Source organism: Hyperoodon ampullatus, assembly GCF_949752795.1.
Source record: "Hyperoodon ampullatus genome assembly, chromosome: 6".
In the NCBI taxonomy this organism is placed as follows: domain Eukaryota; kingdom Metazoa; phylum Chordata; class Mammalia; order Artiodactyla; family Ziphiidae; genus Hyperoodon; species Hyperoodon ampullatus.
Genome location: NC_136919.1, coordinates 74,714,689 through 74,786,777, shown reverse-complemented (window position 1 = coordinate 74,786,777; position 72,089 = coordinate 74,714,689). Strand labels below are relative to the sequence as shown.

Genomic DNA, 72,089 nt, shown 5'->3' with positions numbered 1-72,089 from the left:
CCTCCCGGCTAGCCGTGGTCCACTAGCCCCTTCAGGCTGTGTTCACGCAGCCAACCCCAGTCCTCTCCCTGGGATCCGACCTCCGAAGCCTGAGCCTCAGCTCCCAGCCCCGCCCGCCCCAACGGGCGAGCAGACAAGCCTCTCGGGCTGGTGAGTGCCGGTCGGCACCGATCCTCTGTGCAGGAATCTCTCCGCTTTGCCCTCCGCCCCCCTGTTGCTGCGCTCTCCTCCGCGGCTCCGAAGCTTCACCCTCCCCCCCGCCCCCCGCCACCCGCAGTCTCCGCCCGCGAAGAGGCTTCTAGTGTGTGGAAACCTTTCCTCCTTCACAGTGCAGGTCCCATCTCTATTCTTTGTCTCTGTTTTTTCTTTTTTCTTTTGCCCTACCCAGGTACGTGGGGAGTTTCTTGCCTTTTGGGAGGTCTGAGGTCTTCTGCCAGCGTTCAGTAGGTGTTCTGTAGGGGTTGTTCCACATGTAGACGTATTTCTGATGTATTTGTGGGGAGGAAGGTGATCTCTGCGTCTTACTCCTCTGCCATTTTGCAGGTCTCCATTCCTCATAGTTCTTATACAAAGTAAACACAGACAAAGCTAGTAAAATCTAGCAACAATAAGTTAAAAATAGATTTTGAGTATAACATCTCTACAGAAAAGAGCACAGATCACTGTATAGCAAAAAGAATTTTCACAAGATGAACACACTCATTGTCAGCACCTGGATCAAGACCTAAAACATTGTTCGTCCGTACAATCATCAGCTCCCCCAGCGAAGGTAACTCCAAGTCTGACTTCTAACACTAGCTTCGTTTTGCCTTTTTTGAACTTCATAAAGATGGAACCATAACAGTGTGCTCTCTTTTGTGACTGGCTCCTTTCACTCAGTGTTAGACCCTGTGACGTTCATCCATGTTGTTGAGTGTGGTTGTAGTTTATTTTACGTAGTATTCTATTGTATGAATATACCATAGTTTATCCATTCTATGGTTAATGGACTTTGAGCTATTTCTGGATTTTGGCTACTAGGAACAGGGCTTCTGTGAACATTCTTACATATGTCTTTTGGTGAACATATGTGCATTTATCTGTTACATATATTCCTAGAAGTGGAGTTGCTCGGGCAGAGTATACATATGTTCAGTTTAAGTAGATGCTGCCAAACAGTTATCCAAAGGAGTTGTAGCAATTTATGCTTCCACCAGCAGTGCATGGAACTTGCAGATGTTCCATATACTTGCCAACAGCTGGTACTGTCAGTCTTTCTAATTTTAGCCATTCTGGTGGGTGTTCAGTGATTATCTCACTGCAATTTTATGTGCGTTCCGCTGACAACTAATGATGCTGAGCACTTTTTCATATGTTTATTAACCATCTGGATATTCTTTTTTATGTAGTGCCTATTCACAGTTTTTTTCATTACAATTGGATTATCTGTCGTTTTCCTTACTGATTTGTAGAAGTTTTTATATGTTGTGAATTCAAGTCTATTATTGGTTGTATTATATAACAGAAGTTCTTAATTTTAGTGAATCTAAGGTGATGTAGGTATTCTATGTTTTCATCTAGGAGCTTTATTGTTTTACATTTCATATTTAGATTTACAATTCATCTGGAACTGATTTTTGTGTATGGGATGAAGTAAGGGTCAAGATTCATTTTTTTTCTTCATATAGGTTTCCAGTTGACCCAGCACCACTTATTGAAAAGGCTGTCTTTTCTTCCTTGCATTGCAGTTCCATCACGAATCACGTGACTGTGTGAGCGTTTGTTTCTGGACTACTTTTAGGTCCTTCGGTCAATCTGTTTATCCCTTTGTCAGTATTACATTGTCTTAATTACTATAGCTTTACAGTCTTGATATCTTGCCATAGAATTCCTTTAGTTTTATTCTTTAAGATTTTATTGCCTTTTCATGGTCATTTAAGATTTTATTGGTCTTTAAGATTTTATTGCCTTTTCATGGTCATTTGTATTTCCATATAAATTTTAGCTTTAGATTGTCAACTTCTTCAGGGGAAAAAAAAAGCCTGTTGGGGTTTTGATTGGGGTTGATGGTACCTTGGCCTCTTATCCATGTACCTTGCTAACTAAATTCACCTATTAATTCTAATAGTTTATCTGTTGATTCTTCTGTTTTTTGTTTGTCCATTTGTTTTTTAACTTCAACAGTCATGTGAAGTTAACACTCATGTGATCTTATTCTGTCAGACAGATGGGCTAGGGGTGGATTACTTTATCCAATCTGGATTTGAGCTAATCAGAAGCTCCATTTCTGTATTTGTGAGAGCTGGCTTATTCCCATTGTCCTTAATCCTAGAGTAGATGCTTTCACGGGTCCTAACAAAAGCTGGGGTGGGGCTTCCCTGGTGGTGCAGTGGTTGAGAGTCCGCCTGCCGATGCAGGGGACGCGGGTTCGTGCCCCGGTCCGGGAGGATCCCACATGCTGCGGAGCGGCTGGGCCTGTGAGCCATGGTCGCTGAGCCTGTGTGTCTGGAGCCTGTGCTCCACAACGGGAGAGGCCACAACAGTGAGAGGCCCGTGTACCACAAAAAAAAAAAAAAAAAAAGCTGGGGTGTTTCACAGGGCCTCTCCTCCTAAACCCCGATTTTGTCTCCTCAGCTCCAGAAACCCTGTTTAGCTTCTCAGCCTCTTGGTCACCAATTATGTATTGGAAAACGCCTGAGGGGAGAAGTGGAGGGGAATGTCAGGCTCACTTCTCCATGCCTCTCTTCCTTCTGGGAACTTGGCTCCAGAAACACCCATTTCCTTTCCATTATTATTTTTTAAATTATAGCCATCATAGTGGATGTGAAGTGGTATTTTATTGTGACTTTGATTTTCATGTATTTAATGGCTAATGACACTGAGCATCTTTTCATGTGCTTTTTGGTCATTTGTATATCTCCTTTGAAGAAATGACTATCAGAGCCTTTGTTTATTTATTTTGAATTTTATTTTACTTTTTTATACAGCAGGTTCTTATTAGTTATGTATTTTATACATATTAGTGTATACATGTCAATCCCAATCTCCCAATTCATCCCACCCCCCACCCCCCACTGCTCTCCCCCCTTGGTGTCCACACATTTGTTCTCTACATCTGTGTCTCTATTTCTGCCTTGCAAACTGGTTCATCTGTACCATTTTTCTAGATTCCACATATATGCATTAATATATGATATTTGTTTTTCTCTTTCTGACTTACTTCACTCTGTATGACAGACTCTAAGTCCATCCATGTTTCTACATATGACCCACTTTCGTTCCTTTTTATGGCTGAGTAATATTCCATTGTATATATGTACCACATCTTCTTTATCCATTCATCTGTTGGTGGGCATTTAAGTTGCTTCCATGACCTGGCTATTGTAAATAGTGCTGCAGTGAACACTGGGGTGCATGTGTCTTTTTGAATTATGGTTTTCTCTGGGTATATGCTTTTGTTTATATTAAAATTGTGTCATCTTTTTATTATTGAGTTGTAAGAGCTCTTCATGTATTCTGGGTTCCAGTCTCTTATCAGATACACAATTTGCAAATATCTTCTCCCATCCTGTGGGCTGTCCTTTCAAGTTCTTGATGGTATTGTTTGCAGCACAAAAGTTTTTAATTTTGATGAAGTCCAATTTATTTATCTGTCCTTTTATTGCTTGTGCTTTTGGTGTTGTATCTAAGAAGGCTTGGCCTAATGCAAGGTCACAGAGGTTTTCTCCTCAGGGTTTTATAGTCTTAGCTCTTACATTTCATTCTCCATTTAGGTCTGTGATTCATTTTGAGTTAATATTGGTGTATGGTGTGAGGAAGGGGCCCGCCTTCATTCTTCTGCACGTGGTTATTCAGTTGTCCCAGCACTGTTTGTCCCACATCCTTCTAAATAGTCCCTTCCCTTCATCAAGTTCTTCTCAATCACCCCAGGACCCTCAGTTCTACATGCCCTCATGCCTACCCATGGCCTGCTGATTCCTGGGACATTTTCTTTGTGTTGGTATTGGTTCTCACCCCTTTCTTTCCCAGGACCTGGATTAGGTTAGAGGTGACTTCAAGAATGTTAGGCTTTGCTGTCTTCATGACTTAGTACAGAGGAAGGAGTATAAGAGTTTGGTGTGATATATGTATAATTTCGTGGAAGACTGGGGTGGGCAGTGGGCAGCCTACTGCATTACAAAAGAGACCCGCCTCAGTTTTCTATGGTGGGAGGAAACACCTGGTCTGGCAGTTAGAGAGTGCACTGCTCCAACACCTGCAGTGTTGCTCTTTCTACTGAAGCCTTGCCATCCAAACCCGTTCCCTCGGTGGGGCGGGTTCTGACGGGGTGCTGACTCTTGCCACTATGGTCATTAAAGCAAAATGACTTCTTCTTTCCCCCAAAGGAACATCATAAATGCAACTGAATGCCTGACAATTTCCTGGATGTCCAATGCTCATCCACCACTCGGCCTGCTTTTTAATACTCTTTAGAACTTACCATGTCACTTTGGGCATGCCACTTCTATTTCTTCTTCTGGAAAATGGGGGTTGGTAATCTCTATCTTTAAGCATAAAGACAAAAATACCACTACGCTCCTGAAATTTGGGATGAATCCTTAAATCTGGACACTGTTCATGAAGTGCATTGAGCTATCTGGATGATAACCTGATGAATATAAAGGACTATGTACCTGTGGTTTTGGCTCTTGGCCCAGTGTTCAACAACCACTTGTAATTTGTAAATGGCTTTTCCTCTGGAAAATTTACAGAAACTCCTGATTTAATCCACCTTCTTACCATACTCTCCCCACGTTAAAAAGCAGAAAGCAGAACCAGCGCTAGGAGGGAGTGTTTAGCCAGCAGAGGGAAGACTTTCCGGCAAGAATCTCTGATATTCTGAAGGCTCAGAGCTGCATCAGACAAGTCAGCTGAGTAGTGGAGCCGATGATCACATGTTTCTATGTCTCTGAAGAATACAAAAGGAAAAATAAGAAATTAAGATAAATCATGTGTAATAAGTTGAGAAAATGTGGCTGAATTGTCCCTTTCACTGAATTATTCCGTATCAAGCATCTTACCTGGTCTTGAGCTGCCAGTGAAGGTTTGTACTTATTCAGTTACTGATTCACTCAACAAATATTTATTGCATACCCACTGTATGCCAGGCATGGTGCTTGGGCTAGCAAGGAACAAAAGAGTTCAGCTGCCATGGAGTTTATAGTCTAGTGGGGGAAATCTGGAAATAGCTAGAAATCTGGAAATAAATATAAATACAGATAAACTACAAACTGATAACTATTACGAAGAAAGAAAATTAAAAGGTGCAACAAGATAGGATAGCAAAGAGCCTGATTAACTGGGGGAAGGCTTTTCTGAGTGTGATGGTTAATTTTTCTGTGTCAACTTAACTGGGCTAAGGGATGCCCAGGTAGTTGGTAAAACAATATTTCTGGGTGTGTCTGTGAGGGTGTTTCTGGAAGAGATTAGCATTTGAATTGGTGAATTGAGCCCTCCCGGAGGTGGATAGGCATCTCCCAGTCCCTTGAGGTCCTGAATAGAACAAAAAGGCAGAGGAAGATGTTGACTGTGGGTTTGTCATACATGGCCTTTATTATGTTGAGGAAAGTTCCCTCTATGCCTACTTTCTGGAGGGTTTTTATCATAAATGGGTGTTGAATTTTGTCAAAAGCTTTTTCTGCATCTATTGAGATGATCATATGGTTTTTAGTTTTCAGTTTGTTAATATGGTGTATCACATTGATTGATTTGCATATATTGAAGAATCCTTGCATTCCTGGAATAAACCCCACTTGATCATGGTGTATGATCCTTTTAATGTGCTGTTGGATTCTGTTCGCTAGTATTTTGTTGAGGATTTTTGCATCTATGTTCATCAGTGATATTGGCTTGTAGTTTTCTGTTTTTGTGACACCTTTGTCTGGTTTTGGTATCAGGTGATGGTGGCCTCATAGAATGAGTTTGGGAGTGTTCCTCCCTCTGCTATATTTTGGAAGAGTTTGAGAAGGCTAGGTGTTAGCTCTTCTCTAAATGTTTGATAGAATTTGCCTGTGAAGCCATCTGGTCCTGGGCTTTTGTTTGTTGGAAGATTTTAAATCATAGTTTCAATTTCAGTGCTTGTGATTGGTCTGTTCATATTTTCTATTTCTTCCTGGTTCAGTCTTGGCAGGTTGTGCATTTCTAAGAATTTGTCCACTTCTTCCAGGTTGTCCATTTTATTGGCATAGAGTTGCTTGTATTAATCTCTCATGATCTTTTGTATTTCTGCAGTGTCAGTTGTTACTTCTCCTTTTTCATTTCTAATTCTATTGATTTGAGTCTTCTCCCTTTTTTTTCCTTGATGAGTCTGGCTAATCAACTGACAAAGGAGTAATCTCCAAAATTTACAAGCAGCTCATGCAGCTCAATAACAAAAAAACAAACAACCCAATCCAAAAATGGGCAGAAGACCTAAATAGACATTTCTCCAAAGAAGATATACAGACTGCCAACAAACACATGAAAGGATGCTCAACATCGTTAATCATTAGCGAAATGCAAATCAAAACTACAATGAGATATCATCTCACACCAGTCAGAATGGCCATCATCAAAAAATCTAGAAACAATAAATGCTGGAGAAGGTGTGGAGAAAAGGGAACCCTCTTGCACTGCTGGTGGGAATGTGAATTGGTTCAGCCACTATGGAGAACAGTATGGAGGTTCCTTAAAAAACTACAAATAGAACTACCATATGACCCAGCAATCCCACTACTGGGCATATACCCTGAGAAAACCATAATTCAGAAAAAGTCATGTACCAAATGTTCATTGCAGTTCTATTTACAATAGCCCGGAGATGGAAACAACCTAAGTGTGCACCATCGGATGAATGGATAAAGAAGATGTGGCACATATATTCAATGGAATATTACTTAGCCATAAAAAGAAATGAAATTGAGCTATTTGTAATGAGGTGGATGGACCTAGAGTCTGTCATACAGAGTGAAGTAATGCAGAAAGAGAAAGACAAATACCATATGCTAACACATATATATGGAATTTAAGAAAAAAAATGTCATGAAGAACCTAGGGGTAAGACAGGAATAAAGCCACAGACCTACTAGAGAATGGACTTGAGGATATGGGGAGGGGGAAGGGCAAGCTGTTACAAAGTGAGAGAGTGGCATGGTCATATATACACTACCAAACGTAAAATAGATAGCCAGTGGGAAGCAGCCGCATAGCACAGGGAGATGAGCTCAGTGCTTTGTGACCACCTAGAGGGGTGGGATAGGGAGGGTGGGAGGGAGGGAGACGCAAGAGGGAAGAGATATGGGAACAGATGTATATGTATAACTGATTCACTTTGTTATAAAGCAGAGACTAACACACCATTGTAAAGCAATTATATTCCAATAAAGATGTAAAAAAAAAAAGGCAGAGGAAGGGTAAATTCACACTTTCTCTGCTTGATCTCAGGCATCCATCTACTCCTGCTTTTGGACAGGGGTGATGGTGGTTCTCGAGCTTTTGGACTCAGGCGTAGGCCATCAGCCCCTGGCTCTCAGGCTCTAGGACTTGGACTGAATTACACCACCGCCTTTCTGGCTCCTCCAGCTCAGCAGAGAGCAGTTCATGGGACTCTGGCCTCTGTAACCTCGAGAGCCAATTCCTGTAATAAATCTTATATGGTTCTGTTCCTCTGGAAAACTCTGACTAATACACTGACTATGTGACAGACTTGAAGGAGGAATAGTGGGAGGAAGAAGGTTCTAGGAAGAGGGAACAGCAGGTGCTAAGGGCCTGGGGTCAGAATGAACTTGGTATATTTGAAGAAGTGAAGAAGCCCTCCCGGCTCCTGCCCCGTGTGCCTGGGTGAACATGCAGAGAGTGATGGATGAGATGAGAATAAAAGACTTAGTGGGATGTGCTACATGTTTTGACTTTCCGTCCCGAGTGCAGTGGGAAACCATTCTAGGGCTTTCAGAAGGGGACTGATATAATCAGATTTATATGCACATTTTGAGTGTCTATATGAAGACAGTAAGCTCTTCAAAGCAGGGCCAGAGTCTTATGTTTGTTTGTCTGCTTCAGTGCCAGCATTGTGCTCTGCATGTCACAAGGGCCTGGCAGGGTGAGTTGTGATGTTGATTCATGTAGGATTGCATTTAACTTGAAGTTTAAAAGTTTGTGTGTTTCACTACATAAAAAAATATCTGTGTTCCCTGTAACGCAGTACGGGAAAACTAGGGTTATTTTAGTGTACTAAAAGGATAGATGCCTTTCTCTATATATGTATACACACACATATATGTAGTCATATATATATATGTATATATATGTGTGTGTGTGTGTGTGTGTGTGTATATATATATAGTTTTTTTTCAAGTGAAACCATTTCTTACCTAGAAATCCATAAATGATTTGTTACTTTTCCTAACTTCTCTCTATTTCTAGTTAGAGACTGTTGCTTTTTTCAGTTCGCCTAAAAATATTGTCCAGCTAATAAATAGGTTCAAAGGCAGACAAAAGGAGCTTCCACAGGTTATGAGAAAATGCCGGGCTCTTGAAAGACCTCCACGGATACAAAAGCATAAATCTCAGAAAGCTCTTTTGAAATGTCATTCAGCTTCCTTTCTCATAGGAAATCAGGGCCCAGAGAGAAATTAACTAACGTTACAGTTCATCTGGACCTAGTTACTCAAACCAGGATAAGGATGGTAGAAGAGGATGGACCTAGCAGAAGCGAATCCATTTGGAGTTTTATAGTTTCCCATTAAAAAAAAAACCCCAAACCTCTTGAGCTTTCTGGTAAGACAAATGTATTTATCCAACATTCAGCACCTGGAAAATATCATTCATTGATGACAATCCAAAGAGTTATCTATTAACCAGTGTTAGAATGGCAGACTAACAATATAGGGAAAAAAAGTCATCATTTGGTGCTGAAGCAGCAGGGCCTCTAAAAAGATGTAAAGCCATCAAGGATGTTTTAACATCATGAAGCATGAGATCTTAGCAGCCTGGGGAAGTTTGCTTCTAAATATCATTTCTGGTTACTGTCATTAGTATTTTTTTTATTGGGGTATAGTTGCTTGTCATTAGTATTTTAAGAAAATATGGATTCATTCATTTCTTCACTCATTTTCTCCCTCCCTCCTTCCCTTCCTCCTTCTCTTCCTTCTTTCTTTTCTTCTTTTCATCCATCAAATATGTTCTGTTACTAATGTATAGTAGATGCTGAGGTGGATACACAGAGGTTTAAGCAGGATCCCTGCCTTCATGGAGTTTTCATTCTAGTGGGAAATAAAAAATATACAATGTGTGCAAGACTGTGTCTGAAAAGTATCCCAAGATTGTAAACCTCAGGTTGGAGGGAAGGAGGCTGTTAAGGGTCATTAGGTAGTTGTGACTCATGTTGTGTAATGATGCCTGGCCCTGAGGTTAACCTCCTTTGGTCCTGCCCTTAGGGATTAGCTGAAGAGGAGCTTCGAATGCTCCTGCCAAAGTGAGCACCAAGTTTCTTTTCTCATTTTCCTGCTCAGTTCCTCTGCACACAAAGGAGTCGCCAGATGCCACTTCTATCACATGGGCTGTTTTCTGCACCCTGGGGATGTGGTAGACCTTTCCTTTCTCACAGTTTGTTCTCGAGTGTTTTTTCACACCCCTTGTTGGATGAACTAGTTTGGAGCTCGGTATGTGGCCCAGGTATGTGTTGCCTTTACCAGACACACAAATCCGCTTTCTTATGATCTCCAGCCAGGCAAGGGATGGGGAGGGGCTTTCAGAGATTATTTGAATCCATTCTCCTGTTCCTGTGAGCAGAGTTGCCCATTCTGTTTCAGAAACTCTTCTCAGCAGGAAAATCTATTTATCCCTGTTGGGCGGTGCCCCTGCTCTGCCACCTAGAGCTACTCAGTGCTGCTTCTGTTCCTCGGAGATCTTCTTAATTCTGGGAACTTAAAGTCTCTGGGACCAAAACATGATCTGCTCCAAGAGGCAATACCGCAAGATGGTTAAGGAAGCAGGATTCCTGGAGCCGCTGCCTGTGTCCAAATCCTTGTTCTGCCACTTACCAGCTGAGACACTTACTAGGCGAGGCATCCACTCTGCACCTCAGTTTCCTCAACTATGAGGATAATACCAGTATGTACCTCACAGGCTCCTGAGAGGATTAAATACCTGAAGTGTCCAGAAAGGGCTCTGGCAAAGAATACACATCATATAACCTTTCTCTATTATTATTTCACCTTGGATAATAGGAAAAAAATCTATTCTTAGACTAAATTCTCACTAGTAACATTTTTTTTTGTCTTTCTTATTCGGTAAGAAGTGTTTGATAAGGAATATTGATGCTTATTTCTTCCGCCAAAGAGATACATAGATTGAGACTCACTGACTTTTTAAAAAAATTTTTATTTATTTGTGTATTTATTTTTTGGTTGCGTTGGGTCTTCATTGCTGTGCGCAGGCTTTCTCTAGTTGCGGCGAGCGGGGGCTACTCGTCGTGGTGGTATGTGGGCTTCTCATTTTGGTGGCTTCTCTTGTTGTGGAGCATGGGCTCTAGGCACGTGGACTTCAGTAGTTGTGGCACACGGGCTCAGTAGTTGTGGCTCATGGGCTCAGTAGTTGTAGCTCATGGGCTCAGTAGTTGTGGCTCATGGGCTCTAGAGCGCAGGCTCAGTAGTTGTGGTGCACAGGCTTAGTTGCTCTACAGCATGTGGGATCTTCCTGGCCCAGGGCTCGAACCTATGTCCCCTGCGTTGGCAGGCGCATTCTTAACCACTGCACCACCAGGGAAGCCCAGGAATCACTGACTTTCTTATGTCTCTTCCCAGTCAATCACTCCCAAGCCCAGCCCCATGCAACCACTATCCTGCCTCTGTCGCTGTACATTCCATTTGTCTTTCTAGTGTCATGTAAATAGAAGCATATGATATGGAGTCTTCTGTGTCTGACTTAGTTTATTGGGCATAATGTTTTTCAGGTTCAACTATGTTGTCCTGTGTATTAGTTCATTTCTTTGCACTGCTGAGCAGTATTCCATTGTGGGGATATATCACATATCACATCCATATCACACTTCGTTTATCCATCCGCCTATTGATGAACGTTTGTTTTAGTTCCAGTTTGGGCTATTATGAATAAGGTTGCTATGAGCATTCATGTAGATGTCTTTATGTAGACACATGTTTTCCTTTCTCTTGAGTAAATACCCAGAAGTGGAATTGCTGGGTCCTATGGCCAGTAGATGATTTACTTTATAAGCAACTTCCAAAATGATTTCCAAAATGTTACCATTTTTCATCCTTACGGGTGAGAGTTCCAGTTACTCCACATCACCAACACTTGGTGTTGTCAAATGTAAAAAATTAGCTACTCTAATAGGTATATGATGATATTTCATTATGGTTTTCATTTTCATTTCACTCATGACTAACGACATTAAGCATCATTTCAAGTGCTCATTAGGAATTTGTATATCTTCTTTGGTGACGTGTCTGTTAAAAGCTTGTACTCATTTTTCTTTAAATTGAATTACTTGTCTTTTTATTACTGAGTTGTAAGAGTTCTTTACATATTTTAGTTACAAGTCCATTGTCAAATATTTGTCTTATGGTTATTTTCTTCCAAGCTCATTTTTAAAACTTTTGCTCCTTCCAAGCTGTATCAGGTATTGTTCAAGAGTTAACTTACCCTCAAGTAGTCCCAAACCAGGGCATCTCTTAAAGAAACACCAAGTAATTGCTTGCCACTGCAACCTGGTATTTCTTCCATTCTTGGAGCTAAATGTTTACATTTGGAGTTGAAAAGACACCCTGTGTGAGCCTAGAAACAGTATTCCATCTAATGCTGTCAGAAAAAACAGCTCTCAGACCCAGCATTCCCAAATTTGCAAGATGGAACAAACAGATGTTTTGTTCATCACAGGAGGGGGTCTATCACATTTCTGAAAAGTTGTCTCTTTCTTCTGCACCATCCTGGCTTTTATTAGTGAGCAGTCTGACCAGATGGGCCATCTCTGGCCTCTTTGATTCTCTTCTGACAAAGAGTGAAGTTACCCAAGATGGGCAAAGTATGTCCTATAGGCTTAGAGGATGGCCGCTGGAGGCCACTCTGACCCCACAGGAGAAGGACCCAGGAGGCCAGGAAAATAACCTCTAAGCTGAAAGCAAGTGAAGGAGAAAATGGTGGTTTAGGCAGTCAGGAAACTTCTAATTTCCGTCATTCTCTAGCAGTAAAATAACAAAAATACTGTCTAATGTTAATCAGGTGTTTGCTAGCTGCCAGACACTGTGCTAAGCAGTTCACACAGATCTTCTCCTTGAATCTTCATGAGAACCCAAAGAGGAAGGCACTTTTGTTATCCCCATTTCAGATAAGGAAACTGAGGCTTAGAGAGATTACATAACCAATAATGGCAGAGCTGGGACATTAACTCATGTCTGACACCAAACCTGTGCCTTGAGATACCTCAGAAAATGTTATCCCTCACGGACAAGGGGTTAGTCTTTGTTGTTAGCTTACACTTTCTTTTTCCTTTCTGGCTGCCTTTTCTTTGCTGATCCCACAAGTTCCCAGAGGAAGGCCTGGGGCCCATTGCTTTTCTGACTCCTTTGCTTAGGACAGAATTCCTGACTTGGTGGGACCTCTGCATGCTGACTTACTGACTGGTCCCTGCAGACTGCACTGTGAACACAGCTCCTAGAACCAAATCTATTATTCCCAGCTGTGCTAAGGATATAGTTCCTGGTTGCTTTATGATAGTGAGAGAGAAGGCTGACCCATGACATTCTGCAGATACATTCCAAGACCTTCACAAGAGGCCCATGTGTATCATCAGTATGCTTCCTTCTTCCATAAAACACATTCTAGATTTTGAGAAGAGAGCCACACAGCTGAGCTGAGGTGCCCCACTGGGTGCTCAGCTGAGCTCACTCACCATAATTAAGGGGCTCGCTTCCATACCAGCCATGCAGTGAGTCTGATTCAAGTTGCCCACCCCCCAAACACAATTGTCCACAAGTCCTGACCTTCAAGATTCCTCAGAGAGCTGGAACCGTGAATGTCAAAACTGGGAATGCCAGGAGTCCACAGTATTTAATCCAGGATAGCCCTTGATTTCTGTGCCAAATAACTTTGTCCACATCCTTGGATATTAAATTAAAGAATTAGGAAAGGTCTTTTCAAAAGTAAAAGGGAAAAATGCCCAAAGTCATACGGGAGCAGAAGCTCAGGAAGGCCTCACCGAATCCATAGACACGTCTCAGCAGAACCTTAGGGGAGGCTGGGCTTTTCAGCAGTGAGAACCACGGAGGAGGTAAGACAGAGACAAGCCAGGGAAGGAGAGTGCACGTTTGTGCCCGCAGGTTTACGCTCCAGCCGGGCGGGCGGGCGGGCGGGAGGTGTGGCTGAGGCCACTGCAGATGGCACATCAGTCCTCTCTGTGCTCTGTGCCCCTGCCGGACCCTGGCATGACTGAAGGGGTTTGGAATATGAGGAAACCCACTTCAGGGGCACTGCTCAGTGGCCTGGAATAGTGGGAAGCTGCTAGGCTGTGGGGTAGCTCATCTTGACAGTGTTTTTTTTAAATTGAAGTATGGTTGATTTACAATGTTGTGTTAGTTTCAGGTATACAGCAAAGTGATTTAGTTATATATATAAGTAGTTACATATATATATAAAATCTGAAAAGGTATGTATGTATATATATATATATTATATATATATATATATATACATACATACCTTTTCAGATTCTTTTCCCTCATAGGTTATTATAAAATATTGAGTATAGTTCCCTGTGCTATACAGTAGGACCTTGTTGGTTATCAATTGATGTTTTATATATAGTCATGTGTATCTGTTAATCCCAAACTCCTAATTTATCCTGCTCACCTTTCTCATTTGGTCACCATAAGCTTGTTTTCTGTGTCTGTGAATCTGTTTCCATTTTATAAATAAGTTCACTTGTATCATTTTTTTTTCTTTTTTAGATTCCACATATAGGCGATATCATATGATATTTGCCTTTCTCTGTCTGGCTTACTTCACTTAGCATGTTGAGGCTTTTGATCAATGGCCACACTAAAAGCTGTTAACAAGTTTTTTTACCAATGCTGAGCAGTGGATAGAAGTTTCGTTTTGGTTTAGATTGGCTTGGTGGTTCTGAGGCTTTTGGGGAGGATAAAAACACAATTATTTCCTTAAAAAAATTAGGTCAGTACCTAGATTAGTACCTGTTTATTTTTGATTTTGAAGAAGAGGAGGAGGGAGAGGTAAGGAGTTTGATTCTGGGAAGGAACGTGGCACCTGGACCCAGTATAGGAAAACGTGAGGTTAGCACAATGTGTTGCCTGAGCCCTGATCCTAATCGTCACCACAACATCCCCCATCCTTCAGGCATTAGTTTCTCCCTCATTTTCAAACTGCTTCCAGGAAGGGCTCTGTATACCAGCCATCTACCCATGTGTAGATTTTGGTGGTTAGTCTCTTTCTAAGGAGGCAGGGTGGTGTAGTGGTTAATATGCTAGCCTGCTTGTGTCCAAATCCCATAATAAATGAATGCATTTACTTAGCTTTTCTTGCCTTGTTACTCATTTTAGTTTTCTTCCAACTTCTTCCCATGTTATTACATGATGACATCACAAATATATTTGTATATAGAATTTTTCATTCCTGCAGGTTCATTTATTCCTAGAAGTGGGATCGCTGGGTCAAAAGGCAACCCATTATTGTGTAAACTTGACAAGTGACTTGATATCTTTATGTTATGTTTCCTCATGTGTAAAGTGGGATTGAGCATAATAGTACTTTCTCACAGGTTTATTGCGAAAATTAAATGAGTTACCGTACGAAGAACACTTAGAATAATATCTGGCACGTAGCAAGTATTATAGTAATACTTAATTTAGTGTTATTATGTCTGCCAGGGGTATCCATTTTAAGCCTTATCTCTAATTGTGAAATGAAGGGTTATCTCCTATTGAAAAAATATCTTAGCTCTTAGGGAGTGTTGGGAAAGTGGCTTCTTTAGAGGGGGGCATCTTAACTGATACCTTGATTCACAGCCAGGAGCAGCCCTCTCTGCCAGGGAGATGGGTGCTGCTCTCAGAGGCCAGTGGCAAGTGGTGCAGCCGGAAGAGCTCTCTTTGGCCAGCTCAGGGAACCCAGCAGCCCAGGGTCCCCAGGCAAGTCAGCTTTCCTGCTCATGGCTTGCTTCCCTCCCACCACACTCAATGTTCCTTGACTTTCTTCCTGGACAGTGAGTGGGGCCTCCAAAGACCTGGGGGGTGCAGTGACGGGCACATAATAAGGGAATGCGTTTGAGGAAAGGAGTCCCATTGGGGGGCAAAGTCATTTCATTGGTTTCTGCCTGTCACTTCTGCTGCCCCCCAAGACCCAGGTGTCATGTAAACATTTATAAGGGCTCTCTGAAGGCAAGTGGTTGCTCAGGTCCAGGGGCTCTGTACACTTAAGTTCAAGTTCTTAAAGCAGTGGACTGTGAATTCTGGGCTAATGGGAGCCCTTCACATAGCTGTCTCCCATGATTTTTCCAAGGCTCACATCCAGATGCCCTAAATAGTTAAGTAGACCTCAAGGACAATTGCCATCAGTTTCCTTGATAGTCACGCTGGGCACTTTATTTAAAAGTTTCTTTTATTTCATTTTATTTTTATTTATTTCCAGCTTTATTGAGATATAATTCACATATAACACTGTATAAGTTTAAAGTGTACAATGCATTGATTTGAAAACACTTAATATATTGCAAAATAATCACCATCATAGCATTTGCTCACACCTCCAACACATCACGTCTTTTTTTGTGGTGAGAACATTGAAGATCTACTCTCTTAGCAACTGTCAAGTATATAATACAGTATTATTATCTATAATCACCATGCTGTATATCAGATCCCTAGAACTTGTTCATCTTCTAACTGGAAGTTGGTACCCTTTCATCAGCATCTCCCCATTTCCCTCACTCCCCACCCCAGTAACCATCATTGTACTCTCTATTTCAATGAGTTCAGCTTTTTTAGATTCTACATCTGAGATCGTACAGTATTTGCCTTTCTCTGTCTTGTTTCACTTAGCCGAATGCCCTCAAGGTTCATCCATGTCATCACAAACAGCAGAATTTCCTTCTTTCTCATGGCTGAATAATATTCCATTGTGTGCATATACCACATAATCTTTATCCATTCATCTGTTGATGGGCAGTTAGGTTGTTCTGATATCTTGGTTATTGTGAATAATGCTGCAATGAACATGGGCCTGCAGATACCTTTTCAAGTTAGTGTTTTCATTTTCTTCAGATGAATACCCAGAAGTGGAATTGTTGGATCATATAGTATTCCTACTTTTAATTTTTTGAGGAACCTCCATACTGTTTCCCATAGTGGCTGTATCAATTTACATTCCCACTAACAGTGCACAGTGGTTCCTTTTCCTCTACATTCTGGCCAACATGTGTTATCTATTATCTTTTTGATGATAGCCTTTCTAACTGTACACTGGGCATTTTATTTCCTGATGATTTGGGAGTGATATATCAATACATGCCTATACATGGTCCATGCTATACATGGTCCACCAAAGACTGACATTTCTTGATTTAAAGGGAACAAATCTAAATGTATATTCTATCTCTCTTATCTGTTATCGATTATCCTTAGAATTTAACACTGGGAAAGGATTCACTAGCACATCGAGGGTGATTAATAAATGCTTGTTGAATAAATGAATGGATGAACATACCATGGTTTTCTTAGCTGTTTCCTATCGTTGGACTTTTAGGTTGCTTCCTTTTAAAAAAATTATAAATGTTACTTTGAGTATATTTGTGTGTGTATAGCTTTTCCTTTCTTTTGGGTTATTTACTCTTTTAGAAGTGGGATTTCTGTATCAATGCGAATGAATAATTTTATGGCATTTGATATGTAATTCTAAACTTCTTTGCCCAAGATTTGTACCAATTTCTAATGCTCCCAACAATGTTTGAGTGCCAGTTTCACACTACCCTTACTGGCTTTGGGTGCTAACATAAAATATTTTTTGCTACTTTACCAGATAAATATGGTATCTTGATATTTTAATTTTGCATTTTTTTGGATTTCCAATGACTATTTTTCTGTTTTTGATTACTGGTTGAATTTATTATTTTGTGAGTTCTGTTCCCTACTGTGTTCTGTTATCAATGAAATGACACTTATATCTTACAAAGTTATTAGCCCTTTATCCTATTTGCTGTAAATGTTTTCCCTAGTCTGTTATTTTTAAGAATTTCCTCATTCTTTCTCTTTCCTGCCTACCCTCCTTCCTTTTTTCCTTCTATTGTTTTATTTTTATTTTTTTAAAATAAATTTATTTATTTTATTTATTTATTTTTGGCTGTGTTGGGTCTTTCTTGCTGCACACGGGGTTTCTCTAGTTGCCGCGAGCAGGGGCTACTCTTTGTTGCAGTGCGTAGGCTTCTTACTGCAGTGGCTTCTCTTGTTTCAGAGCACAGGCTCTAGGCACGTGGGCTTCAGTAGTTGCAGCACACGGGCTCAGTAGTTGTGGCTCGCGGGCTGTAGAGCACAGGCTCAGTAGTTGTGGCGCACGGGCTTAACTGCTCCACAGCACGTGGGATCTTCCCGGACCAGGGCTTGAACCCGTGTCCCCTGCATTGGCAGGCAGATTCTTAACCACTGCACCACAAGGGAGGCCCCCTTCTATTGGTTTAATAGCCAGGTGGTCAAATCTGTTGAACTTTTCCTTTGACTTTTTAATTTATAAGCCATAAGAATGTGAATACTAGTAACAGAGGGGAAAAGACAGGCACCTAATACACGAGGTGGGAAAATTTCTCTTTGTTTTGTGTTGCTGGCTAGTTTACACCTCTCTCCATATTTACTTTAGAGAATTTTTCAGTCATATGATTAGTTCATAGTGTGAAGGGTATGATACAGTTCCAACATTTTTGGCGTCACACCTTTATTCTATGGGATTGAGCAACAAACAGGCAGAAGGCTCACTCTGCTTCTTCCTCCCTCCATGCTCCCTTTGTGAAGACTGTGAAGACGGCAGGGGAGGAGAAAAGTAGCTGATGTGAATGCTGGGGGAAGAAGAGGTTGTTACGATAGTGAAATGCGCTTCACTGCCTTCTCAGTGAAAAATGTGGGAAAGAGAAGGCCAGAGTCAGTGTATCTTGGCTCGTGCAAAGCTGGCTCTTAGGGTTGAATTAGGGGGCCTGTGCACAGTGGGAATGTTTGTGCTGGCACCGGTGTGCAACTGCATTACACCAAAGGGAAGAAAATTAGCCCTTAAGTGAGATGGAAATGTTAGGTCAGGCCTCCTCTGGGTATATCCGAAAATCAGAATATTAAGGCTTCAAAAGACTAGTTCCATGGAAGATCTGAAGGGCCTGCCTCTCCAGGGTTTCCCATCTGGGTTTTCAATATCTTCTGTGTTTCCCATGGTGGCTGTGTGTGGGGCAGGGATGGTGCTAGTTGTTACATAACCAAACAGAGCATGTGTCCCAACTTGCCAATGCTGGGAACTACTGTCCGGACAGTTCACGTGGGAATGAGGGAGGCCATAAACATCCTCTTTCTCAGTGGGCGAGTCCTACTTTTCCATGTGTAGTTTAAGCATTAAGCTTTCATTGCCCTGTGGCCTGACCATAGCATGTGGCTTGTGTGCTGTATTTTAGCAAAAAACAATTACTTGATAAACTAACATAATTGACCTAAAAAGCCTTTGAGATTTAACCATTCGTACTTCCCCTCTTAGTTATGCAGTGAACACAGGGCACTTAGAGCATTAGTAATTGTAATGAGAGATGAGTGTAAGAAGTTACATAATTTTGATCTCAGTGTAGTGTGAAACTCAAAATGGGAGATTTATGAAGGATTAATGACACAGCAGAGGAATTCTGTGCTTCACGTACGATTCAGTAACATCTGATTCCAAGCATGGCCGCTATCAGCCCCCGTCATTACCAATAAATATTAGTGCTCTCCAGGCATACATATGATCAACTACTGAAAAACAAGCCACTAGGCAAACTTGAATGCCTGATAGAAGGACAGCTGCCTTTCAGGGGATTCTCCTTTTGGCTGGTGACGTCAGGAGGTAATTGTTTTTGCTTCCTGCCTCTCTAATGTATGTGTCTTTTAGCCCTACCTGATGTTCCTCTGTCCGAGCTGGCCCACAGTAGACCCTCGGGGTGGGGGGCTGGGGCTTGCCTTGCTGACTGAAGGAGGGAGCAGCAAGGGAAGAGTGGGTGCTCTCCTGCTCTTCCTTGCTTGAGGGCAGCTGAAGTTGCTCATAGATCCTGAGAACCCCCTCTGAGATAGTATGTTCCTTTAGGAAGCGCCTGGGGTCTTCCTGGTATGGTCTTTATTTAGAAGCAATGGCTCTGACCTCTTAGAACTGACAGTACAACAGCCAATATATTTAATGGATTCTAGGCACCATCCTGAAACCCTTAGGACACTGCTTCTCCAGGTGTGAGCTCTGAACCAACCATATCATTACCACCTAGGAATTTGCTAGAAATGCAAACTCAGGCCTCACCCGGAAACTTGTTAGAAATGTACATTCTCAGACCACAACTGAGACCTACTGAATTGGAAACTTTGGGGATGAGGCCCAGCCATCTATGTCTTAGCAAGCCCTGTAGGGGATCCTGATGCTCACTGAAGAGTGTCACTGTTGCAGAGAGTACTAAGTAAGTTCATTAATCCACACGACAGCCCTATGGAGTAGAACCTCTTTTAAAAAGTCTCAATTTTGTAGACAAGGAAAGACAAAGGAATTCACCCAGGATTTCATACTAGCAGAGCTAGGGTTTGAACTAGATATGCTGACTTAGGGTCCCAGATCTTCACCACTACCCTGAGATGTGGGGACAGTGACAGAAAGGAGAGGAGGAGAACAAACTTTGCAGATAATAGGAAATGGGTGATTTTTATTTAGTTGTATTTATCCAGCTTCTAACGGTGTGCTGGCACCTGTTCCTACTGGCTTGGGAGGACCAGTTGTGAACATCTCTTCCCAACTTGGAGTTCAGTGAGATCAGACTGGTTGCTCGAAATTCGTTTATGGTGGGAGTATTTACACCCCAGAAACTATCAGGCATTGCAAATTGGGGCTCCCCCCACCCCAGCCAGTTGTTAAACATTTGCCAGCACACCACTGCCCAAATGTGTGTGTGTGTGTGTGTGTGTGTGTGTGTGTGTGTGTGTGTGTAGTCTATATTCTTAGTAGATATTACATACCAATTATACAGGATAATTTGAAGCCAGCACCATTCGTGGATTCATTGATATTTTAGCCACAGCTGTATTTTCCTCATGTCTACAAAATTGCTTTGACAACATTAAGACGCTGGAAACTTAGAGTGAGAAGGGAACTTGGCATTTATCTTCTCAAAGTACTCTACATTTAAAAAAAAAAAGAGATGGGCTTCCCTGGTGGCGCAGTGGTTGAGAGTCTGCCTGCCGATGCAGGGGACGTGGGTTCGTGCCCCGGTTCGGGAAGATCCCACATGCCGCGGAGCGGCTGGGCCCGTGAGCCATGGCCGCTGAGCCTGCGCGTCCAGAGCCTGTGCTCCACAACGGGAGAGGCCACAACAGTGAGAGGCCCACGTACCGCCAAAAAAAAAAAAAGAGAAAGGACAGTAATGTCACCTGCTTCAGAGGAGCTCCAGGATTTGAGACATCCTTTCTGGGCCCTTTTGCTACCTATTGGGCTGAGGTGGGAGTAGATACAGCTGGTCCAGGCCTGAGAGGCAGCAGCTGGTGGAAAATCTGGTGAGAAGGAGGGCAGAGTGGGAGTTCCCTTCTCTGTGGCCTGGCCAGGGTGTGGGAGAGATGGGGCTGAGGGTTCCCTGCTTCTGGAACAGGGTAATGAATGGAAATGTCAACACAGAGCCTTCTGTGAACTTCTGTCTCGGAGGGGTTCATGTAGGAACAACTGAGGATATGAGATTTCAGGGTTTCCAGGCCGGGGGGAGCTGGGGCTTTCTGTAGTTTCCCGCCAGCCCCTCACTGCACCTCTGTCTTGGATGACGGGTTACACCACTCCCTGGCCGATGGGGTGTCCCTCTCCCCAGACGGTATCAGGAATGAATTAGCATGTTTTCCTCTGGTAAGTGATCCTCTTTTTGAGTAAACATCCCCTGGGTTTCTGTGATGTGTAACTAATAGAGTGCTAAACTCTCAGGGCTGGTTTAAGGCTCAGAGCGCACACGTGTTGCCAATCCATCACACTCCTAATACTAATGAACATAGCAGGGACACAAGAAAGCCACAGATCCTACACACATTACCCGGCTCAGGTTACACTCTCATAACAACCTCACTACTGACCCAAGGAGAGCACACGTTGGGAAAAGGAGCTCCGGCCCCTTCTCCCTGGGCTAGGCCTGCCTCACCGCGTACAGAATGCCGCCCTGCGTCATTGTAACTGTGGTGCCCACCGTCCCCTTGGTGTTCCGGCTTCAGGGATGGTGCCTGAGTTCACAGAGCTGGAGTGGGGCTCCCCAGCTGTGCCTGACTGGGACTGTTTCTCTAACACTTTGGGCTACTGTTCAGACTGGGATTGGGGGCCCTGCCTGGTTCACAGCTCTTAAGCAGCCCTCTCAGGATGATTTTCTGACTGAAAAGTGGCTTACCTGCACACTGCCAAAAGCATTTATCCCTCACCCCAAAGTCATCCACACAGATAGGCATCTATATCTTGATTGGGGTGTTAGTTACATGGGTACACACCTTTATAAAAGATCATTGGATTGTACACTTAATGCTTATGCATTTCACTGTATATAAATTCTCCCTCCATTAAAAAGTTCTAAAAATTACTCTTTGCAGCTACCTGTCTGAATGGATCAGGAGTTTCTGAGTGTCTTATAGTCAAAACAAGTTATAGAAACAGATGCTGAAGTTAATATAATAGGCGTCCATCACCTTATCAAATCTTGTGATCATTATTCTCTAATGACATTATTCTCATTAATTTAAGTGACCTTGGACGTAAACTTAAAACATAAATTATTCAAAGAAATAAAAGGAAGGGCATGTTCAAAGCCCATCATGGTGGAGCCTCATAAAATAATTCCTGCTTTAGAAGCCTCTCATAAAGGGGCGATTGATCCAAGGGAAACATGATAAAGCATTTGTAGTTTGGTGTTGAAATGCTCAGCAAACAAATCCTGCATAATATAGCATCCAGCTAAGCCTCCCTTTCCTCAGTTTCCGTGATTTAGGGACTGCCACGCTGGGCTGGGCTGGGGGAAGTGGAGAAGAAGAGACGCACAGGGTCCCCATTCCTGTTTCAATGAGGGTAGCTCAGAATTTAACTGTTTCATGTTGGGGCCTTGTAGGGTGCCTTCTTTTGCAGAAAGGTTCGTAAGCTAAAGTATGTTTGAAAATCATGAGCAAATGATTCCAGCTCTCAATTTAATATATTTATCATTCTGTAGCATAATTAGAGGAGATATTTGCATAAGCATACATTATCACGTGAGATGTTCTTTGTTATCTTCCCAGAGTCAGCAAATCTTTTATGTTGAAGTATGTCTAACATGTAATGTGCAAAAGTAATAGTTATGCATAATGTAAGATATTATATGTACTTAAGAGTTCCATGAAATCACATACATAGATATATGTGATATATACATATACTTAATAGTTCCATGAAATAGAAAATAACTACACATCATGTAGGATATTGTAATATTTAAAATATTATATGTCAGAAATTGTTCCATAAAAATAGGAGGAAAAGCAAAAGTAACTTGAAGAGTTGTATTGCATGGAGAGAGAAAGATGACCTAAAAGTAGTTTGTTTGTGCCCCTCCCTGCCTAAATATTTTTAAAGATCAGGTTGTCGGTAGATGATAATTTCTTTTTCACATGTTCTTAGCCTAGGGATTTGCTTATTTAGGTGTTGAATAAGTAGGCACATTATGAGAATAATACAAGTCAACATAAACCTTGGGAAAAAAGACAAAAACAAACAAACAATGTCACATTGTCAGGCTCAAGAAAAATCACAGGAAGAAGCTAAAAGCTCATAAAGGAGGCAGTAGACAGCAGTTAAATAAACCATTAGATTCGGAAGAAGAGTAGTGTCAGCACAGTTGTAAATTAGCTAACTGTTGGTGACTTTGCTCCACCTGCAGGATTACCCTAAAATATAACTTCATTAACCATGATAGCTTGATAAACCACCTGGTAAATTAAATGTATGCTTCCTTTTAAATATGAGCATTATTAGGGAAGTTAATAAATAATGTTATAAATACTGGGCTTTTTCTGTTGAGATCTCATTTTGAATATTCCGATGGTTAAGTAGAGACTAGATGGATTTTTACCTGCTAAATATCAATTTTGATGTTTCTTGCAATTTCATTTCTTTTTTGGATCAGGTAGGATGTCTTTCTCTAGCACGATATTCTCCCACTTAACTCTCATATAAAGTGTGCTGTTTCATCTGCACATCCGTGGTAGTCATCGCCAATTGAACTCTGCTCTTTGCTGCCCAGCCTCAGACTCCTTTGCCTGGTGCACTGCTCTTGGCAGCTGCAAACTGGCAATCTGAGTTGGTTCTAGAACTGAAGCCCATTTGCCATCCTGCCTCTGCCCACCGCTGCTTTCTGATTCGAGGATCCACTGGGCCAGTGGGTCTCTCTCTTTGTAGTAACAGCACTTCTTGCACACTTTTTGCTTGTTAGAATACCCCTCAATAGCTCCTCCTTTTACATATGCAGGTCCAAATCCAGAGTCTAGAAGTGCATCTGACTGACACATGTTTTATGATTCTGAAATAGAAAAAAAGAGAATTTGTTGGCTAGATATTTGTCAGGTAAGCCTTTCAGTTACTAAGTTGGAGCTGGACCAAGTCCCTGGATATCATGGATCTAACAGCCTATTTGAGACCCTGGGTCAGTGATTCTTAATTTTGATGGCCATAAAAGTGTCTGGTTCCTGACTCAGCACCTGCAGGGGTGCTGGCCTGGGCACTTCTTTGGGGATGAGGGAAAGCCAAAATTTTGCAGGTGATTTCCATCTATTCTGGAAGTTGAGAGCTTCTACGGTCGGGATAGGTGCAGTATTTGCCCCTTTGGGTGTTGTTGAGGCCAATGGAGAGACTTCATTCAGTAACAGGACGCTGGGGCCTGGATGCTGAGGAGTTCGAAGTACTGGACTCTAGCTCTCAAGCCTCCATGCACTGTAGTTCCATGAGAGAATTGCTAGTTATAATGTTAATGGCAGTTAACTTATCATTTATTTATGTAGTATCACTTGCCAAGAGTCTATATCCAGATTCTCAAATGTTAGCAATACTAAAAGCACTCATATAGATGACATTGACCATTTATATACAAGTCCTCTGTATTCAAGTATAAAGTATATTTGAGACTTCTTCAGTTTCCTCCAACAATGGTTAAAGGAATGGGCTCTGGAGTTAGATCTATCTGGAGTTGAATTCTAGACCCACCGATAATTGATCAGATGTGTGACCATGGGAAAGTTTCTTAAACTCTGTATGTCTACAAAATGGACATATGGCTCAACTCAGAGAAATTAATTAGATAATCTGTTAATGCACCTGGCCTTAGGTGGGTGCTCTATAAATGTAGCAGCGATTTTATTTTACACAAATAGGCTGAGTGTTGGTCTGATTTTAGACACTGGCATTCATGCTTAAATGACACAAACTGCTTTAATGCTTTACACTTCTGTTTATTTAAGTTCCCCATCTTCCTCAGAGTGAAAGCCCAGGTCCCCTAGGTTCTATATGATCTGTCACTCCCCACTTCTCAAACACTTCTCATTCACCATCACTGTCTCCCTTACTCTGATACAGTTGCATTTGTGCCGCTTCTTGTTCATTGAACACGCCAAGCATGTTCCTACCTCAGGGCCTTTGTCATTTTCTCTGGCTGGAATGTTCTTCTATCAGATAGCAACACCTCTTTAGGTCTCTGTTCAAATGTCCCTTATCAGTGAAGCCACTCTGTATAAAATAGAACCCCTTCCAGACACTCTTTATTTCTCTTACTTAGGGTTTTGTTTTGTTTTGTTTTTGCTTAAACAACAGACATTCATTTTCTCACAGTTCTGGAGTCTGGAAGTCCTTGATCAGGGTGCCAGAATAGTTAGGTTCTGGTGAGGGCTCTCGTCCTGCTTTGCAGACAGTCACCTTCTCCCTGTGTCCTCGCTGTGTTCCTCAGAGCATGTGTGCAGAGAGACAGTGATCAATCTCACTTCTTATAAGTCTACCAATCCTATCAGCTAGGACCCTACCCTCATGATCTCATTTAACCTTCATCACCTCCTAAAAGCCCTGTCTCCAAGTACAGTCACATTGGGGGTTAGTGCTTCAATTTATGAATTTTGAGAGGACTTTTTGTTTCATGGCACTTATCACCATCTGACATATTATATACTTTCTTATATGTTTGTAATTGTCTGTCTTCCTTCCATAAGGCCAGGGGATTTTGTCTGTTTTGTTCACTGCTGTGTCTCCAGAGCTTAGAACTGGGCTTAACACATAAGTACTCAATAGGCGTCTGTTATATTAATGAGTGAAAGACCTTTATTTTCCACTCACAAACTAGTGACCTAATCATTTAATCAGGAAATATCCACTGACCATGTATGTTCTTTAAGGTGTTGTTCTAGGTGATACTGGGAACACGAGTTTTAAAGTATGGTCCCTATTCTTAAGGAGCCTGCAGCCTAGATTTAGAAAAATGACTTACCAAAGTGATAAAAAGTAAAAAAAACAATATAAAAATAACTAAAAATACAAGGTAGAGTATAAAGAGCATAGATATTGAGATAAATCAGAGGTCAAAGGATGGGGTAGGCAGAGAATGTTTCATAAAGTGTGAACCAATCCTTAAGAGATGGTGGATTGTGACTGGTGGATTGTGATTGGAGGGGCTGGTAGCAGTGGACAGATAGAGAGGATGTGTCAGTAAAGACCTGTGGGTACAGTAGAGGGTATTGGGCAGCCCAGTGTGGGTGGGTTCTCATAGACAGAAACGGAAATCGAGGTTGTGGATGGCTTTGCATGCTGGACGAGAGTTAGGGCTGGTGGCACTGGCCTGGGGCATTGAGCAGGGAGTGATATAGTTGGAGGATGGACCACAGTGATGTCTTCAGGTGATGCACCTGCTGATGTAGAGGAGGACAATTTGGAGAGGCTTGCCAGCAGAGGAGGCTGTGGAGACGGGCCAGGCTGAGGGCATGGGAGACTGAGCCACACACCAGGCAGGAAGGCTGGCCTTGAAAAGAAACCCTTGATTACACAGAGGCTGGTTAGAGAGCATGGGGATTATCCAGGCCTATTGTCCCATTTTATTTTTCTTATATTAACAGTTAGTTTTTTGGTCATTTCATAGCTTGTTGGCCCCGGATAATAAGGGTGAGACTTAGCTGTTTAAAACTTTTCTCAACCACAGTTTCAAAATTAGTTTGCAGAGGGCCGGAGACTTGGGTCCAAGGCTTTTATGAATATTTAAAAAATAAACATTACAGGGGAATTCCCTGGCAGTCCAGTGGTTAGGACTCCGTGGTTTCACTGATGAGGGCGCCGGTTCAATCCCTGGTCAGGGAACTAAGATCCCACAAGCCGTGCAACGCGTCCAGGAAAAAAAAAACAAAACAACATTATGAGCATTAATTTTAATGTTTTATAAAGATTAATTACATCAGGCTGCTTGTTTATCAAGATAGTTACCATCCCCTGCCCATCCCCAGTCCCATGAGCCCAGAGCTGGTGATGAGGACTCTCTCCTATAAACTGTTTCGGCTGTCTGACCACAGTGCTCACAAGTGGGTTTTGCTTAGAAACTGCTTCACTGGCAAGGCATACCACTCTGACACTTGTCAGAGTCAGACAAGGGTTTTGCTGGTCTCTGAGGCCCTGTCAGGTCCATGGACTGCTGCTTATGCCTGTAAGAATTGTCTGCTCATTTCTATTTGGAGACATGGCCTGCTCCCCCTTCCCCAAACCCAAATGATCGAGGCAGAGCAGTTTCGGTCTCAGAACTACTTAGCTTGTTGCCTCTACTGTTTTCTGGGTGTTCTTTTGCTAACAGCCTATGTGATGGATGTGAATTTAATTTCTCAAACACATTAGAATGATGTAATTATGACTTGGAATCTTGGAGAGCCATGAAATATGGACTTGTAATTCTTCTTATAATTTCATTGACAGTTGAATTAAAAAAAAAAACCTCATTGCCTACAGAGGAAGGAAGCTCCTTCAATGCTTTGAACCTAAGTAAGAGTGAAAAAAATGCATTCATAGAAATGCCTTTTAAAGCCCATTGAGATCTGCTTTCCCAGAGGCAATGAATGGTACAATGAAAGCTATTACATGTAGCTTTCCCCTCCATTCTGGGTTTTCTGTAAGTGGCTGCCCCAAACTTCAGCATGGCTCTACTGAAACTTAGTAGGGCTGACTCAGGTTGAGATTAATTGTCTCTTGACTGGATGAGATTCAAACTGAAGATGGGACTGGGACCCAGGTCCCTGGGGATGGTTATCAAATAACACAGCAGCATAAAGCAAGCAGCATCGCATGAAAAATCCCTCGCCTGTCACTCCTGAACAACTCTATTGCACATGATAAATCCCAAATTCTTTCGTTAGAATATTGTAATTATTGAGTAATTTAAAAGTAGCCTATTCTGGCTGTTTTCATTTCAAGATGTGCAAGCGGTTAACAAGAAATAGAAATGAAATGGTTGGCCCTACTGAGTTGTCTCCTTTCCTAAACCAGGCAGCACAGATTTTCAGTTTTTCATATCAGTTTAATTAGTTTTATAGTTTTTAGAGAAACTAATTTTACAACAGAAGTAAAAGCTAAATTGTACTTTTAGAAAGCTTTTAAATTCTATTTCTAATTTGTATCAAGTATGAGAAATTTGGTTAATAAAACTATAATGCTTTACAGACACAGACAAAAACAAACTAGGGTTAATCTCATTATGATGTAAATTTATCAACATTTCTAGATAAAATTCCACCTTAATATCCTCCCAGAAAATATATGGACAATGTAGATTTTTAAGTGAATATTCTAAATTTCCTGAAACTTATTTTGTTCTCCTGTGTACTATACAGAATAATCAGTTTCTTTTGCTTTTTTTTTTTTTAATAGAGGAGTGGTTAAAAGCTTTTTGCTTTGTTTTTTAAATCAAGTAGTTGTTTTAAAAGACCAACAAAAACCTTTCCTGTAGCAGTGATAACAAAATTACCGCTATTTATCTGAGCCTACCAAATATGTGTACTCATGTAGCACTGAATGCTCATAATTATGGAACTTTAGAAAAATATAAATCATTCTGTCCTGCTGTAGAATCTGTAATGTAAAATAGTTATAAAAACACTTTTGCTTTTACTAAGTGTTTGGTAACTTCCAAAAGACTCAAGAGTCTTTCTCATCACAGGCTAAATGCATGGGTTTTTCTCTTTAAATTTTTAATTATCAACATGCTCAAAGCTAGCTTTAAAAACTACTGTATATGTTACCTCCCTAAAATAATTAAGAATTGGTTTTCTCAAATTTAGTTTGAAAAAAGTCACTGGGTGAGCTGAGTTTATGCATGAAAAATTTCTCCCCAGAAGGATAATATTTTTGGAAAGGAGAGAAAACAGGGCTTTGAATAGAAGCGTGTGTGTAACTGGAAAAGGAGGGAAAAAGGTTGTAAGTGACAGCCCCCTTCTGTGGTGCAGAAGTCACTGTTACAGTAACATTAAGCTACACTCAATGAGGCAGTTACTCTACTTGTGCCTTGCCTTGAAAACCATTTGAAATTCAGAAACCGTGATCTTGTAGCCAGAAAGGAAAATTAAAACGTGTTAATTGAAGAAGTTCATTGATTTTTAAAATGTTTTATCTTCAGTCAGGAACAGACATGTTAGAAAGACTTTTAAAAAATGTCTTAAAACACAACAAGCCACAGGGACAAATTAAAAAAAAAAAAGGAAAACACTACAATGAAATTCTGCATCTGGTTGACATTTAAATAAAGCTGCCAGAGTACAAACAAATTTCAGGACAACAACTTTAGCAACACATTTTTAAAAGACAGTGCAGAAAAAAAAAAAACATTTGGCTGAGCAAATCTTAGCACCACATGTAAGGGAACCATCGATATTTATTACATTATAGATTTGCCAAATGACAGGGAGCATCTGGGAATACTATAGAGAATGCTGTAACTGGAACTTGATTACGTGTTTTCATACACTGGACTGTGTGCTGAGGCCAGTTCTAGTGCTTTTGGAAAAGATAAGCCAAGTCTACTGACTTGTAACTCTTAAGTAGATGAAAGTTAAGTGTACAGATGTCTGCATGCACTGTGCAAACTGGGATAAAGAAAAACCATAGAAAAGAAAACAGTGACAACAAAACTCCTGTTCTTTGAGCTCCGGGGAGGTTATCTGTTAATGTAAATGTGAGACAGTTGAAGATGTTTTAGGCTGGGCTCAAGATGTGTCTTGGGCAAAAAGTAAAACTCTCTTGAGTGTAGGGAGTCCAACAGGTTCATAGATCTACACCCAGGGCTGAGGTAAACTCTGCTAAAGGAACTAATTCCAGGCCTGTACAGTATAAGAATCCTAAACCTTTTGAAGGAGTAATTACTTACTGTGTGTTTTGGTTAGAAAAGGCTGCACTAGAAAAGAAGGAATTCAGTTTCTAGACTCTAGAATCTAGAGCCATGATTCACTTCTGCCCCCTGTGTCTCTGGTTCCAGTCCATTGGCATATAAAGCCAATTGCTCAAACAATGAGTATTTTGCTGGAATGATTTATCACAAGGTTGTGAATTCAAAGAGATATCAGATCTGAGGCCCAAGAAATTCTATCCAATTACTGTAATTAAATCTTACCAACTCAGTCAGTGGGGCTGCAGCTTTAATCGACAGAAATGCAGTGGACTTTCTAAAGTATTCTTCTGAGAAAGGAGGGACAGAAAGAATGGCCCAGGACAACTGTTAAATCTGGCTAACGGTTATATAGATATTGTGTATCCATATGGATATATGAATAGCATGGATATTATACTATTGGATTATGCTAATGGACATTATACTATTTGGCCTGCTTTTGTATATTGTTTAACATTTCCATTATTAAAAGTATAAGAAAAAGAAAGGGCTGGAAACCAGCCTTAGCAGACTGAGGTAAGAGAGTTAAAGATGAATCTCTTCTACCCTGCACAATGACACAAAGTTTTGTTTTGGAGGAGAAATGGAAAGCCTTTTGGTCAATTCGTTTATGTAGCAAGGTTTTTTGTTAACTTTCTGCATCCCTCTTGCTTTTCAAAGTGAGAATAATATTTCCTTCTCAGTGCTTCCACGGGGTTAAAGAAATCCATGTAAGCATTCCAAAGCTTTAAGCACTGAAGTTTTAATTTGGCTAATGAAGGAACATAATGGCAGCTTCATTTCTGAGAAGGGTATTGCTTGAACAATCTTTAATAAAACAGCACAGTATTCCCCTCTGTGGCCTTTCACAGCCATCATTTTATTTGATCTTATCAACTTGCTACACAGGGCATGATGTTCCTGATTTGGCAAAATAAGACAAGGGGGACCTCATTAATACCTTATGTTCAGAATACTTTATAATTTCCAAAGAATTCTAGGTTTTTTTTTTTCCATTTTGAACTTAGAAAACCACTGGTATTGGCAAGGAAAAGTATTTATTCTCCTCATCTTACAAATGAGGAACTGAAACACAGAGAGGTCATGTGACTTGTCCAAAACTTCTCAGGAGCCTCAGAAATGATTTGGGGTCTTCTATGCTTTCAGAGCCCAGGCTGGTTTACACAGCTTCCTGTAATCTTTGCATTGTGCGGATTTGTCTTGGGTCATTTCCTAACTTGCGGGTTTGGGGGATTGGTTTCCTGCAGAAGCAGCTGGGACTTAGTTCTAGGTGACTACTGGTGGGAAGCATGCTGGAATGGGAGGCTTCAAATTCAGATCTGGGTTCTGTTGTCCTAGCCCTGTACCCTGGACAGCACAGCCTCTTGGAACCTGCACCTTTAACTGTAAAATGAAAAGCTGTGAAGAGTTGGTAACACCAAGTTGGAAGGGTCTGGCATGGAATCTGACGAACGAATCTGACAAACGGTGGGCCGTCAATAATTGTGATTCCTTCTTCTCCTTTCCATGCCGGGAAAAGTAATCCAAGAATGAGCGCAAGAAAGCCCCCTCTCCAAGTAGACGCTTAAAAGACTAGAAGGAGTAGGATTCAGAACCCCCCAGACAAGCAAAGGTCTCTCCCTCCTTCACCGATGACCCTTCAGACTTCCCATCGATCACTGTTCGCCACTGACTGTTCGCCGCCGACCCCACCTAGAAAAGAGGGCGGGAGGGCGCGAGGATTTCACGCGGCTGGTGCGCGGTGCTGCTCGGGTTCCGAGGCGCCTCTGGGTCTCCGCCGTGTCTAGCGAGTGCTGGTTGGCGCGCCCCCACGCGGCTTCTTGCCGCAGGGAGGATGCACCCACCACTGGTTTCGGGGAAGCTGGATCCTTGGGCAGTGGCCCCGCCCAGGGGATCCCTGGCATTTGGCAGTGCAATCCGCTGGGGACCACTAGACACTGTGGGAGGATCAAAGCATTCTTGCGGGGTCCGAAGCACCCGGGGTTGCAGTTTTGTTAGCCTGGCCTCACCTCGCCAATAAATCTTCTGCAAAAGAAGGGGTAGGGGTGGAGGGCTGGGGGCGGGGGGCAGGGGGTTGGTGGCCAGGAGGTGAGGACAGGAGTTTCTTGCACCTGCACTCCCACCCCGTTAAATCAGTTTGAAGCAAGTGACATCTCCCCTTTGCCTGCCCCCCTCGAACTCTTCATCTTTTCTCCCTTAGAACACCCTCCTGCTGGCTGGGGTCAGCGTTTTCAAAGAGAATATTTCCTCTTGGCTCTTAAAGTTTATGTAGCACTTTGTTATAAGGGGTGCGCCCTCAAGCTGGGCTTTCGTCTTTCCCTGTCCCCTCTCTCTCCTTCCCACACACCTCCATGGAGAAACCTTCACACAAGCCTTTTTCATTTTCTCACTCCACCCAAAAGTATTTTAAAAAATATGGGAGGGCCTCCCTGGTGGCGCAGTGGTTGAGAGTCCGCCTGCTGATGCAGGGGATACGGGTTCGTGCCCCGGTCTGGGAGGATCCCATATGCCGCGGAGCGGCTGGGCCCGTGAGCCATGGCCGCTGAGCCTGCGCATCCAGAGCCTGTGCTCCGCAACGGGAGAGGCCACAACAGTGAGAGGCCCGCGTACCGCCAAAAAAAAAAAAAAAAAAAAAAAAAAAAAAAAAATATGGGAAAGACCTTTAGACGTAATTTGGTTCAAGTCTTTCATTTTGCAGAGTAGCCAATTGAAGCCTAAAGGAGTGACGATGAGTAAATTGGCCCAAGGTCAAGGGTTACTTTAGTTGGCAAAACAAGGGCTAGAACAGAATCCCTGGAGAGTCTTCTACTTTTCTTCACTAATTATTTCATAGAGGGAGAGAATCTCAAAACTCAGGCAGGTCAAGTACTATGTATATAGAAGTGTCTGTGTTTTGGCCGATTGGCTTCGAGACCTGTGATCACACTTCAGTCGCTTGGATATATGGATGGTCGCTTGCTATCCATATGAAAGCAAAGACAGAGCCAAGTACGGTTTGATCCTCTCTTCTTAGCCACTCCCTCCCCACTCCATCATGATGGACATCGTGGAGCATCTGTGCTGTGCATATCACACTGCTGGAATCTTCTACTAGGTTGGGGTAAAGCTTGACCATAGGGATGCTCCTGGTAGAAATTGGGAGGAATTCCTCCAGCTAGCAAGGACACATTTCAGGGAGACTTCTGGGCTAACAGCAAAGGAAACATTTGGCCCTCTCCAGAGCCCAAACTCAGACCCCAGAAGGAGCATATCACACAGGACAGGGCTAGGGAGACCTGTTTAAGTGGCCTGGTAACTTTTTTGCTTAAAATCCAGCCATACGGACCTAATGTAGAAGTCACAAGATCATAGAACCTTGATGACATGTGAGAACCCTCTTTGTCACTTGAATGAATCTGCATTGGATCTGGGCTCTGGGGAACTGCATCTTTTGTGAAACTACTCCATGTCCCCATCTTTCACTGGTTGACATTTTTGGGTTTCATTATCACATTGTTAACTAGGATTTTGATTAGCTAGGATCAACAACAGAAGTATGGAGGAGCAGAAATACCACCAAGATGCCAAAATCAACACGGAAGTTTGTTTGTTTCTAAGTCTTTTTCCTCCCTCCTCTTCTTCTTGTCCTTCTTGGACTTTCTTCATGCCTTGAACTTATTATCTGAACCATGATAACCATCAAATGGTAGTTAGCATTTGTTACTGATGTTAATGTTTAAGAAAGAACTTGGAAACCACTGAAATTTACTGCTCACTTTCGTCAAGGAACCTGAGGTCCAGGAAGGTGAAGAGATTTGCCCAATGGCTCCTGCCATGGATGAGTTAAATTTTCACCATAGTGCCTGCACCACAAACACCTTGCTTTCCTCCTCCTCTCTACTTGGTAGTTGGATTGTTGGGAAAATATGGAAAGTCATTTGAGTGTGGTTAGAATCTGCCCCCTAGAAACGTTAAGGCCCCATATGGGATGGGAGTAGGGGTGGACAGTTCTCAGGGTTAAGGGTTCACTGTCAGGTGATCATGAGGCCTCCTAGGGGCTGCAGAGAGGCCCCAAGCAGGAGCTCTCTGTGCCTCCTGATGTGGCAACAAGCAAGGACACCGCCCCTGCGATGGAACCCAGGCCTCAGCTACAACCCTGTGTCTCTACCTCCCCTGACGACCATTTGGACCGGGTACTGAAAAGTCAGGGAGGTCTGCGGTTGCTTCATCTCCTAGCTGCTACTTGACCCCCAAGTGAATTGAGCCACATTTCCCAGCGCGGAGGATGGAAGCTGCCTGGGGGTTGGGGCGGGTTGGCTGGCAGATGCTTGAATGTTCTAGGATTGCTTCACACACCCGGCATCTGACTCCGCATCCCCCCGCAAAGGGCACATTTTTGTTTGAATGGTGTGAAGACATTGAGGTGGAGTGGGGGGAGTTACTGTGGCCTCTTTGGTCCCACACAGTCACTATGGAGCTATGTGTCTCCCTGGCAAGTGCCATGAACTTCTGTAAACTCAATTTTCCTGTCCATTTGTAAAACGGAGGCGTGGACTAAGCGAGTCCCTTTCTGTCATAAATACCGGTGATTTAAACCTTGCTTCCACGGAGGAGGGATGAGAGCCCAGATCGCATTGTCCTTTTTTATTCAGCTTTTTTTTTTTTGGACACGCCGAGCAGGGAAAGGGAGAGTTCTAAAGCCTCTCGGAGAACGGTTATCTTCCGCAAGCTGCCTCATCCCGCCACGCGCCCCCCGGCGCCCCCCCATTGCTTGTGACAGGTCGTATATTTGATTACGCAAAGCAGATTGGGAAATCGTATCTCCGCAATCGCATCTGGGATTATTTATTTAGCCTGGTCCACAGCCGGTCAAAGTTGTGAGACGATACAACATGAAGAGTAACTTTCCGAGAGAGGCGGTGGATTCGAGGTTGTCTTCTGGAAAGAAAACAGAGCCGTAGCCAGCCCAGCAAAGCACTCCTGCCATGCCCAGGTGTTTCCAAAAACCATTCACCTCCCGGGGCGCTCGCGGCAGGTTGATGTAGGGAGGCCACTCAGCCTGGCGGTGTGGCGCAGGCCTCACAGGGCCTCGGAGGCTGGGAAGTCGGGCGAGGTCCGAGGAAATCGGCCTCGAATTTCCCGGCCTCGGGCTCTCCGCAGGCCAGTTCCTTGAGTTACAATGATACAACTAATACAAAAAAAAAAAAAAAAAAAAACTCCCAAGTACTGAGTGTTCAGTATGGGCGGGTCACCGTGCCAGGGGGGTCTACACACGTCACCTCCTGTAGGGCTAACTCCATTTTGCAGTTGTGGAGTGAGGTGCCGAGGCAGTTAAGGATACTCCTCGCTCTCCCCCAGGCAAGGAGCAGCAGATCTGGCATCTTAACCCCCCTGAGCCTGCTCCGAAACCTAGACGCTCAGCCTCCAAGCCGGATTGCCTGAGTGGAGCCTGGGCCCAGAAACCCCGCTGCATTCCCGCGGCCCGGCCCTCAGTGATCGGGTGGGAGGTGGCCGGGCCAGGTTGGGAAGCTAGACGCCCTGGAGTCAGACCGCAGCCGGCGTGGCCACGCAGAGGAAGGCGGCGGCCGGACCCGCTGGGATTCGTAGCAAGGAATTGATGGGTGAGCGGGGGCCAATTTGAAACACGCTCCCCCCCCACTTTTTTTTTGAGAATAGAAAAGAACCGCCCCACACACATTTAGAAAGAGGAGAGAGGGAGACTCCCCGTCCCCCTTTTTCTGCTTTTTTCCTTCAGGTTCCCTTGCTTGACTCGGTGGGGGAGGCGGGCGCTTAGGACCGCGAGTGTCCGAGCTGCATGAGAAGGTGAAGGGGTGCGGGGTGAGAGAGAACTGGGGGAAAGGGAGAGGGAGAAGAGGGGGTCCCTCAGCGACGGCCAGCTCTGAGAGACGCAACCCCCGAAGCCGCCCCCACCAGGGGGGACTGGCAGAGTCAGTGGCGGCCCGCTGCTTTGTAATTTACAAGCGGGGAGCCCCAATTGCACTTCTTAATTTGGCGTCGGTTTACAAGCCCAAAGGACTTCTGTTTCCTCACCTAACAGGTCCTCAGTCACGGCCTGACCCCTTTTAAGAGAGGGACCTGGAGGAAGGAGCTGGATTCTTTGCGCCCTTGCGTTTCAGTCAAGCTTGGGAGGCATGCCGTGGCCCGGCCCTCCTGGGGCTGCATGGGCTACCACAGCGGGCTAAGCAAACGTTTACTGAGCTCTTACGATGTGAAGACGATCCTCATTATTACCATCTTCACAACCACGACAGGCCAAAGAAGGGCATTCTTCCCATTTTGCAGATGAGGCAATTGAGGCCCAGGGAGTTAATCAACCAAATCAGGTAGTGGGTGGAACAACCAACAACCAGCCTGGAGCACAGGCTCTCTGACTCCTATTGCCTCTGAATATTTAGTTTACTAATCAGTTTGTGCAGTCATAACCCCCCCGCCCCAGATTATCCAGATAATTTCTTATTTAATATTAGAGTTCCTCAGGCTTCCCGAGACTCGTCCCAATAGAAAAACCTCTCTTTCCCCACCCCACTCCCACACCATTTCACCCCTCAGCAATTGGTGGGATTGTGATTTTCTGGAGAGTTCAGGGCCAGGGAATGGAGTGTAATTCAACTGGATCACGATTACAGCTGCATGCCCGCAAGTACCGCAGATGGGGTGCAAGGAGAATAGGATGAGATGGGGGTATCTGGAGATGGGCAGGGAAGCCTGGAGGAAGCAGTGAGGCTGTAGTGTAGATTTTTGATGGGGGGGATGAGTGTGCAGTGGAGGCATTGGTCCTGGGCCCACCTACCTGGAGCCAGGGAGCCCCACCCCTCCAGTAAGTTCCTGGGCACTGCTTTCCCTAAGTCCAGCCAGACACTGCGCAGGGGAAGGCACAACTGGCTCTGACTTCTGAGGGCCTTGGTCTCGCCATAGGCTTCCAGGAGCCGCCCTCCCCCCAACTCCTATCCCCTGTCCAGTCTTCAGCACGCACGGTTTACTGTACGCAAATCCCACTTGTTTTCTCCTTATGTGGCAGCTTTTATCACTCAAACTAGTTCAAGGGCTGGCCGTCTTGTTTATTTTCTGTTTAGGAAACAGCCGCTTTCCCCTCCCATTCCCTCCTCGTTCCCCTTCCCCTCAATCTAGCTACCCCAAATTTGCTCACCTACTTTTTTGTGCCCCTCCCCCTTCCATCTCCCCTAGGGTAACCACTAGTTTAGCAAACCTACTTTCTTGATTTTGTTTCTTAATATTCAAAATAACTAGTGAAGGGCTAACGATTTCCTATCCTCCGCCCCTCCGTGCCCCTCTCCCCGCCGTAAAAACAAATAAAATAAAAACCCAGCCTGCCAACTGCTTGCACACGCAGTGGCAGTGGAGGGGGTTTGTAGTTTTCTTGCGCGTCGCGGGGTAGAAGCATTGAGATGCCTGTTTGCAAAGGTAAAAAAGCTACAGGGGGAGACGCAGAAGGGGAGGTCATGACGCCAGGTACCAAAATCAGAAAAAGGTGCAGGGGAATAAAATAAAAAACACGAACCCATTGTGAGTTTTTCTGGCGTGGAGCGAAGGGCTCGTCAAAGTTTGAGACTTCAGAGCAGAGGCCGACCTAGGACCTGGGTGCTCACCAGTCCATTGCCCCCCCCATTTCGTGACCCAGGGCTCCTCTTTCAATTTCAGTTTCATCGTTGGAAAACGGGGGAAAATAACACACTTCTGCTGCGCTCAAGAATTCAAATGCTCTAACATAGGTGAACAAATGCACATTGATGAATATAAGAAACTATGCAAAAGGTAAAACTCACTGGTGTTATTAGGTGGTGCCAAACGGGAGGCACGAACAAGTCTGCTTGACTCTTTGTCCTGTGTTTGAGGGCACACAGCTCCCAAGCCACCCTCCCAGACGCCCAGAGCCACTGAGCATCCGACAGGAGTATACAGAACTGTTTCTCCACTCCCTTCGCTGGGCATCGAAAGCGGCTCTGGGGAGAAGAACCCGCACAAAGGGAAATCCCAGTGCCTGGTAACTAGGGAAGAACGTTCCACATCGCCAAAGGATTTGTAATACCTGTGCGTCCGGCACATCGCGTTAGTTTCACAGTAGTAATTCCTAAGCTTCCTCGTTCCCGCCGCTCCGAGCCTGGTTAATTTCTAACTTTCAGTAATTCCCTTCGTTTAACAAATATATAGGGGGCCTACTATGTGCTCAGTGCATTGGCACTCAATTTTCTAATCTGTCTCCTAAACCGATCTTAAGAGGCACTGATTATTTAAAGGTGTAAGTAGAAAAGCGTCTAAGTAACTTTAAATTTAGTTCAAGAAATAAAATGCAGCGTTGAATTAGAAGACTAATTCCCTCTTTCAGGATATTGGAAACATAATTGTTATTAAACATTTATGTAAGAGATTAATGAAGAAGCCCCTTTCCCCCCTTATAAATACATTCATGAATACCAAAAAGTCCTCTTTAAAAAAGAGCTTCGTTTTAAAAAATGCTTAGAGTGAATATATTGTACTTAAATCTCTTAATGGCATGTATTTCCGTTCTCCCCCAAATCAACTCATAGTAATTCATATAGAAAAATATAAGTGACGTAGGTGACTTGGTGACCTGCCTGTCTCACGGGCGTGGTGAAAGTTAACGAGGAACCACTTTGCACCTTGAGGATGAGTGGCGATAGCCACAAGAGTATCCACAGTTCGTAAGTCCTCTAAGCCGGTGCTGTGGTGCAAGGTAACCATTGATTTATTCTCGCAGGAGAAAGTAGGATGCCGCCGTGCACTTATCTTATTTCCGCATCTAGCTTTGGGTTAATGACTGAGTCCCAGATACACCGGTGATGCTGATGACGTAGCTTTTCCGATCTCTGCCTTGTCGTCTGTTACTTTCTCTTGAGGACAACGCGATTCGTAAGAGTGTGTCTCTGCTATTTTTTTAGCCCGCGAGATAAATGGCGACTCCCGCCGGCGCCGTCACATTTCGGTTTTAACCTCGGGACAGACTTCCCGGCTGCACCGAAGGCCGCGCGGGAGGATTCTGGCGGAGCGCGGCGGGAGGGGCCCGGCGGACGCGAGGAGGCGGGGAGCGCCGGGCCAAAGCGCCTCAGCCAATCAGCGTGCACACCGCTTGACAACCGGCCAATCAGCGGGCGCAGAGCTCGGGGGCCCGAGCGGATAATACTAGGAAAGGGAGCGGAGGCTGGCGACTGCTGTGAGGGGTGCTGCGTCGCACGCTACTGCGTACGCCCGCCTGCCACGGGAGCTCGCGACCTGAACCTGGTCAAGGCGGCCCAACCTTCCCGCCCAGCTAGGGACAGAGGAAGCCAAAAGCAGCCTCAGCGAGGTGAAGCGCTCGGGGCTGCTGAGGACAGATCAGAACTTTGCAGAGTCCGGGATGTGCGGGGCGAGGTCGCTGAGGATTTGACTCACCTTCTCCATGCCCCTTCTCCTCCACTCCTCATCCACTGGGCTCCGGGCCTCCAGCTGTCAACCCCCGATTTCGTGACAGGGTGTGGCAACCCCGATTTCTGTTTGCAAGCACAGCCAGCAGCCCAAGAGCAAGGTCCCAAGGCTGGATATCTTTTGCCTCGGCTGCTTAGCCGGGGCCTCAGAGTCTTGGTGAGTGCTGTGATGTAGCTGGGGTGTCAGGGAGGGCGAAGGGCGTGAATCACCTTTCCTATTTTACTTGTATGCCTTGCTTTAAAGTGCAAACCGTGACCGATGTACAAGAGAGCCCACGCGGCTTAGCTCTGCGGGGCTGAAACACTGTCCATGCTGGACGGGGGCGTTTGCAGCTCCGTGCCCAGTGTCCCTATGGGGCTCTGTTGGCAGCAGAACAATTTTGGCTTTTAGTTGATTAAAACTGCGGTGTGCTGGGGTGGGGGATTGGGGGAGGATAAGAGAACCTCTCCAAGCCCGAGAGGGGCTCCTTGTAGTGGTGCAGGAGGATGACAGGCGTGTGGGAGTTGTAGGGTGGTACCTCGCAGGGTCCGAAGGGCCCTTGTGATCAGAAGGAAAACAGTTCTTCCATTGACATTTTTATATTCAGCATGGCCATACTAGTTGGGTATGGGTAAGCCTGATAAGTGGCCAAGGCCGGCCTAGTTGGACACAATACTTCTGTGTGTGGTCAGTGCGTTTACCGAGGGCCTTGTCCCCAAAGCGTGCGTAAAGCCAAAGAGGGCTGTGGTTAAAGGTCAGGCCTAAAGATACAAAAAATGCACGTGTGGTCTGGATGTGAAAGACATATAGAGAAATGGGCTCCTCGAGGGTTCGGAGGCGGGCAGACCAGGAGCTCTGGGCCCAAGGCCCGGGAACGGTGCCTGACGGCGGCGGTCGGTGGGTCTCTGGTTCTTTTCCTGTCTCTCCAGAGCGCAGGGGACTCAGCGTAGGCCCGGGCGAAGCGTGCTGCGCCATGGCGGTACGGCAGCCGGTTCCCGCAGTGGACTGGGAGATCGACGTGGAGAGCCTGGGGCTGGAGGAGGACGGCCGCGCGGCGCCGCCGCCCACGCCGCCCGGGCCCAGCCCGCCGCCGGCCGACAGGGACGGCGAGGATGACGACGACGCGGAGGACGAGGACGAGGACGACGCGGAGGACGAGGGCGATGGCGAGGAGGCGGGCGCGTCCCCGGGGGTGCCGGGCCGGCCGGAGCAGCAGGATAGCCTGGCGCCGAGGCCGCCTCCGGCGCCGCAGGCCTCGTCGGCGCCGGCCGGGCCCCCGGAGCGCGGCGCAAACGCGGGCGGCGGCGGCGCCGGCGCGGAGCCGCGCAAGCTCAGTCGCACGCCCAAGTGCGCGCGCTGCCGCAACCACGGTGTGGTGTCCTGCCTCAAGGGCCACAAGCGCTTCTGCCGCTGGCGTGACTGCCAGTGCGCCAACTGTCTGCTAGTGGTAGAGCGGCAGCGCGTCATGGCCGCCCAGGTGGCGCTCCGGAGGCAGCAGGCCACCGAGGTGCGTACCTGCCGGCCCGGCTCGCCCCCGCCGGGCTGTCTGGGGACGCCGTGGGGGTCGGGAGTCGGAGGGGCGCGCTCCTCACACACCCGGGCCCGGGGACTCGAGGCTCCTGGCACTTTCTCAGAAGGATGGTGAAGACACCTCTGCCAACGCTGGCCTGCAGGGTCGGGAGGGAGGAAGCCGTGGCCATCGTTGGGGAACTTGGCAGAGAAGATTTTGTATTAAGAAGCAGGCAGAGAGGCCTTGAAAGTGGTTAGTCCCGTTCGGTACATTATGGGAAAGGTATTTTATTTCGATTTTTTATATTTTAACGTTTACTCTGGTGGTGTTGGGGGGAAGAGGACAGAGGTTGATATAGTGCACTACGTCCATCGCCGTACTACCCGTGCTGTTCGCGAAAAAGAACCACTTAGCACGTAGTGCTCACGGCGCTTCCGCAGTCACGGGCCATTTAGGAGAGAGAGAACGTTTCCTGCCCATTTTACAGAGGAGACCAAAAATGACGTGGGAATTTAGAAGAAACTTCTGGCCTCGAGAACTACCTAAGAACCAGTTGACGGTTCTCTGTCGCCTCCCACTGCGGGTCTACGGCTGTGAGGAGAGCCTGAGTCTTCTTTAAGGGAGAGGCTTTTCTTGAATCTGGTACTGAATGTTTTCTTGTGTCCCTGCACAAGCGCGCTCACAGGAGGGAGGCTGCGCAGTCCTCCTCGCACTCAGGGCGCGGGAGGAGTTTTGATTTTACTTTTAGTCGAGAAGGTGCTGGGGAGTGGATCACCGTGCCCGCCTTAGACAGTGAGTGACTCTCATGGGGAGCCTCCCAAGGGCCCCGGAGAGCGCAGCGCGCTGGACGCCTGAGGTGCCCCGACCCTGGGCTGGGGCGTGGCCCCCTCCCGTGTCCCCGCGTGTGTTGCACCGAGGGCTCTGCGTTCCCTCGCGCTCCCTGCGGCCTGCTGGGCGGGACGCGGGCGTAGAAGGGCCCAGAATTCCACCGACCAGGCGGTGACAGAAGGTGCGCCCGTCTCCTGCGGACTCTGAGGGTTTTGTTCGCCTTCAGACGTCCCAGTCCCCCCGTGAAGCAATCCGGAGATTTGGCCGGGCCCGAAAACTTCTGAGTTTTCTCCGTCAACCCCCTGTTCCCGGTCCCATCTGCCCTACTGCGGGGAGAAACCGGCCCCACATCTCTGGCCAGTGTCAGGTCCCTGGCGTCTTCGGTCTGAGTCTGGGCTCCGAGGATGCAGCGGCCCGCCGTAGCTCTCTCAGGGCCAGGCTCCTAGCATCTCATCCACTGTGGATTTCACTTCCTCCCAGGCTGGGCCCCCACTTCTCGCTGCAGGCTGAGTCTGGGCCGACTCTAGCAACGCGGCCCCAGGGAAAGCCGGGGCCCTGCTCACAACTGGAGGCTTCGGACAGAGCTTTTAGCTCATTGTCCTGGAATTAAGCGGTGCTGATATTAATTCCTTTAGAATTATTTTCACACGGGATGGGAAAATAAATACATTTAGAATGAGGAGAGTTGCTGATGCCTCTCCCTTGTCTCCCACGTTTTTTTTCAGGGCATTATTGATTATGTTTCTTGTGTTTACAGGACAAGAAGGGGCTTTCCGGGAAACAGAATAATTTCGAGCGCAAAGCCATGTATCAGAGGCAAGTCAGGGCACCCAGTTTGCTGGCCAAAAGCATTTTAGAAGGTAAAGAAAGCAACGCAAAATTATTCTTTAGCCTTTTAAACCATGTTCTGAGTGATTCTCATTATTCAGGCACATGGCATTTCCATTTACATGTGAAGGAGCATTCTGAGGGGGAAATGCTTTTTTATTGGAAACTTTTGGAAGGAAATCAGGATGTGAGAAAATGAATCTCACATACCTCCTGAGGTTTTTGTCACTGATAATTTTTTCTGCTTAGTAGTTAATGGATTAACATGGAGTGCGTATGAAATTTGCCCTAGTGTGAGGGAGGTACAGATACACTGCCAAATGATCCCAGAGCAGATGTCCTGAAAGGAAATAAATTTTAAAAAAAGAAATCTTTAGTTGTATTTGGAGCTAAATAGAGTGAGTCAAATGAAGAGTTTAACAGCTACCCACACCAATAAAGGCCTTTAGTCTGGGCGATCCAGCCTTTAATCCCACTCTTTTTAATTGTATTCTTTTCCTCTCTGGATTATCTACTTAAATTGCAGTTATTCCACACTTCATTTTACCATTTTGACAGTCGAGATCATAGAATCTGGAAAAGGTTTTGAATACACAAGAGAAATGGAGGTTGAATTTGAATAGAGTGAAGTCTTCATGTGTTCACTTTCTCTAAAGCCTGGGAATACATTAGTTTTTCTTAAAATATTACTGATTTTTTAAAAGCATCTCTGTTTGGGTATGGTATTTATTTATTGACATAATAAATAACATATTGACTATCTTTCACCGTTTAAAGAAAAGGAAAGTTTATATTTGCTCTAATCACTGCCATTTTATGAGTCAGGTTGAAAAGCAGATTTTTGTTTGTTTGTTTTGAAGTAGACACTTGTATTCTGTTTTTTCTTATGTGGCTTCTGAATTGAGTTGTTTCTGGACAGGTTTTAAAGTTTGTTCATGTCTTACCCTGTGCTGTATACTTCTGACCGTAGAATGGCTTCTCATGCATTCAAAATGAGTTTGGTTACAAACTGGGTAAACAGATTTATAACCATAGGGACCACACTGATAAATTGAAATTGTGCCAAAGCAACTTGAGAAGTGAGAGGACTAAGTGGAATAGAACATTCAAGTAAATAACTTCCTGGCAAAAACCTACCATAGAAGTGTACACATTAATTTTCAAATTTTATTTTATTTGCAAATGAGTATGATGGGTTTGTCACTATGTAAACACAAACATCACAGTGGATCCTTCAAACAAATTTGATAGTGGTGAGTGCTTGGGGATGATGAAATAAAGTATTTTATGCTGCCAGGAATTCTATTTATGTTACACTAATCTTTGTTTCTGACTTTGTCTCTATTTATAAAATGTATAATGACTTAATCTAGGTTCTAGTGATTGCTTGTTCAACCATTTTGGTATCTGGCCAACATGATTGGTACTGGTGAAAAATGTTTTAGACCAGTTATTTTCAGTATAGCAGGGGATCCCCCCCCACTTTGTTTGTTTGTACCGATAGTCAGAGGTAGGGGTAGGGGCCTGGTTAAATTGTTCACTGCAGAGCCTGTTTAACTAGTTAACAGCTCTTTTCAATTTTCTGTGCTTTTCTGTTTCCTTAAGTCTTTCCTCTTTTTCTCTTCACTAATCTGCTTTAACTTTCTCTTTTTTCCTAGTTCTCCTTGGATTATTCTACAACTGTAACAATGTGTACATAATGATCCAACTTTAGAAAATAAAAGTGACATCAGCTCTAGGTATAGATATCTTTTTTTAATAATTGAAAAAGATGATATGGATAGTAATAAAGCATTGATTGAAGTGACATGAGCAGCCTTGTCTCTTAATGTATAGGAGCTTGGGGAGAATATTAAAATTTCAGCCAGTAAAGTATGCCTGTCAAAGTAAACAAACCTATCACAACAAAAACAACAACAATAAAAAGTTACAGTATGGATATCCTTCCCTGCGAAGGGGTCTATTTTAAATTGAACCCATACTTTTGCTTTCTGTATAAAAATACTAGTGATGTGGAACTGTAAATAACTGTTCTGCTGACTTGCAGTGTTTCTGTTACCTTCTGGATTCCCAGATTTTTCCTCATCAGATGTTAATGTCTTTCATGTGCAATGCTTGCTTATTTTAGGCTACCGCCCCATTCCATCAGAGACTTATGTGGGAGGGAGTTTACCTCTACCTCCCCCAGTAAGTGACCGGATGAGGAAAAGGCGGGCCTTTGCTGATAAAGAGTTGGAGAACATTATGCTGGAGAGAGAATATAAAGAGAGGGAGATGTTGGAAGCTTCCCAAGCTGCTGCCTTATTCCTGCCCAATCGCATGGTACACGGTTCTGAATACAACTCCTACAAAAGTGGCTACAGTCCCCCGCCAGTGGAACCACCAAGCAAAGACTTCTGCAATTTTTTGCCCACCTGCCTTGATCTCACCATGCAGTATTCAGGGTCTGGGAATATGGAACTAATTTCTTCCAATGTCAGCGTGGCCACGACTTACAGGCAGTATCCCCTGTCCTCGAGATTTTTAGTTTGGCCCAAGTGTGGCCCCATTAGTGACACCCTCCTCTACCAGCAATGCCTGCTGAATGCTACCACGTCAGTTCAGGCCCTGAAGCCTGGGGCCAGCTGGGACCTGAAGGGAGTCCGACTGCACGATGGACTCGGAGCAGATCATGATATAATGCCACCGAAATTGGAAGGCTCTCTGGTGCCGTCTCACACTCCTGAGGGCCAGATCTCAAGAAGTGACCTTCAGGGTCACCAGGCCGTCCCCGAGAGGTCTGCGTTCTCCCCACCCCGACGGAATTTTTTGCCCGTTGTTGACACGGACTCCCTGGCAGCTCAAGGGCACGTCTTAACCAAGATCAGCAAAGAAAGCACCAGGCACCCTCTGCCACTTAAACATAATCCATTCCACTCATTATTCCAGCAAACTCTTAATGACAAATCAGGTCCCGAGTTGAAAACATCATCTGTCAAAGAGGCCTTTGAAGAGGCCCCTAAGAAACCCAGAGAGTGTTTAGTCAAGGAGAACCAGAAGTACACATTTACAATAGATAGATGTGCAAAAGACCTTTTCGTAGCCAAACAAGTTGGAACAAGACTCTCAGTGAATGAACCGCTGTCATTTTCTGTTGAGTCTATTCTTAAGAGGCCTTCGTCTGCCATCACTCATGTCTCTCAGTGAAAGGCTGCTTAAATGGGAAGCTGGATTTTCTGCAGTCTCAGAGGATTCTTACCAGTCACTAATTTTTTTTTAAAGAAAAAAGTTGAGATGCTTGTATAAAGAAATTTCTAATGTAAATGATGATGATTTAAAAAAATTCTATATATTCTTAATGCATGTACTTCCCCTTACCACATAAATATATTTAAACTTAAAGATGGGTATTGCTGATGTGCAAATTGTGAAGTTTCAGGCTTTACACATAGCATTTCAAAAAGCAATAAAATTGACACTGTCTTCTAAAAGACCCAGAATTTGCTGAAGTAAATAGTTTCTGTCTAGGTGAAAAAGCTAGTGTCCATGAAATGTGTTCTTTATTTTTCTACGATTCTGTGTATTTTCAAGTGTTCTTAATGGTTGCTGAGGGCCATAGGAGAACCCTTATAATGCCTTAGTTGTGCATTTTGGAGGGCATGTACATGTAGGTATTCAAGACTGAGGCAAAAATAGCTGTAACGAGAACATAGGGAAGATTTTTATGTTTATAGAATCTTCATTTCATGTGGTTGGACAAAGTTGAATTGAAGAGCAATCAAGTTTAATATCTCATTTATACGACGACATGGGTTCTTGGAATGGGTCCCAGTTTCCTTCCCTGATGGGGATGTGTACGTGGGGCCTCAGGCTTCCTTTCTAGGTTGAACATTCATTCTGTGATTTTCAGGTTGCTGGGGGGCCACAGAGCAGCTTGCCTAGCACATGGTTGAACCCCCTCTCAGCTCTGTGTTACTTTGCTCTTCCCTGGGGTCTGGTGACAGCAGGCAGTTAGCAGCAGGCTGAGTCACGACTCTCAGCTGGTCTGGGAGTCTCAGCTTTATGTATCCCACATTTTCACCAGTGTCAAAGGTTATCAGTGTAACTCTCTTCTGAGATAAAAACATTTACTCTTCAAACTGCTTCAGCAGACAGTTGCCGAAGCCTGCAGATGTTTATCACAGCATAAGGGTGGCTTCTTTTTTAAGTTTTTAAGTTCATTATTACCCCCTCGTTTTGCTCAACAAAATGTTAACTGTTGTTCTATGTGATTGATAAAACGAGAGTAAGACATTTATGAAGGTATGAAATTCCTCCCTGAAGATCTCACCTGTGGACCTCAAATCAAGTTCTGAGATGTTACGGTCATTTCAACACAGGAAATCAAGAGCCAAATATCCCACCCACCTCTAATTTTGCCATGGAGTGAGGTTTTACTTCCAACTCTGCTCTCATTTGGGTAACAAGAACACGAGGTGGGCGTGTGGGGTGTGCCAAGACATTCGGCAGTTTTAAAGAGTTTCTTTCTTCCTCTGGAAAACATTAACAATTATTTTAAAATGACTTTTTTTTTGCTATTGATGAGCTCATGTAAGCCTCAAGGGGTTCCTCTGAATTGTTGCTTAAAATTAGCATCAATTGCAAAAACACCAAGCCAAACCTTAGATTGATTTTCAGTTTGTACTTGTAAAATAATACTTGGTTTTGTTGAGTCAGATTTACTTATTTTTACTATTGCAAAAGCCAGAGCGAATGGAAGTTTGCCAGAGAAAAAGAAAATGAAAGTGGGCAGAGATCCCAATAACTGTTGAAGATTCTCATTAAGTGGAAAAATGTTTTCCAACCATGAAGCCCTGGTGTCAGAGACTGCAGTTGCCCCTCTGTACCCAACCCCCAGTCACCTTTGTTTTATCTACATAGTTATTAATTTTTATCTTCTTATTAGGAATTTATTTTTTGTGTTAAGTGTAAACACTCTGGCATTGAAACTAAGGTATCAGGGGAGAGCACATTAGAGTAAACCCACATTAAAAAATCCCATTGAGAAGGCCTTCTCAATCCAAACATGGATTTTTCTTTTTCTTACTCTATTTTAGTATTTGGAATACGTATATTAGTCAAACGTCTTACCCTTTTGTCTTCAATGGACGTTTGGGGATATCTTTTCTGTCCTCTCTGTATATCATTTTAATCTTATTAAGTGAATCCAGTTGGCTGTGGGTATTAAGTGGTTTTTCTCACATTACCAGTGACCAAAATTTTATTGTTCTTGAACATTTATGCGGGTCAGTACTTTCCTTGGCGAATGTATTATACCATGCATTAGTTCTGTAATGATGAGTTCTTCTTGGAATTTCAAACCTACCAAATCTACCATCAGCCAGTCAGGGAGAGCTTTGTGCTTGGCACTTTGCTTCTTTTAATCATTTCACTTCCATAAAAGCTACTATTTGGCTATATACAGTCTTCAGAGAACACTGTCATCTACATATTGAATTACAATTGTGGTTTAAGCATTTTTTATGTTCAAGACAATAAATGGATTTGGCTTTAATCATTTTTAAGAACTTAAGGAATAGTAAAACATGGACCCTTCCCTCAATTTGACTCACAGTACAGTAATGCAACTTGAATAACCTATTTTCCTTCCATCTCAACTGATCAAGCAGTTCTGAATAGTTTGCAACAGTGCTTCTCAAGCTTTGAGAATGGACAGTGAACCACCTGGGAATCTTGATAAATGCACATTCTGATTCTATAGGTATGGGATGGGCCTGAGCTTCTGCATTTCTAACAAACTCCTCCCAGGGCATGCTGATGCTGCTGGTCTTCAGACCACACTTTGAGTAGCAAATGTTTACAACATTTCTGTTATTTTAATACACATTTAATACACTCTTTTGTGGATTTTGGGTTCTAATGCAATAGAGTTATCATGAATAATTTAATATATATGAATAATTTAAAAAACCCATTTCCCTCCAAACCCATAGAAAGTACAACACCAAGAGTGAACCATAGTGTAAACTCTGGCCTTTGGGTGATTATGATGTGACAGTGAAGATTCATCAGTTATAACAAATGGACCAATCTAGTGGGAGGGTCCACTAGAGGCTATGCATGTGTCAGGTAGGGGGACATGGGAAATCTCTGTACTGTCCCCTCAATTTTTCTGTGAACCTAAAACTATTCTAAAAAAATAAAGTCAGTTAAAAAAGTTCGCTTTCTTTCTAAACCTTTAGTGACAGGAGTAGAAGACCTAGGCAAAGTCATGAAGTAAGCAAGTTGCTTCTTTTCTCTCTTTTTTTAAGCCTAGAAGTTCTTTCAATTTGGTATTTTTAGTTATGATAAAATACACATAGCATAAAATTCACGATCTTAAGTGTACAGTGGTATTTAAGTATATTCACATTATGTACAGCTGTAACCACCATCCCTCTCCAGAACGCTTTTCATCTTGCAAAACTGAAACTCTGTTACCCATTAAACAATGACGCCTTGCTCCTCCCAGCCTCAGCAACCACCATTGTACTGTCTGTTTCTATGAATCTGACTACTCTAGGTACCTCATATAAGTGGAATCATACTGTATTTGTCCCTTTGTGACTGGCTTATTTCACTTAGAATATTGTCTATAAGGTTCATTTCATGTTGTAGTATACGTCAGAATTTCCTTCTTTTATAAGACAGTGATATTCCATTGTATGCATATCCACATCTTGTTTATCCATTCATCTGTTGATGGACGTTTGGGTTGCTTCTACCTTTTGGCTATTGTGAATAATGCTGCCGTGAGCATGTGTGTATAACTATCTCTTTACCCTGTCCTCACTTCCTGATTTCACCTTCTTCCCATCTTCAGGCACTCAGTTTTCTCAAGTATACACCCATCCCACATTGCCCCTCCCCCAGCCTGTGAACCATCTCCATTCTTCACCAACACTGCTCTGCCCAGAGAGGCTCCAGTGTCAGTCATGCACCTTTTAATGTGAGTTTAAGTGAGTGTGTTATCGCATCATCTTCATTTAAAAGCTTAATTCTAATTGTGGAATCAAAAACTTGCATTAACTTGTATTAAGAAATTTTCTGGAATGTCTTCTGGGAAGTCTCAGCAGTGCTAAAGAGCAAAGAAATGGCTGAAGGTCAAGATGAAGTAAGAAGGAAAGTTCACAATTCCCTGTAGAATAGTAAAGACATCACTTAGTATTGAGGCTGGGTTTTCAATTGGGACTAGAATTCTTACTGGCCCTCCTGATTTTATTTATTTTTGGATTAAGTTTCCTTTTTCCTATTCTAGGTCTGTAAGCTTAGGCTTATTTCCTTCTGGGGTCCAATTTGTAAGGCTGTTAGTTCTTGAGATGGCTGGATTCTACAGTTCATAAACTTTGGTTTGTGGCACTTATATTTATTTTAATGATTGTACCAAGCTTTTATCATACTCTACCACCCTTAGTTATGTTGTTTTTTTAGCTTGCTATAGCTAAACATGTTTAGAGCAGTTTTCTTTCACTCTCTTTCTCTCTATTTTTTGTTTCAATCAGAGCTTTTAAAATGAAACTTGTAGATTCAGGAGTTCCCTGCAGGCAAGCAGAATAGGCTTAGCCTTAGTTCCCCCAGTTTGCTGTGAAACTCAGGCTTGATGACAGTAACCATGAAATCAACAAAGGACCATCATTCTCTAACCCATACACGAAAACAGTGAAGGACCCAGTGTGATCCACAAGCCAGAAAGCACCTAAATATTTGCTATTGAATGATGACTTTGCATGAACCATGGGCAAAATCTCAGTGAAAAACAAACACAAGATACCCAGCACTGTCTTCTGAGATAATGCATCTGGAGACTTAGGGCAGGCAGAGAACAGACGATAGAGCTATGTGGTTTTGTGATTGTTTATGGAATTAAGTTCAGTTTAATGAACATCTATTGAGAACTTTCTGTGTGCTAGATACATGCTGGTAAGTGAGCCTATGTTATTTAGGTTTTTTTAAGTAGAAAAAAAGAACCCAGAGGACTACTCAAGTTATTTACAAAAAAAGATTTTATTTTAAGGTGAGATAAGGAAATAAGTAAGATGGAAATCTCGACACTTAGCAGGTCTCCCAAAGACTGGAATATGGTCTGGTCACTAGAAGGTTGTTCAGCCCAGATCTAGCAACCTTACTTCCTTGTTGTTCCCTTGGCAACTAAATGCATGACCTAGGAAAAGTACCAGAAACTGGTAGTTGTCTCTGCAATAGCTATTCTCCTCTTCTTTAGTAGCAGAGCCCTGGATTTATTTGGACTGGCGACATGCCCAGCTAAAAGGCTGCATTTCCAGCCTGGTTTGCATCTAGATGTGGCCATCATGAGATGGGTGGACTTCAGGACATCTCTCTAACAGGGACTGAAACAACAAGGATGAGCACATTTGGATTTTTTCTCCTTTGCCTTCTTTCTTCCTGGACTTTGGAAGCATCCTGTAGCATTTTATGACCTTGAGGTTGGCAGCCATGTTCAAAGGAGGTTGGAGCAGAGAAATCAAAAAAGCCTAGATGCCTGTTCACTTTGAGGATCTGCTATAGCAGCCCTGGATTGCTTTCCTCTTTTCGTTCATCTTTTATGGGAGATAATGACTATTTTTGCACATGAGCCATTGTCACTGGCTCTTGGTTACAAACAGCTAAATGTAATTCCTCCTGATAAAGGGGGGCTCCTCTGTTCTGATGAAGCATCTTTTGGTTATGTCTGCTTTTCCTCTAGTTCCCACTCTTTTTTCTCTGTTTTCCTTCCCATGGGGGCTTCTCTTTACTATTATGTCTATGTGCATCTTTTGGCTTCTTTCTCTACCATCTATTGTTCTATCCTACTTTAAGTCCTTCCTTCAAACCTAAGAGTGGGATCTGATGAGTTCAGTTAATTCTTGTTGTCTTCTTTCAGCCAAGCCTTATGGGTAAGGTACCTGTACTTGGTCTCTGTGAGGAGTCATGTGGTATAAGCCATAGTGATCTTCCTTAGGAAAGCCTTCACTGCACGCCTGCATGTAGTGGGCTCTGACACTGCATGCATTATTTCATTTAATCCACACAAAGTTTAACTTGTGAAGTAGGTATAATTGTTATTCTCCTTTTACATATAAGAACACAGGCTTAGAGAGTGAAGCAACTTGTCCAGGATCATACATTAGGGACATGACTGTAGGGAAGACTCCCAGGTCATTGGAATTTCAGAGACTGTACTCCTAACCACTGTCTTACACGACCTCACAGAAATGAAAAATGGCTTCTTTTCACTTCCACATCTTGTGTAGGAGGAAGGATAGAGAGGTGGAAGACCTGAGTTCTGATTCAGTGCTTCCTCTTTCTGTCCTTTTGCTTCTCCAGGTCTCAGATTTTTTTCCATCTGTAAAATAAGAGTTGATAAAATGGGCCTAAAAGACTTGGCGGTTGAAAGGCAGAGTGTGAATCCTGGCTGAACCACATGCTTGTCACGTGGCAGGAAGACTCAGCAGAACCACCGAGCTCTGGTGGCTCTGGTCGATCTGTTAAGCCTGAGCTCTATCTGTAGCATTAATCCTCTGGAAAGAGACTCTTTAAAATCCACTTTATGTGGAATAAAGCTAAATTGTCCAGGGGGACATCTGAGGCATGAACCAGAGGATGTGTTTAAGCTTACCCTGATGCAGAAAAGCCTCCAACAGGAAACAGACATGGCTCATAGTCACTAAGTCAGCTCTAGTCTACCTTTTATATGGCATTTCCCTTCCTTTCCCCACTCACTTGAATGACCAATATTCTTAATATGAACCTGTTCCCTTAGATTACTTCCAGGAGGCAGCATGGCAAACTGGAGTGCATACAGACTTGGAGTCAGGTTAAAGCTGGGTTTAAAATTTAGGTCTTCCTTGGCAAGTCATCTCACTTCTCTGAGCTTCCGGAATTTTTTTCTTCTGTGCAATGGAGACAATAACAGCACAGAGAATTGTTAAGAGGATTAAGTAGTATAATGTATATAAAGGGCCTGATCCATAATCAAGTTGGTCTCCCCACCTTTGACCCATGATATTCCCTAGAAGGTATTTCCCTTCACCAAGAGCCTGTAACTTCAAACAGCCTACAAGGAGAACTGCATGGTTTTAAAGACTAATTATTAACATGGAAAAATTTAGCCTCAAGATTCTACAGAACTGCAGACTGTGTCATTTAATTTTATAACATTATAGTAAACATAAAATTATTATAAAAGCAAACACACGCAGGTGGAAATACATTATAATAAAAACTTGCCATTTTTGTACCCACTTGTAATATGGACCTCTTTTCTAGATTTTAAATTATTAAAAAAATGTGAAGAATGCACATGGTACAAGACTGTGAAGGGTATACAAGTGCAAAGTAAGCTCCTAAATCCCCTCTGTGGAGGCAACTACTATTGCTAATTCATTACATATTTTTCCAGAGATAGTCTATGAATACGATGCCTGAATGGGAGATTACACGTGCATAGTTCTTCACCTTGCCTTTTCACTTAGTACTGTATCTTGGGACACATTCCATGCCAATTCATATTGAGCTGCTGTAATGTTGACTTAATGTGGACTCTATGTCTTGAACTAGGTTCTTAGAGATGCCCTAGTACAGTCAGCTCTCTGTATCCGTGGATTTTGCATTCACAGATTCAACCAGTGATCTGCCGTTTGGTTGAATTCGGAACCCGTGAATACAAGGGCCAACTGTACTCATTGTACTGCACCATTTTATATAAAGGACTTGGGCTCCACGGATTTTGGTATCTGCCGGGGTTCCTGGAACCAATCTCTCCATCCTGCCCCTTGGATAGAGAGTGAGGACTGTATAAGATTTCACTGTGCAGATGAGGACACTGTGGCTTACAAGAGTGTGAATTGTTCAAGGTTGCAGATCCCTTAATTTTCATTCCAGTGAGCTTTCCTTGTCACCAGGCTGTGTATGAGTGTAGACATATGCACACACGTGTGTGAGCATATTGGCCAGTGAGTTAGCTAGTACCTACTACTTATGGTGTGCTAACTTTCATTTAAAAGTCATAATAAGAGTTATAGATACAAAACGGGGAGTGAGGCTTGAGTAGTTAAAGAATCTGCCCAAGGTTTCTGGTTCTCTCACGCTCTAAAATCCATACCCTTGGGCACTGTTCCTGACTTTATCTCTCCCTTTTGGAAGTGATAGGATCGGGAAAGTAAGGACAAAGGATGCAAAGTGGTGTAAAGTGATTAGACATTGATTAAACATAAAGTACTTCCAATAAAACAAATGACTGTTGAATCTTTTTTTTTTTTTTTTTTTTTTTTTTTTGCGGTACGCGGGCCTCTCACCGCCGCGGCCTCTCCCGTTGCGGAGCACAGGCTCCGGAAGCGCAGGCTCAGCGGCCATGGCTCACGGGCCCATCCACTCCGCGGCATGTGGGATCCTCCCAGACCGGGGCACGAACCCGTGTCCCCTGCGTCGGCAGGCGGACTCTCAACCACTGCGCCACCAGGGAAGCCCGACTGTTGAATCTTGAGGGAAAAGCACATTGTGTTCTATTGGCAGAGGCGAGGGTGGCTGGTCTTTAGGAAATATGGGTCAAAGCTGCAGGTGTGGTGGGGACATTATAGCTTCATGATGCCGGCCCAGTCATGTAGGTGTTCTCAAAATGACACTGCTAACTGACTTCGCATCCATAAGAACCAAACCTGTCAGCCAACCTGGCCAGCATCCCACTTCCTTTTTTTAAACTGTGGAATGTGCCGCCCAGTTTCATTGTCGCTTCTCAGCTTGTTGTGAAACCTTCCCCCTTCCCTCTGGAAAGTGCTGCCTTGTCAGACTTGCAGGACAAAGTCATCTGAGCTGTCCTCACTCACAGTGAAAACATCACTGTATTTCTCATCTATGTTACAGGTTCTGACTCCTGCAGGGGCTGCTTGCAAAACTGAATGCACAGTGGATCCTAAGGCTGTGTCCATGACAGAGTAGATTATGAACAGTAGATGACGTAGTCATGTGGCCACGGCCACGGCGGCCGGCTACCTCCGGCTGGAATCTCCCTTTTTCTGACAAGCTGAAAAGCCCTCCCTGCTCACAGGTAGTGTCATGAATATTTCCTCCCTATTTTGCAATGAATATGTGTGCCTATGTGAGTGTGTGTGTATAATCTTTATTTTCTTTCCTCTCTCGTTCCCTCATCATGTAACATAAGATGTATTAATTTTCTTTTCTTTTCTTTTTCTTTTTAAAACTTCTTTTTTTCTTTAGTGGTTTGAGAGATGGCAATTTAAAAAAATTACTTAATTAAGTTACTTTTGACTGCATTGGGTCTTCGTTGCTGCGTTCGGGCTTTCTCTAGTTGTGGCGAGACGGGGCTACTCTTAGTTGTGGTGCACGGGCTTCTCATTATGATGGCTTCTTTTGTTGTGGAGCACAGGTTCTAGGCACAAGGGCTTCAGTAGTTGTGGCACGTTGGCTCTAGAGTGCAGGCTCAGTAGTTATGGCACATGGGCTTAGTTGCTCTGAGGCATGTGAGATCTTCCCGGACCAGGGATTGAACCCGTGTCCCCTGCATTGTCAGGCAGATTCTTAACTACTGCACCACTAGGGAAGTCCTAGATGTATTAATTTTGTATCACAGTATTTAAGTTTTGTTCATTTTACATCATAGTCTATAAGTTATGGGATATCAAGAAGAGTAAACATGACTCAGGGACTTTACCTCCTGTTCTGAGGATGGGGTTAGTGTGATTTCAGCATACACAAGATAGTTATATCATGTTAGGCAGAATTATGACCTTATTACTGTTTTATTTAAAGATTATGTATGGTTTAAGAAGGTGCATGTGGATGTCAAATTGACAAGGGGTTAATCTTATGTGTCAACTTGGCCAGGCCACAGGGTGCCCAGTTTAAACATGATTTCTGGGTGTGTCTGAGAGGGTGTTTCCCAATGAGATCAGCATTTGAATTGGTGGACTCTGTAAAGTAGATTGTCCTCCCCAGTGTGGGTGGGCATCATCCAGTCCACTGAGGGCCTGAACAGAACAACAGGCAGAGAAAGGAGGAATGTGCCCCTTTTTCCTGCCTCACTGTGTGACCTGAGACATCTTATCTCATCTTCTGCCTTTGGACTGAGATTTACACTTGGCTCCCCTGGTTCTCAGGCCTTTGGACTCAGACTAATTTACACCACTGGCTATCCTGGGTCTTCAGCTGGCAGATGGCAGATGGCAGGACTTTTCAACCTCCATAATCTCATGAACCAATTCCTCATCACTCACAACTCTTGCTGCATTCCCACTGAAAAATCATTGGGTTGGAGTTTATAAATTTAACTTCAGAGCTCTTCTTGCCTTTTGGTTCATTTGCTACCAGATCGTAGTGATTAGTTATGGTCTCATGGATCAGATAGCTACTGAGAAAGCATGGATTAACATACTTTTCCATCCATCTAAGGGAACATTTTTCATAAACCTCTCATTGGGATGTACTCAGTTTCTATATAATTTTGTATAAGCTACGAATATTCTATGCCTTTTTGTTCCTGTCCATAAAGTGGAAATACTTATATACACGTTACTGGGATGTCACGCAGATTTAAATTAGGTCCTATATTGTGTGCACTCAGTAAATATAAGTTAACTTTGAATAGTTGGTATTTTCCATGTTTGTAGTTTTCCAAAAATGGATTTCCCTGGTAGCTATATTCTATGTTCTAACCTGCCTTTTTTATTTGTGGAAAATCCTTTTAGCTTGCAACCCACCTTTGTGATCAAGGAAGATTTTTATAATGTGGATGTCCATAACCAGTAGGCTCACAGCTCACTTCCAAACGCACTGCTGACCTTTAAACAAGCCGTATTTTCCTAGACTATACTATTTTGAAACACTTAACCAGAACCCAACACTCTTTCTGAGAAAATATAGGAAGCAAAATTTTCATAATTCATCACTAGAAAACCTTGGATATTTAGAAGCAAAGAATAACTCAATTTTTTTCAGTACCTAACTTTCTGCTAATGAATTAATGATCGAAAATGGATTACACTCAAGGTGAGGCCTACTGAGGATGAGAATGCCAGGTATTAGGTGTTGCCAAATCAGGGCAGGATAGAAATGTTCCTCTTTCCAGACTCCTACTGTAATCCTTAGGTCTTTTATACATAGGAGACCTAAACACTAAATAATACAGAATAAAGGACACTGAAATGAAGGTAGGGGCAGGGGTATGAGGAAGGCATATTCATGATTAATTCATGCTTGTTCTCAAAATTCAGTCTATCTTGAATAACTTTGACTATGTATTCTGCAGATTTAGGGCAACTTTCCTCACTACCATGGTGTAGATTGGATTTCAGGTTTGCAAAAGTAGCACTGCCCTCCATAAACTGATATGTGCCTGGGAGAAGAATATCCACTCACCAACTCCTGCTTATAGGATTGTGTATTGGGTGATGTGTTAGAATACTTTGTATTGCAAGTGACAGAAATCTAACCCTTAAGCATTTAGTTTAAGCAGGAATGGAGACTTTTTGGAATACAAGGGTTTCTTATGTAATTGAAGAAGGATTTATAAATAAAATCTCAGAAAGAGCAAGGAAGCATTCAGGCTTTTGGAACAACTGGAACTGGGACATTTATCTCTGTGCAGGATTCTCTCATGTCCGTCATCTGTCATGGCTTCTTCTTGCTGCATTTCTCCTCCGTTCTCTCTCTTTGCAGACCAGGTCCCTCCCAAGCATCGTATTTCATAGCTTTCACCCCTGAGAATACTGAATTCCTGCCTTTGTTCCAGTTAAAAGTCCTGGGAAAAACTCTGATTGGTCAGGCTTGGGTAAAGTACCATCCTTAGACCAACCAACCCTAGCCAGGAAGATGAAGACATAGGCCTAGGCACTGCTACTGGAGACCAGAAAAGAGACTCCTGAGTCAAGTAGACCCTCATTTGGTACCCACCACAGTTTGCTAGTCCTAGGTCTCTTTAGGTGCCCAGGCATCTCTGCATTTCCTGAAAAAACCCTGTGCACCTGATAAGCTCCTGTGCTGATATCCAGGTACAGAAATCTGGAGGAACTCTGGGTGAGGTACCTGGAGACCACATAAAAATCTCTGGCCCAGGGGAAAAGATCCTCTTGGCCATAGGATAAAGGTGTAGAGAAATGTCTTGCACCACACATCCTAAAGGAACACACATTTCTTAGAGCCAGGGGTGAACATGAGCACTTTGACATTTTCTTTTTCTCATGAAAAGACATGTCAAACCACTAACTCATTCATTTACCTTACTACCTTTGAAAAGACTCATCCTACCTCCCCATCTTTGAGATACTCAATAGAGATACTCACTGGTTTTCATATCACAAATAATTTGTTCTTTTGGATGAAAGTGTTTGCTGAGGCAGCAGATTCCCCTGATTGATTCTTTATTTGTGCATTAAAAATATAATAGGTCTTCAGTTTTAATCCTGGACCAGAAGGAACATAAAACATGTTTGATCTCTGGTTCATGATGGAGCTCCTCAGGTCTTGGATAGATTATTTCTGAATAGGTCCCCTTTGCCCAGAATTCCAGCGAGTACTCCAGGGTCAAAGATAAACTGTGTATCCAGAGATGAAAGGACAGTTGTTTCCCTACAAAGCCTCATAAATCAGTTTAGATATTGTTCCTGTTTGATTTGATTTGATTTTTTTCTGGCACAACATTAGGACTGTTTGATGCATTTAACTGAAAATATTCGTATAGGGCCCTGGGTTTTCTTTTGTGATGAAAAGTGTTACCTCAAAAAACGAGCTGATAAATTGCAAGGCAAAGTGAAGTGAACATCCACCCAGCATCGGGCTCTGAGGGTCCAACATCTGATTGTACTTAGTGGGGAGGAAACTTGAAAAAAAAATCAACCCAACTTTCATTTCTTGCTTCTTTTATCCTTAAGCTCAGCAATAAACTAGCACTCTTTGGTTAAAAAGTCAAGGGAACAGATGTATAATACTGGTGCTTCAACAAGTATATTTCAAACGGAGCACGTAAAGTATGCGAACGCCTCTCAACACTCAGTGGGGAGAGCCTCAAGGAGCGTGCGCCATGCTGCTGTCAATCATTTGGGCACATCCGGGAAATAGAGGCTTCTCTAGTTGGCTGGAGCTTGGTACAAACGGATCCTCCTGAGGAGGCTGGCTGTTCATGTCACAGAGAAGAAGTAAGCAGTTGAACTGCACAGAACTGAAACGCCAAGATTTGACAGCTGATAGGTCACAGGCAGGGCCTGGAAACGCTACTGTTGAAAACTAGGGACAAATATCAGAAGCAGTTTTAAAAGGCAGTGACAGTGCAAGGTCTCCAATTCTGTCCCAGATGACCTGGGTTGTGTTACAGCCGGCCCTTGCTAGTTATATGATCTTAGGGAAGGTACTTAGTTTTCTGCTCCAAAAACTGGGCTTATATGTGTCTACTTCGGAGGACTTTTGGGAGATGAATGACAGTAGTGTGTGTAAAATGCTTTTCTAATGCTCCTGTGTAGGCTGTCCTTTTTTTTTTTTTTTAAATTAGAATTCATTACATATAAGAAAGGTGGTAAAGTATCTATTAAAGTTTCATTCAACTTTTTAAATTCAAAAGCTGGAAAGGACCTTTGAAACGATCTGGTCCGACTTCCTCATTTTGAGAGGGGCAGTGGTTTTTCTCAGGAAATGACGGGCAGAAAAGGCTGGGAAAGGCACATGTTTCAGCCCTAGCACGGTTGTTCTAGCCCTGCTAAACCCCACTACTGCCAGACTCTAAGTGCCACCAGGGCAGGGCCCCCAGAGAGTATTCAACACCTGCTGTGGTGCCTGGCACTCAATGAAGGTCTGTTCATTTGGCACATGAAACTCAGGGAGGCTAGGCTTGTCATCAGAAGAGATCTTTTTTGCTTTGTGTTTCAGCTTCTAGGTCTTTCTGAAGAGTCAGCGAGCAAAATATTGTGAACTGCTTAATGTAAAATGCAACTTACTAAACAGCTTAATATATGAACTGAACAAAAAAATGGGATATTTGAAGGAAAACTGCTAATCAATGTATGACAATACAGTTCAAACCGTAATGCATGCTTAGGCAGTCAGGAAATACTTTTTTAGATGCCTGCTTTACACCTTGGATTATGATGTGTTAAAATAAATTGAGAACAGTGGTTAAAGGATTACGGTTACCAAACATCCCACAGAATATGTTCAAACAAACAAACAAATGAAAAAACTTCTCTCGATATTCCCAAAATACCTTTAAGAACTAGTAGTGGTTCACCTCCCTTTTCTGAGAATTAGGATCTAATAAAGACGCCTGTCTATCTTCTCAAAAACACCCTTTATACTTGGCTCAGGCCAAGATTCTTGGCCTGGTTTTATGCATGGCCATGCTAGCATTGCTCGGTTTGCAAATGGAATCCACAGAGAACCCCTTGACCACTACTGGCCATGTGCCATCCACTACTCTTGCCTATTCCTGCCATGTAAGGAAGGATGGCCAGATGAAGAGCACAGTTAGATTCTGAAGGTCTGGCACATGATGGGAGGGACAATTGGGCTTCAGTGTTGTAAAATGGAGCAGCCTCTGTTAAGTCTGTTCTTCTTTGTTTGGAAGCAGAGCCAGACAGGAATAGGTGGCTTCCCAGGCAGTCTAATAACTTGGTACCTTGATAGTCTGTAAATATGCATCCCATTTTATTTAGGCTGCATGGGGGAAGCATGGCTGGTACTCTGCTTGTCCTTTCTTTTCCCAAACAATTCAACTCCAACCCCAAACATGCTTATCCCATGTGTAAAGCAAAAGCCTTGCATTCTGGGAGAGATTGGTTCAAGATGGTGGAGTGGAAAGACGTGTGCTCACTCCCTCTTGTGAGAGCACCAGAATCACAACTAACTGCTGAACAATCATCTACAGGAAGACACTGGAACTCACCAAAAAAGGTACCCCACATCCAAAGACAAAGGAGAAGCCACAATGAGACGGTAGGAGGGGCGCAATCACAATAAAATCAAATCCCATAACTGCTGGGTGGGTGATTCACAAACTGGAGAACACTTATACCACAGAAGTCCACTCACTGGAGTGGAGGTTCTGAGCCCCATGTCAGGCTTCCCAACCTGGGGGTCTGGCAACGGGAGGAGAAATTCCTAGAGAATCAGACTTTGAAGGCGAGCGGGATTTGATTGCAAGTCTTCGACAGGACTGGGGGAAACAGAGACTCCACTCTTGGAGGGCACACACAAAATAGTGTGCGCATCGGGACCCAGGGGAAGGAGCAGTGACCCCATAGGAGACTGAACCAGACCTACCTGCTAGTGTTGGAGGCTCTCCTGCAGAGGCGGGGGGTGGCTATGTGTCACTGTGAGGACAAGGACACTGGCAGCAGAAGTTCTGGGAAGTACTCTTTGGTGTGAGCCCTCCCAGAGTCTGCCATTAGCCCCACCAAAGAGCCAGGTAGGCTCCAGTGTTGGGTTGCCTCAGGCCAAACAGCCAACAGGGAGGGAACCCAGCCCCACCCATCAGCAGGCAAGCAGATTAAAATTTTACTGAGCTCTGCCCACCAGAGCAACACCCAACTCTACCCACCACCAGTCCCTCCCATCAGGATACTAGCACAAGTCTCTTAGCCTCATCCACCAGAGGGCAGACAGCAGAAGCAAGAAGAACTATAATCCTGCAGCCTGTGGAACAAAAACCACATTCACAGAAAGATAGACAAGATGAAAAGGCAGAGGGCTATGTACCAGATGAAGGAACAAGATAAAACCTCAGAAAAACAACTAAATGAAGGGGAGATAGGCAACCTTCTAGAAAAAGAATTCAGAATAATGATAGTGAAGATGATACAGGACCTCAGAAAAAGAATGGAGGCAGGGCTTCCCTGGTGGCGCAGTGGTTGGGAGTCCGCCTGCCGATGCAGGGGACACGGGTTCGTGCCCCGGTCTGGGGGGGTCCCGCGTGCCGCGGAGCGGCTGGGCCTGTGAGCCATGGCCGCTGGACCTGCGCGTCCGGAGCCTGTGCTCCGCAATGGGAGAGGCCACAACAGTGAGAGGCCCACGTACCGCAAAAAAAAAAAAAAAAAAACCAAAAAAAAAAAAAAAAAAAAAGAATGGAGGCAAAGATCGAGGAGATGCAAGAAATGTTTAACACAGACCTAGAAGAATTAAAGAACAAACAAACAGAGATGAACAATACAATAACTGAAATGAAAAATACACTAGAAGGAATCAATAGCAGAATAACTGAAGCAGAAGAACGGATAAGTGGCCTGGAAGACAGAATGGTGGAATTCACTGCCATGGAACAGAATAAAGAAAAAAGAATGAAAAGAAATGAAGACAGCATAAGAGACCTCTAGGACAACATTAAACACAACAAAATTTGCATTTTAGGGGTCCCAGAAGGAGAAGAGAGAGAGGGAGGACCCGAGAAAATATTTGAAGAGATTATAGTCGAAAACTTCCCTAATGTCGGAAAGGAAATAGCCACCCAAGTCCAGGAAGCGCAGAGAGTCCTAGGCAGGATAAACTCAAGGAGAAACACGCCAAGACAGATAGTAATCAAACTGACAAAAATTAAAGACAAAGAATTATTGAAAGCAGCAAGGGAAAAATGACAACATACAAGGGAACTCCCATAAGGTTAACAGCTGATTTCTCCGCAGAAACTCTGCAAGCCAGAAGGGAGTGGCATGATATACTTAAAGTGATGAAAGGGAAGAACCTACAATCAAGATTACTCTATGTGGCAAGGATCTCATTCAGATTCAATGGAGAAATCAAAAGCTTTATGGACAAGCAAAAGCTAGGAGAATTCAGCATCACCAAACCAGCTCTACAACAAATGCTAAAGGAACTTCTCTAAGTGGGAAACACAAGAGAAGAAAAGGACCTACAAAAACAAACCCAAAACAATTAAGAAAGTAGTAATAGGAACATACATATAGATAATTATCTTAAACGTGAATGGATTAAATGCTCCAACCAAAAGACACAGGCTGGCTGAATGGATACAAAAACAAGACCCATATATATGCTGTCTACAAGAGACCCACTTCAGACCTAGGGACACATACAGACTGAAAGTGAGGGGATGGAAAAAGATATTCCATGCAAATGGAAATCAAAAGAAAGCTGGAGTAGCAATACTCATATCAGATAAAATAGACTTTAAAATAAAGAATGTTACAAGAGACAAGGAAGGATCCTACATAATGATCAAGGGATCAATCCAAGAAGAAGATAGAGCAATTATAAATATATATGCAGCCAATATAGGAGGACCTCAATACATAAGGCAACTGCTAACAGCTCTAAAAAAGGAAATCGACAGTAACACAATAATAGTGGGGGACTTTAACACCTCACTTACACCAATAGACAGATCATCCAAACAGAAAATTTATAAGGAAACACAAGCTTTAAATGACACAATAAACCAGATAGATTTGATTGATATTTATAGGGCATTCCATCCAAAAACAGCAGATTACATTTTCTTCTCAAGTGCACATGGAGCATTCTCCAGGATAGATCACATCTTGGGTCACAAATCACACCTCAGTAAATTTAAGAAAATTGAAATCATATCAAGCATCTTTTCTGACCACAATGCTATGAGCTTAGAAATCAATTACAGAGAAAAAAACCATAAAAAAAAAAACAAACACATGGAGGCTAAACAGTATGTTACTAAAGAACCAAGAGATCACTGAAGAAATCAAAGAGGAAATCAGAAAATACCTAGAGAGAAATTACAGGAAAAACACGATGATCCAAAACCTATGAGATGCAGCAAAAGCAGTTCTAAGAGGGAAGTTTATAGCAATACAAGCCTACCTCAAGAAACAAGAAAAATCTCAAATAAACAATCTAACTTTACACCTAAAGGAACTAGAGAAAGAAGAACAAACAAAGCCTAAAGTTAGTAGAAGAAAATAAATCATAAAGATCAGAGCAGAAATAAATGAAATAGAAACAAATAAAACAATAGCAAAGATCAATAAAACTAAAAGTTGTTTCTTTGAGAAGATAAACAAATTGATAAACTGTTAGCTAGACTTATCAAGAAAAAGAGGGAGAGGACTCAAATCAATAGAATTAGAAATGAAAAAGGAGAATTTACAACAGACACCACAGAAATACAAAGCATCCTAAGAGACTACTACAAGCAACTCTATGCCAATAAAATGGACAACCTGGAAGAAATGGACAAATTCTTAGGTATAACCTTCCAAGACTGAACTAGGAAGAAATAGAAAATATGAACAGACCAATCACAAGTAATAAAATTGAAACTGTGATTAAAAATCTTCCAACAAGCAAAAGTCCAGGACCAGATGGCTTCACAGGTGAATTCTATCAAACATTTAGAGAAGAGCTAACACCTATCCTTCTCAGACTCTTCCAAAAAACTGCAGAGGAAGGACTACTCCCAAACTCATTCTATGAGGCCCCCATTATCCTGATACCAAAACCAGACAAACATACTACAAAAAAAGAAAATTACAGACCAATATCACTGATGAATATAGATGCAAAAATCCTCAACAAAATACTAGCAAACAGAATCTAACAACACATGAAAAGGATCATACATCATGATCAAGTGGGATTTATCCCAGGGATTCAAGGACTCTTCAAAATACACAAATCAATCAATGTGATACACCATATTAACAAATTGAAGAATAAAAACCATGTTATCATCTCAATAGATGCAGAAGAAGCTTTTGACAAAATTCAACACCAATTTATGATAATAACTCTCCAGAAAGCTGGCATAGAGGGAACCTACCTCAACATAATAAGGGCCATATACAACAAACCCACAGCAAACATCATTCTCAATGGTAAAAAACTGAAAGCATTTCCTCTAAGATCCAAAACAAGCCAAGGATGTCCACTCTAGCCACTATTATTCAACATAGTTTTGGAAGTCCTAGCCACAGCAGTCAGAGAAGAAAAAGCAATAAAAGGAATACAAATTGGAAAAGAAGAAGTAAAACTGTAACTGTTTGCAGATGACATGATACTATACATAGAGAATCCTAAAGATACCACCAGAAAACTACTAGAGCTAATCAATGAATTTGGTAAAGTTGCAGGATACAAAATTAATGCACAGAAATCTCTTGCATTCCTATACACTAATGATGAAAAATCTGCAAGAGAAATTAAGGAAACACTCCCATTTATCACTGCAACAAAAATAATAAAATACCTAGGAATAAACCTAGCTAGGGAGACAAAAGACCTGTATGCAGAAAACTGTAAGACACTGATGAAAGAAATTAAAGATGATACAAACAGATGGAGAGAGATACCATGTTCTTGGATTGGAAGAATCAATATTGTGAAAATGACTATACTACCCAAAGCAATCTACAGATTCAATGCAATCCCTATCAAACTACCAATGGTATTTTTTACAGAACTAGAACAAAAAATTTCACAAATTGTATGGAAACACAAAAGACCCCGAATAGCCAAAGCAGTCTTGAGGGAAAAAAATGGAGCTGGAGGAATCAGACTCCCTGACTTCAGACTATACTACAAAGCTACAGTAATCAAGACAATATGGTACTGGCACAAAAACAGAAATATAGATCAATGGAACAGGATAGAAAGCCCAGAGATAAACCCATGCACCTATGGTCAATTAATCTATGACAAAGGAGACAAGGATATACAATTGAGAAAAGACAGTCTCTTCAGTAAGTGGTGCTGGGAAAAGTGGACAGCTACATGTAAAAGAATGAAATTAGAACATTCCCTAATACCATACACAAAAATAAACTCAAAATGGATTAGAGACCTAAATGTAAGAGTGGACACTATAAAACTCATAGGGGAAAACATAGGAAGAACACTCTTTTATATAAATCACAGCAAGATCTTTTTTGATCCACCTCCTAGAGTAATGGAAATAAAAACAGAAATTAACAATTGGGACCTAATGAGACTTAAAAGCTTTTGCAAAGCAAAGGAAACTACAAAGAAGACGAAAAGACTACCCTCAGAATGGGAGGAAGTGTTTGCAAACGAATCAATGGACAATGGATTAATCTCCAAAATATATATAAATAGCTCATGCAGCTCAATATTAAAAAAAAAAAAACCCAATCCAAAAATGGGCAGAAGACCTAAATAGACATTTCTCCAAAGAAGACATACAGATGGCCAAGAAGCACATGAAAAGCTGCTCAACATCACTAATTATTAGAGACATGCAAATCAACACTACAATGAGGTATCACCTCACACCAGTCAGAATGGGCATCATCAGAAAATCTACAAACAGCAAATGCTGGAGAGGGTGTGGAGAAAAGGGAACCCTCTTGCACTGTTGGTGGAATGTAAATGGATACAGCCACTATGGAGAACAGTATGGAAGTTCCTTAAAAAAGTAAAAATAGAATTACTGTATGACCCAGCAGTCCCACTACTGGGCATATACCCAGAGAAAACCTTAATTCAAAAGACAACGTGCACCCAATGTTCATTGCAGCACTATTTACAATAGCCAGGTCATGAAAGCAACTTAAATGCCCATCGACAGATGAATGGATAAAGAAGATGTGGTACATATATACAATGGAATAGTACTCAGCCATAAAAACGAATGAAATTGGGTCATTTGTAGAGATGTGGATGGATCTAGAGACGGTCGTACAGAGTGAAGTAAGTCAGAAAGAGAAAAACAAATATCGTATATTAACGCATATATGTGGAACCTAGAAAAATGGTACGATGAACCGGTTTGCAGGGCAGAAATAGAGGCACAGATGTAGAGAACAAACATATGGACACCAAGGGGGGAAAGTGGTGGTGAGGGGGCATGGTGGGATGACCTGGGAGATTGGGATTGACATGTATACACTAAGATGTATAAAATGGATAACTAATAAGAACGTGCTGTATAAAAAATAAATAAAATAAAATTCAAAAATTCACACAAAAAAAGCCTTGCATTCTGATTGAGTGGGGTTATTTGTTCACTGAAATGATTAAGCAACCCTCCTATGGAGGCAGTTTAAACAAGGCCACCATGGATAGTCTTGCAGGTAGTATGTAAATGACATCTGCTGGAGTTGTGCAACTCTGCACTGTGACCTTGTGACCCTAAGTTTAAATAATTCCTATTATTATTCGTGTGTTTCCCTGGGAGAGGGGCCACCCACAGCCCCACCCCACACATTTATTACCGGTTTCTTTCTAACCTTGCAAAGTGCTCTTGGTAACACGAGTGCTAGGGATAATAATTTTTTCCATCTTGCTATACTTCTAGCATATTTTTAGCACCTCTTAAATACTAGCACCCCAGGCAACTCCTACCTGACCCACCCTTTAATCTGGCTCAGCATGGAACAGAACATAAAGAAGAGGAAAGAAGAAATCTGTGGTAATGGTAATGAGAGATCACTGGAGATATTTAAAAGCTCATAAAATACAGATGAACTTCCAATGTGTGATGTTTAGCCAATGTGTAAATCACCATTTTTCAAAATTCACTGAAGATCCAAAAAATTAGGAGTCAAATCTATTTTGGTTCATTTCACTCCTCTTCAATGAAGGAAATAATAAACTATAAGCTGTAAAACTTTATATCCTTTCACAAGGTTTTCATGTGTATGATGTCATTTCTTTTTAAGGTGCAAACTTCTCAGTTCATAATACTTTATTGTCATTCATCATTGGTCCATGTAAACCCCTTTCATTTTATTATTTTTTCCCTAATTCCCGAACCTCCATTCCAAGTTCCCTCTCCCCAGTAAATTTTCAACTAATATGATAATGAGTCTTTAAAGATGTGTGTGTCCTAGTAAAATATGGAGTGCTGTTTGTAACATGTTTGTGTTTTTAATTTGTCATTCAATCCTGTGTTTAATATCATGTCGCTGTAACTAGTTAGCTCAGTATTTTTTTTTTTTTTTGTGGTTCGCGGGCCTCTCACTGTTGTGGCCTCTCCCATTGCGGAGCACAGGCTCCGGACGCTCAGGCTCAGCGGCCATGGCTCACGGGCCTAGCCGCTCCGCGGCATGTGGGATCTTCCCGGACCGGGGCACAAACCCGTGTCCTCTGCATCGGCAGGTGGACTCTCAACCACTGCACCACCAGGGAAGCCCAGCTCAGTATTTTTAACTCCTGCAAGGTATCGCTTAGTGAGCATCCACTGTATTTAAAAAACATTTGAAAAATTGTGGTAAAATATACATAACATAAAATTTACCATTTTAATTATTTTTAAGTGTACAGTTCTTTGGCATTAGGTACATTCACATTATTCTACAACCATCACCACTGTCTTTCTGCAGAACTTTTCCATTTTACCAAACAAAAACTCTGTAACTATTAAACACTAATTCCACACTCCCCTTGCCCCTCAGCTCCTGGCAACTACCACTGCATCTACTGTGCTTTATTATTCCCCTACTGATGGACACTTAGGTTGTTTTTCAAGTCCCAGTACCACAAACCACACCACAACCTGTGACCTCATACAGATCCCCTGTGAAGCTGTGCAAGAATTTCTCTGCCTTATGGAACAGGAAGGGGATTTTTGAGTCACAGAGGATACATTGTTTTCTAGAAAGACTGTACCAGTTTACAGTTTCCCCAAAGATATCTCAGTTTCCATTTTGCTATATCCTGCCTTCTCTGGAATTATCTACTTTTAATATTTTTCCATTCTAATAGTCTTATTTTCACTTAAATTTCTTTGTTTACTGAAGAGTCTGAGCATTTCTTAATATTCTTTTTAGTTATTCGGGCTTCTCTTTCTGAGAATTGCCTTTATAATACTTTGCTCATTTTAAAATTGGGTTTCCCATTTTTTTCCTTATGGATTTCAGGAGTTGTTTGCCTATTTTAGGTACTGAGTTCTTGCTGGTTTTGTATATTACAAATATTTTCCCCTAAACTCTCATCTCTTACTTTGTCTATGTGTTCTTTATTTTGACAGAAGCAAATTCATCAATTTTTTTTTATGTTAGCATATGTGTTTTTAGGGTCTTGTTCCAGAAGTCTTTCCTCTACCCCTATATAAAAATCATACTGTTGTACATTTCCTTTACAGTTCTTTGTTCCCTTATATTTCTTCTATATTTTCTTCATAAATTTACCTTTCACATTTATGTCTTTAATCCGTCTGAAGTATACCTTTTTTATAGTTTCATATAAGTTCTAAGGTCCAGCCGTATTTTGTCTCATCATAGTGATCCACTTTCCCATCAGAGTTTTTAAGCAATTCATCCTTTCCTTATTGTTTTGTGGTGCCAACTTTATCTTATATAAGCTCCCATATATGTGTGATACTACTTCCAAGACCTCTGTTCTTTTCCAATGGTCTATTTGCCTGTTACTGGTTCAGTACCATGCTGTTTGTATAGCTTTGTAATATGTCTCAATATCTGGTGGGTTGAGTGTTTCCTCCTTGCTTATCTATTTCAAAATGGCCTTAGCTATTTGTGGAATTTTACTTTCCCTTATAAATTTTAGAATGAGTTCATGGAATTCTTTAAAAAAAATCCCCTTGGAAATTTGATGAGATTGCCTTGAATGTATAGATTAATTTGGGAAGCATTGACATCATTACAATATTTCTCTATTTATTCAGACTTTGCTTTATGTACTTTAATAGAATATTTTTAGTGTTTATTCTATAAAGGTCATATACATTTTTGTTAGTTCCTAGATACATTGTCATTTTTGTGACTATTGTAAATGTCATCTTATTTTCTAGTTCATCATTGCTAGCATAGAGGTATATTATTGTTTTGGTAAATTTATCTTATAATACAATGACCTTGCTAAACTCTTATAAGTTCTAATAGTTCATTGATGCTCTTGAGTTTTCTATGTGGATAATACTATTACCTGAAAACATTAAGTTTTACCTTCTTCATCTAATCCTTACCCTTCTTATGTCTTTTTTTTTTTTTTTTTTTTTTTTTTTGCCTTATAACATTGATTAGTTTCTCTTGTTAAATGAAGAAATGATATGCATTCTTGTTTGGTGTCCAGTATTAGTAGAAATAAATAAGATATTTCTCCATTATATGTGATGTTTAATATAGGTTTGTGGTATGTAGCTTATTTAAAGACAGGGAAATTACCTTATATTCATACTTCTCTCTGGTATCACTGACATTTATTGAATGCTTTGTCTGCATGTTCTTAGATAATCATATGATTTTTTTCCTTCCATACTATATTGCCTCTCATTCTGAGGAACAAAAAGAAGGAAAGAGAAGGGGTAATTGTTAAGCATCTGTCCTATGCCAAGGAATCCTGATAGGCTAAAGTGAGAAATGGAGATTATAGGCAGATTTTTGGAGAGAATGAATAGTACCAGGGGCAGGTAGTCTGTGGCTCTGTAGGGCTTCATAGGAAGCAATTGACAGGGTTGTGAGAGAAAAAAAAATCTCATTAAAATTGTATAATACAGTGATTAAAAGTAACTTAAACTTAGTGAGTATTTACTATTTGTCAGGATCTGAGCTGGCACTTTTAATGTTGTTATGTCTCCTTAAGCCTCATAATAACCCTGTGAGGTAGACATTATTTCTCACATTTTAAAGTTAAAGAAACCAAGGCTTAGAGAAGTTAAATAACTTCAGTTATTTAGTTTACGGTTAGCAAGTTTTTCAGTTAGCAAGTGATAGAGCCAGTGTTCAAACTCAGATCTCTTTCCAAAGCTCACATCTTTCCCACACACCGTATCGTATTTCTTAAAAGATCTCTGATGACAATGTGAAAGAGATACAGAAATGAAGCCCAGTCAGTCATCAAAAACAAAACAAAACAATTCCATCTCAATATGCCATAAATTTGGGGAAAAAGGGAAATGAACTAGAGCTCCTTTGAGAAATGAGCAATTCCAGGACTGGGACAGTGAAGGTACAAGATGAACTTGGAACATGTTATTATGCCAGAAAGTAAAGAAGTCATCATAAAAATGATAGGGACCTGTCAAAAGGGTACAGGAACCAGCTTGAAGGGGCTCCTGCTGGCAAATCTGGAAAAATTTGAGCATCAAAAGAAGCAAGAACAGTAATTAATTGTAATCCATTGAATAAAGTAAGAATCTATGAGTCCATACTAACAAATCGATAAATTAAAATAGGGGAAAAAGAGGATTCTTCCTTTGTAAACATGATAAACATGGAGGGAATGGTGTAGTTGGGAAAAATCACTATTTTGCAATCATCATAGCAAAGGTTGTTTTAGGCATGAATCATCAATGGATGCTAAATTCTGATGTGAAGCAGGATGTTTGCATGGTCTCAAAATGCCTGTCCAAAGATTCTTTATTAAGTGCAAGAGAGGAAGGTAGTAAATATACAGTGGAACAACTGGACAACACCTTAACCTAGCAATAAAAATCATTATCACCAATGATGGGCTTGTGGGCTCTAGATATGATACTTTGAGGATACAACATCACATTAGTATTCTGGCTGAGCATATGTAACCAAATCTAATCAAAAGGAAACATCAGCCAAACCCACATTGAGGAATATTCTATATAATAGCTGACCTCTACTGAAGGACTGAGGAACTGTTTCAGATTTAAAGAGATTAAAAGGACATGACACATAAAATTCAATACTGTATGTGATCCTTAACTATATCCTGTACTGGAGAAGGAAATGTTATAAAAGGCATTATTGGTACAATGGACAAAACTGACTTATGGACTGTAGATGAGATAAAACTATTGTATGTATGTTAAATTTCCTGAATTAGGTAACGATTATAGCACTGTAAAAAAAAAATCCTTGTTCTTAAGAAATATATACTGAAATATTAAGGGGAAATGGGGCATTCTCAAATGGTTCAGGAAAGAAATAAATAATAAAATGTATATAGGTAGAAGAATGAGAAAGAAAATGTAGCAATATTGTAAAAATTAGTGAATCTCAGTAAAGGGATTATGGAAGTTCTCTGTACGATTTTCATATCTTTTCAAAAAGTATGAAATTATTTCAGAATTGAAAAAAAATTGAGGAAACATTAGTAAGGCCCTTTGTCAAAAATACTGACAGATTCTGGCAATCAACATTTGACCCATGCCATCTCTGTTTTCCCACTAGAATGGATTAATAGCACTCCTAAAGGACATATTTGTCCCCAAGATGGACTTGTTAGAAGCAGAGAGCTCCTTGTTGGTTTAACTGCCTTCTCTTGCTTGTAAATTTAGTAGCATTATCACAAGGAAAAGAGGCATTTGTTGGTGAATAGAGGGTTTTATCTTTTTCCGTTACTCAAAATGGTGGATGCCAAGCCTAACAGTTTCAACCTTGCCAAGACTCTATTTCTCAACTTGATTTATTGATAACAATCTTTAAGAAATCACCCCTCGGTGACACCCTGCACCTGAGTTCAGAGTCACTTTGGGGATGTGGTTTGCGTGGTACCAAGGAAATCACCTGATTGTATTATCACCAGTACTTTGCTTATCGGAAGTGAACAGGAATTTTACAAGTTCAATTGTACTTCTGTTTTTCTTTAACTTAAAATAAATTTAGGGGCTTCCCTGGTGGTGCAGTGGTTAAGCATCCGCCTGCCAACGCAGGGGACATGGGTTTGAGCCCTGGTCCGGGAAGATCCCACATGCTGCGGAGCAGCTAAGCCCGTGTGCCACAACTGAGCCTGCGTGCCACAGCTACTGAAGACTGCATGCCTAGAGCCCGTGCTCTGCAACAGGAGAAGCCACTGCAATGAGAAGCCTGTGCACTGCAATGAAGAGTAGCCCCCACTCGTGGCAGCTAGAAAAAGCTTGTGAGCAGCAACGAAGACCCAACGCAGCAAAGAAAGAAAGAAAGGAAGGAAGGAAGGAAGAAAAGAAGGAAAGAAAGAAAGAAAGAAAATAAATTTTAAAAT

At 42.6% G+C, this 72,089-nt stretch overlaps 1 protein-coding gene across 1 annotated transcript; it reads left to right on the top strand.

The window, feature by feature from the left end:
* Nucleotides 1-40,043: 40,043 nt before the first annotated feature.
* Nucleotides 40,044-45,422, top strand: DMRT2 (doublesex and mab-3 related transcription factor 2; the record flags this gene model as incomplete). The annotated part of the gene is made up of 3 exons (XM_079705750.1): nt 40,044-40,577; nt 42,166-42,268; nt 44,365-45,422. The coding sequence occupies 3 exons, from the start codon at nt 40,044-40,046 to the stop codon at nt 45,420-45,422; spliced, it is 1,695 nt and encodes a 564-aa protein (XP_079561876.1).
* Between the last annotated feature and the right edge of the window lie 26,667 nt (nt 45,423-72,089).